This window comes from Pinus tabuliformis, chromosome 9, assembly GCF_031772625.1.
Source record: "Pinus tabuliformis cultivar Carrire ecotype Pingquan chromosome 9, CPIR1, whole genome shotgun sequence".
Taxonomy (NCBI): Eukaryota; Viridiplantae; Streptophyta; class Pinopsida; order Pinales; family Pinaceae; genus Pinus; species Pinus tabuliformis.
The window spans coordinates 1,839,156,524-1,839,228,612 of NC_142307.1; the positions used below are offsets into that span (position 1 = coordinate 1,839,156,524).

A 72,089-nucleotide genomic window follows, 5' to 3' on the forward strand; every position below is an offset into this window, starting at 1 on the left:
TTACATAGAATACGAGCTTCATGCCTTTTTCGAACCACTATTACTTTCTTCACGGAGTGGCCTTAAGGTGATTAAATAGTTTAATTAAGAAACACTCTTTATCTTATTGAAATTTTGCTTTCATATTGGACTCTCTACTTTGTTTTTCACTTGCAACCAATTTAAAACTGGACTAGGCTTCCATATGTTTTTACATAGAATATGAGCTTCGTGCCTTCTTCGAATCACTGTACTTTCTTCATGGAATATGAGCTTCATGCTTTTTTCTAACCATTGTTATTTGCAATCGATTTGCAAGAGTCTCACCCGTGTTCAAATCTCTGGAGGCAGTCACCCATACGCCCTTAGTGTAGGAAGATACAAGCAATTGAAAGCAAGTGCCATCGCCAACTCCGGCCAACTCTCGCCGCCTCTAGAGTATTGGTATTTAGAATCAATTTGCAAGAATCCCACCCGTGTTACTTTCTTCTTGAAAAGGGCCAACAAATCCTACCTGGTTAAACTGATTCAACCTGAGAAAGCTTTAAGGTGAGACTTAGACGCCCTTTAGACGTCCTTTTAAATCTGTGATTTTTAGCTTATATTTCCGTTTGATCAATACCCTTTACAAGGACACGACTATTTACTTGAACATTTGAAGCCTCTAAAACGATACTTGAATCTATTTCTTTTACAGGTTCTCTCTGTTAGAGATAATGGAGAATATCTTAGAATAGTGAATTGGTTCACGGTACCTTAGGATATGAATTAGTTTCTATTTTCTAGGGTATGGTTCTAACTTCCCTAAATCTATGATTACTATATAATGTGTGATGTACATGGACAATGTAGAGCGTTCTGCAGAGCCATACTCTCCTGGTTCAAACTCTCTTTCGTAGAGGTGACCAGTGGGTTCTTTTTTATTAATTCCAACATCACTTTTTAACATGGTATCAGAGCTATAGGACGGAGGAACCTGTACGCTGAGTGGATGATTTGAAAGGCGCCTGAGGTGAAATCATTGCGTGGTTTGGAGGGCTAATCGTGCCGATCCCACTGTAACACTTCCGTTCATTTCATTTTGGATGAATGTCGCTGGATAATCCTAGATAGTCATGAAGACCTTCGCGAATCCGTAGTACTAAATCGCGCCAACTGTGCAAACAAAAAAGGGTTTGCGTGGAGGCCAAGGTCTACTGAGAGGAGGTCGTGATGGAGGCCGCAGTAGAGGCCGCGAAGGAAGCCACGGTGATTTGCATGTGCGTTGCAAAATCAAAGAGTATTGGAGACCGTTTATCACAAACTCTGTCTTTGACACAGATCTGGGGTAAATCTAACATCTATTTTTTTTACCTGTCAATTTTTTTAATCGCCAAAATGAATAATCAAATGATTGAAGCATACTTGAATGAGCATAACAAGCTTGATGGCTCCAGTTATGCGAATTGGAAATTCAAGATGCAGACTCTGCTAGAAGTGAAGAGTGCTTGGACGATTGCAAATGGGGATGAGCAGAAGCCAGCAATTGGATCAACGTCAATCCTAGATTGGCAGAAGCAAGAAGGTAAATCAAGGACTCTGCTGAAAATGTCAGTGAAAGACTGCATCATACCACATATCAGAGAATGTAAATCAGCAAGCTAAATTGGGGAATTTTGAAGGATTTGTATGAGATCAGGAATACAAATCGTCTTCTGTTCCTAAAGAGCAATATCTTATCCCTGAAGATGGAGGAGAATGAAACAGTTGTTGCCTTCATAGCAAGGATCAAAGATCTAAAGGAAAAATTGGCAGACATTAGTGATACAGTTGCAGATACAGATCTAGTAACCATTACCATGAATGGTGTGACCGATGACTACCAAATGTTTATCACTAAGATAAATGCAAGAGAGAAGATCCCAAAGTTTGAAGAACTGACAGGAATATTAATGCAAGAAGAAGAAAGAAGATCGACTCTGAAGCCCCAGAGTGCAGATCTTGCGTTGATGGTGAAGAAGAACTTCTTCAAAGGAAAAGGAAATCCGCAACAACAAAATGAAGGAAACTCACAGAAAAGACCAAATCAGACTCAAGGTATGCATCCGAATAGAAACAACTCTGTAATTAAATGTTTTTATTGCGGAAAACTTGGTCATATAGCTAAGGAGTGCAGGAAGAAGATATATCATGAACAACAACAGAAGCAGAAACGACATGCAGGTCATCTCACGAATAATAATCATGAGCAGAACTTCAAATTGTTCATGGAAAACTTTGATGAGAATGTTGATGCAGACATCTGGTATGTAGATTCGGGAGCATCAACACATATGATAGGGAACAAGCAATGGTTCGAAGATTTTAAAGAAATCAATGACAGAGCACAAATCTACCTAGGTGATGATAGAAGTCATCAAAACAAAGGGTGTGGGAAAATTTCTGTCATTTTACCTAATGGTACTGTAAGACAAATTCATAATTTCATGTATGTGCCCAGTGTAACAAAGAACTTGATTTCTGTATCCATGATTACAGATCAAGATCTTAAAGTTGAATTTTTTAAATCTAACTGTTATATTAAAGATCTGTTAGATGGCATGAAGACTATTGCTATAGGAATTCGAACAAGAGGTCTGTACAAATTGGATGTAAGACCAGCACCAGTTCGAGCTTTGACAGCAACAAGTTTGACTACAGAAGAGCTGTGGCATCAGAGATTTGGTCATATCAACTACAATGATTTGTTGTTACTTCAAAAAAAGGAAATGGTAAGAGATCTTCCTATGTTAAAACAAGTGCATAATGATTGTGATGCTTGTACATTATGAAAGATGCATAGAGAAGAATTCCCTGTTCGAGTAGAGAAAAAACAGAGATACATACTTGAATTAGTGCACACAGATCTTTGTGGACCCATGCAAACAAAGTCATTAGGAGGTGCACTATATTTTTTACTGTTTATTGATGACTGCACAAAGTTTTCTTGAGTATATTTCTTGAGTAAGAAGAGTCACACATTTGAATACTTTAAGCAATTCAGAAACATGATTGAAAAGCAAACAGGGAAGCATATAAAAATTCTCCACTCCGATCAAGGGGGAGAACACAATAAGGATGAGCTTATCAAGTATTGTAAAGACCACGGAATATTACAACAATTCACAGTACCATATACTCCTCAACAGAATGGAGTAACGAAAAGAAAGAACAAAACATTGGTGGAATGTGCTAGGAGCATGTTGAAAGGTAAGGATCTTTCGAATGGTTTTTGGGCTAAAGCATTGAATACTGCAGTTTATTTGAAAAATAGGAGTCCTACAAAGAGTCTTGAGTTTAAAACTCCTTATGAAGCATTATATGGATTTAAGCCTGCAGTAAAACTTTTAAGGGTGTTTGGGTCTAAAGAATTTGCCCATATTCCAAAGGAAGACAGAAGAAAACTAGATTCAAAAGCCATTAGATGTACCTTTATAGGGTATTGTTCACAATATAAAGCTTATAGATTATTTAATCCCTCTACTCACAAGATTTTTGTTAGTAGAGATGTCATATTCCATGAGCAGGATCATGAAGAATCTGATAAGCGCAATGAGGAATGGGATATTCCGTTCTTGGTAGAAGAAAGCAAAGAAACAGGAAACAATCATGATCAACAGATAAAGGCAGAAGATGAGCAGCAGCAGATGCAACAGCAACAACAACAACAACAAAAGCAGCAGCATAAGCAAGAAGGAAAAGAAGATGATGTAGCTATCAAGCCAAGTCCAAAAAATGATGATCAGACTGTTGAGATTGCAACAAGATGATGGAGCTTAGTGAAAAGAGTCGCCTTCACTAAGTGGGCCCGCAGGCTATTTTTGGCGCAAATCTATTTTTAGACTATGTCTATTTTTAGACATATGGATCATGTCTATGGATTGCAGGTTGCTGTTTATGGATGATTGATCAAGTTGGGAAAAAATAGATGGACTTCTATTTTTGATGAAAGTGTGAGTGATCAAAGTCTATTTTTAGACTGGCTGTCAAAAATAGAAAAGCCAAATATTATTATCTCACAATAATATTTGGACTATAAACTTAATCTTATTCTCTTGGAGCACTTCAGTTTGAGCTACAGAGGTGGCACATGCAGCTGTCAGAAGGAAATACGCTTTTCTTATGAGTTAGTTGAGTTGTTGCATGCATGACTTCAGTTAAAACTCAATCAGTTGAGTTTGGTGGAGTTGATTGTGGAGTTGATGGAGTTGTGTTCAGTTTAGCTTTGTTAAACTGGTTGTATTTAGTCTAACTGGCAAATAGACTAGAGATGAGTTGGGTGAATTAGTTATTAATTAATTCACAAGTTATTAACTCATAATACAACTAATGAATACATCAGTTAACTCAGTTGCATGTCAGTGCATGTTCAGTTCAACAGGGACAGGTGGTAGAGAATCAGATTGCTATCAGTTGTGACTATAGTTGTGCACCAGATCTTGCACAATCAATGGATTGAGTATGCCAATGAGTTTGCTCATGTACTTGCCCACATTATAGCTTGTGCTCACGTCCAACAAAGTGTGAGTAACTATTTTGCAGGTGAAAAACGAGTTTGGTGAGCCATTCTCATCAATTCTTGAGCAGGTATTGAGCAGTGGAGGTAGGCAAGCAGTGGAATAGATTTGGAGATCAGATCTTAGCTGTATTGTGTGTAACAAGTGGAGCTGGTACTGGATTGCTTGTGATAAGCATTGTACTTTGTAATGTTACATGTTCTCAATCATTAATATACAGATAGTGTGGGATTTTTAGCGAGATGCTTTCCCCGGGTTACATACTGTGTTAATGTGTGAATGCTCTTGATGTTTTATTGTTATTGATGTTGCTATATTGATGATCAACGTAGAGGAGCTTATGTATTGTGTATGTATTCTGCAATAGTACATGATCAGGATAATCTCTGTTGAATATGTGTTAAATTATTCAAAATTTCTACATGGTATCAGAGCGAGCTAGATAATTGTAGAAAAAGTTTCTACATGGTATCAGAGCTGCTTGATTTGTAGAAGAGATTTTTACAGGATATCAAGCGAGGATTGATCATCAGATCTACTATTCAGGAAGTGTTTACATTCTATTTCTTTAGGCAGAGTCTGTAATCGGGCCAGGTAGCCTCTGGATTCATCCTTCCTTTGGAAGGTGAGATATCCGGTGAATGCCCATACAGTCAATCTCTGTACGAGAAATATTGTGTTCTCACGAATTTTAGATCGGAAGCAGTTGAGTTTGAGCTGGTGGAAATCGAATTTGCAGCAGTGTTGTTGAAATGTCTTTCAACGGATTGCAAATGTTATTCCAAAGCAAGAGCGACCTGGCGCTCAAGGATAAACTCAGTAACAATAAGTATGAGAATGGATCTTCATCAAAGGTATCTGATGAAGAGAATTGCGCTTTGGCTGCCAAAGCAAAGAAAGGGAAGAGCAAGAAAGCTTCTCAGTCTGGTGCAAAAGGCAAGAAGCAGGATGTGTCCAAGGTGAAGTGTTTTCACTATCACCAGCACGAACACTATGCCACAAATTGTCTGCAGAAGAAGAAGAACAAGCAAGCTGCTGGATCTACAGGGGGAGAGGCCTTAGCTTCTCAGTTTGAGCTTGATTTTTCATTGATCGCATGCTTGGTTTCAAGTGTGATGGGATCAGTGTGGTTCTTGGACAGTGGTGCGTCTTTTCACATGACGGGAGATAGAGATTTGTTCTCTGATCTGGAGGACAAAGATCTTGGAGTGCACATCGAGATGGCCGATGATGGTAGATACAGTGCGACCGCTATCGGTACCATTTCCTTTGAGAGGGAGTCTAGTAAACCCTTTGTATTGAAGGAAGTCATGCATGTTCCAGGATTGAAGAAGAATCTCATCTCAGTGGCGATGTTAGAAGACAAGGGGTATGATGTTGTTTTCAGCGAGGGAAAGGCCTTCCTGCGCAGCAAGACAACTGGTGAGACCCGGAAGATAGGGGTTCGAGTGAGGAACCTTTATCAGTTGCATGTAGATGGATGTGCAGCAATGGCAGGCAAGGTAGAAGGATTGGTGAGCCGGGATGATGGCGAGTTGTGGCACAGGAGATTGGGTCACCTTCACCATGGAGCCTTGAAGATACTGCAGCAGATCACTACAAGGCTTCCTAAAGGCACACTTGCGCAGTCAGATCAGTGCAAGGGGTGTACTTTGGGGAAGTTTGTGAAAGCCACCTTTCACGAGAAGGATAGTCGTGCCACGACGATCCTTGAGAGAATTCACACAGACGTGTGTGGACCTTTCTCAGTTGCTTCGACAGCAAAACACAGGTATTATGTGATTTTTGTTGATGATTTCTCTCGTAAGTGTTGGATCTTCTTCATGCAGAAGAAGAGCGAGACATATTCAAAGTTCTGTGAATTCAAAGCACTGGTCGAGAAGGAGTCGGGGAAGAAGGTGAAGGCTCTTAGGAGCGATAATGGTGGTGAATACATCTCCGACGAGTTCAAGGATTTCTGCAAGACAGAAGGGATTCGTAGAGAGCTCATAGCTCCCCATAACCCACAGTAGAACGGGGTAGCTGAGCGGAAGAATAGAACGATTGTGGGTGCTGCACGGGCAATGTTGCATGATCAGGGCCTACCCCTTCACTTGTGGGCGGAAGCATGCAATACAGCAGTTTATGTGCAGAACCGTTGTCCTCATAGGATACTTGGCATGAGTACACCTGAGGAGACTTATTCTGGTAAGAAGCCTGATCTTTCTCATTTGAGGATTTTAACATTTACATGCATGTGACGAAGGATGCCAGGAAGAAGTTGGAGCCGACCACAGAGGTTGGGATATTTTTGGGGTACACTGATACGCCCCACAACTATCGTGTGTATTTGCCAGACAGTGGTAAAACTGTTGTGCGACGAGATATAAAATTTCAGGAGGAGAAAGCCATGAAGTGTTCGCTTGAGAGGGAGCTACACTTGCATGCAGATGAGGAGCTATTAGTTCCTAAGGATGAGCTTCAGGACGTGGATCAGCCACAGGACGAGGTTCATGGAGTGGAAGAGACCACTCATGCAGCGCCAACCATCAGAGGGCGAAAGCGCTTGACAAAAGCTGAGCGACTGGCTCAAGATGCAGAGAAAGTTGTAGGACCACCTACAGCCCAACGCAGGCAGAGACAATCACCTGATCGGTACACTGGATACATGGCTCTTATGAGCAAGTGTGTTGTGACTGAGCCATCCTCTTTCGAGGAAGCTGTGGAGGATCCCGCATGGGTAGACGCCATGGTGGAAGAGTATGATTCTATTGTCAGAAACAGTGCGTGGGAGATTGTTCCTAGACCGGAAGGGAAATCAGTGGTGGGTTCGAGATGGATCTACAAAGTTAAGCAGGCAGCTGACGGGAGTGTGGAGAAGTACAAGGCAAGATTTGTTGCCCGAGGCTTTTCACAGATTGAGGGGATCGATTATGAGGAGACCTTTGCACCTGTCGCAAGGTATTCTTCCATACGGACGATTCTTGCTCTCTCAGTGCAGATGGGATGGCACATTCATCAGATGGATGTGAAGACTGCGTTCCTCAACGGAGTCATTGAGGAGGAGGTGTACATTGAGCAACCCGAAGGCTTTGAAGTCTTCAGCAGCGAGTCGCATGTGTGCAGGCTCAAGAGAGCGCTGTATGGGTTGAAGCAAGCACCACGTGCTTGGTACACACGGATAGACAGCTATTTCACAGGACTTGGATTCTCCAAGAGCGAGGCGGATCCGAACCTATACCAGATTGTGGTGGAGGGTAAGTTGCTTATCATTGTACTGTATGTTGATGATTTGATTCTAACGGGTGATGAGCTGTTGATACTGTCATGCAAGAAGGATCTTGCTACAGAGTTTGAGATGAAGGATTTGGGCCTCCTTCACTATTTCCTGGGATTGGAAATATGGCAGCGTGGTGGTGGACTGTTTGTTTCTCAGGGCAAGTATGCTCGGGAGATACTGGAGAAGTTCAACATGCATGGCTGCAAGCCTGTTGATACTCCTCTTCCTGGAGGTTGGAGGAAGGAGGATGCCACTTCGGGAGAAGAAGTGGATGCCACTGTTTATCGACAGTTGGTGGGGTCGCTGATGTATTTGGTCAATACACGACCTGATATATGCTATGCAGTTAACCAGCTTTCACAAGCTATGGTTAAGCCTACCAAGCTCTTCTGGAAGGCGGGCAAGCATGTATTGCACTACTTGAGAGGCACATCGGGATATGGTTTGTGGTACAGACAGGAGGATGAGGTGAAGCTATGTGGCTTCACGGATGCAGATTGGGCGGGAAGCCCAACAGACAGAAAGAGCACATCAGGAGGGGTCTTCAGTATTGGATCGACAGCAGTTTCTTGGTACAGCAGGAAACAGAGATCCGTGGCACTCAGTTCAGCGGAGGCTGAGTATATGGCAGCAAGTTTGGCTGCATGCGAGGCTATATGGATGAGGAAGATCCTAGTTGGTTTGTTCGGTTCTCATTTGGATCCTACTGTGATTTACTGTGATAACCAGAGTTGCATTAAACTCTCGACTAATCCTGTATTTCATGATAGATCTAAACATATTGACATCAGGTACCATCATATCAGAGATTGTGTGCAGTGGAGGATCATGTTACTTTCGTACATTCCAACGGAGGATCAGGATGCTGATATTCTGACGAAGGCTCTCACCAGGAGCAAATTCGAGTACCACCGAGGCAGGATAGGGGTTGCTGATAATCCATATCTTGTCGAGAGGGAGTGTTGAGATTGCAAAAAGATGATGGAGCTTAGTGAAAAGAGTCGCCTTCACTAAGTGGGCCCGCAGGCTATTTTTGGCGCAAGTCTATTTTTAGACTATGTCTATTTTTAGACATATGGATCATGTCTATGGATTGCAGGTTGCTGTTTATGGATGATTGATCAAGTTGGGAAAAAATAGATGGACTTCTATTTTTGATGAAAGTGTGAGTGATCACAGTGTGAGTGATCAAAGTCTATTTTTAGACTGGCTGTCAAAAATAGAAAAGTCAAATATTATTATCTCACAATAATATTTGGACTATAAACTTAATCTTATTCTCTTGGAGCACTTCAGTTTGAGCTACAGAGGTGGCACATGCAGCTGTCAGAAGGAAATACGCTTTTCTTATGAGTCAGTTGAGTTGTTGCATGCATGACTTCAGTTAGAACTCAATCAGTTGAGTTTGGTGGAGTTGATTGTGGAGTTGATGGAGTTGTGTTCAGTTTAGCTTTGTTAAACTGGTTGTATTTAGTCTAACTGGCAAATAGACTAGAGATGAGTTGGGTGAATTAGTTATTAATTAATTCACAAGTTATTAACTCATAATACAACTAATGAATACATCAGTTAACTTAGTTGCATGTCAGTGCATGTTCAGTTCAACAGGGACAGGTGGTAGAGAATCAGATTGCTATCAGTTGTGACTATAGTTGTGCACCAGATCTTGCACAATCAAGGGATTGAGTATGCCAATGAGTTTGCTCACGTATTTGCCCACATTATAGCTTGTGCTCACGTCCAACAAAGTGTGAGTGACTATTTTGCAGGTGAAAAACGAGTTTGGTGAGCCATTCTCATCAATTCTTGAGCAGGTATTGAGCAGTGGAGGCAGGCAAGCAGTGGAATAGATTTGGAGATCAGATCTTAGCTGTATTGTGTGTAACAGGTGGAGGAGGTACTGGATTGCTTGTGATAAGCATTGTACTTTGTAATGTTACATGTTCTCAATCATTAATATACAGATAGTGTGGGGTTTTTAGCGATATGCTTTCCCCGGGTTACATACTGTGTTAATGTGTGAATGCTCTTGATGTTTTATTGTTATTGATGCTGCTATATTGATGATCAACGTAGAGGAGCTTATGTATTGTGTATGTATTCTGCAATAGTACATGATCAGGATAATCTCTGTTGAATATGTGTTAAATTATTCAAAATTTCTACACAGACAAGGTTTGAAGCTACCCCACCACTCAAGAGATCAAGTAGGAAAGCTCAATGCAATGCAAGATATAGGGAAAATGCTTTTATAACTAGTATGATGAATGTTGTTGAACCTTCTAGTTATAAGGAAGCAAATGAATGTAGTGAATGGAAAACAGCTATGGAACATGAATATGAATCTATAATCAGGAACAACACTTGGGAGCTGGTTGAACTTCCTAAAGGGAAACAAACCATAGGTTGCAAATGGTTGTATAAACCCAAGATTAATGCAAATGGAACCATAGATAAATTAAAAGCTAGATTGGTAGCAAAGGGGTATTCACAAAAAGAAGGCATTGACTATGAAGAAACCTTTGCCCCCGTAGCTAAACTAAATACCATCAGAATGTTGATTGCTTTAGCTACTAAGAAACATTGGATGATTCACCTACTAGATGTAAAGTCTGCATTTTTAAATAGAGAATTGAAAGAGGAGGTTTATTTAGAGCAACTTGAGGGGTTTGTCCAAAAAGGGAAAGAACATTTAGTTTGTAGATTAAAGAAATCTCTTTATGGACTAAAGCAAGCACCCAGGTCCTGGTATGAAAAGATTGATTCATTTTTTCTACAACTTGGCTACAACAGAAGTAAAAACGACTCTAATCTGTATGCCATGCAAGATGAAAAGGGGCACATAGTGTTGATTTCTTTGTATGTAGATGATTTAATTATTACAGGTGATGCTATTACTCTAATGAAAGAAATCAAGCAACAAATGTCACAGGTGTTCGAAATGAAAGACCTTGGTGAATTAAGACACTGTTTGGGTCTTGAGATCTGGAGAGATTCAGGAAAAACATTTCTGTCCCAGGGTAAGTATGTCAAAGGTCTACTGGAAAGATTTAGGATGGATCAGTGTAAGCCTGTAGCAGTACCACTACAACAGAACATCAAACTGCAGAGTGAGAATGGCTCTAAAGAGACAGATGCGACACTTTATAGACAACTGGTTGGGAGCTTAATCTACCTGACCACTACTAGACCAGATTTGGCTTATGCAGTCAGTGTGCTAAGTCAATACATGTCCAAGCCACTTGAGAGTCATTGGAATGCAACGAAATGTGTTTTGAGGTATCTACAAGGCACTGTAGACTATGATATTATTTATACTGATTCCTTTGATGTTAGATTGACAGGATTTACAGATTCCGACTAGGTTGGAAATGTAGACGACCGCAGATCCATAATAGGGTATGCATTCAACATTGGATCCGGGGTGATTACATGGAGCAACAAGAAACAAAACACAATTTCCTTGTCTTCAGCGGAAACAGAGTATCAAGCCATGTGCACAGCAACATGTGAGACAGTTTGGTTGCGGAGACTTCTCCAGGATGTCGGGGAAGAACAAAAATATGCAACAACAATCAGATGTGACAACCAGAGTTCAATCAAACTTGCTAATAATTCGGTGTTTCACAAAAACACTAAACACATTGATACACAATTCCACTTTGTCAGGGAGAAAGTGCAATCAAAAGAAATCCATCTGATATATTGTAATACATGTGATAATGTTGCAGACATTTTCACTAAGCCTCTTGGAAAAATCAAGTTTGAAATGTTTAGGGAGAAGTTAGACATATTTGTGAACCCTTTCTCCATTAAGGGGGAGTGTTAGAGATAATGGAGAATATCCTAGAATAGTGAATTGGTTCACGGTACCTCAGGATAGGAATTAGTTTTTATTTTATAGGGTATGGTTCTAACTTACCTAAATCTATGATTACTATATAATGTGTGATGTACATGGACAATGTAGAGCGTTCTGCAGAGCCAGACTCTCCTGGTTCAGACTCTCTTTCGTAGAGCTGACTAGTGGGTTTTTTTTTATTAATTACAACATCACTTTTTAACAGGTTGGTCTCAAATTTTCTACCAAGTCAGTTTGAGGTGTAAAAGTGGATGTTTCGATGGGGAATCTGATTATTTTAGTCAAATAGGAATGGGGAAAAGAATGTCCTAGGAAGAGCCATACACTGCATATATAGACATCTTGCCAAGTTGAAGTGTTAAAGTGTTTTAAACCAATTTCAAGATCTTCTAAGATGAAACCAAATTTATTTGACTTGAAAAGTGATGACATTCAATCGTCTTTGAGTAAAGTCTAGTATGCCTGGTTAGTTATGGGCCTTCTAATTTTGCTTTTTTATCGCTCCCAACTCTCCTGAGATCCATAACTTTGTGAACACATAAAAATCCATAATAGTGATCTAGTGTAAGAAAGGGACCCACCTCTTATTTTTCTTTTCATGGAATTCTCTCATTAAGACGTTGGTTTTTATATATGAACCATGCCCGTGGCAATTAGAACGTTGCTTCAGAGATAAATATCTTAATCCAAATGCAGCATCATTCAACATCCCTTACAATTCAATGAATGTTGTCAAATTACTATAAGAATTGCGAGAAACAACAAAGAACAAAAGAATACAATGAAAAATTCCAACATTAAATTGATTCTTCTTTGCATCTACTCAGCTGTCCTTGCTTGCAATTTAGTAAAGCTTTCTTCTTGGACATCTTCTGTATAATCCTTTGGATGAGCATACCTATCTTAGAAACACAAATCCTCATGTCAAAGGACAGTTGTTGGAAATACCAAAATGCAGAGGGCTAAGGAAGAAGCCTGTGGGCTCAATCTCACTAAGGCCTGCAACTCCTCTCGAAACACATACCCATTATTAAGCAATGCAAGCTAGATATTTAATGAAATTCTCAAATTATTCAAACTGAAGTTAGGATGTGGTAAGCCACTTATCTGGATGATCAGTCATTAGCAGAAATTATGTGGTAAGCCACTTATCTGGATGAACTCCAGGTGTGCAACCTTTATACCAAAGATACAAGTTCATCGTAAGTCCAACCAAGATACATTTTAGCTTAGAGCTTGTTTAAGAAATACATGTTGCTCAAAATAAACCATGGTAAAGGTGTTCTTTTAATGACCAGTGGAGGAACCTACATGAATTACTATTTTAGTACATGCTAAACAGAAAGGTTTACTGTCTACTATTGAACAGATTACGAGGAGACAAGTTGTCCCTTTCGAAATATTTCTATGGAGTTTCATCAATGTTTAGTATATCAATTTTACAATCATAGAGGGTAGAGATGACAAAATGCTGCCCCAGAAAGCTAACGAGCAGGTAAATTCTGAACATTCAATAGATTTCAATACCTTTAAGCCTAAGGATAAGAAAAACGAAATTACACAAAGCAGGATAAGCCAAACAGTTCCACCAATATGTATGAAGAAGGCCCAGTAGTTCAATGCCATCTCTTCCCAGCAACAATGCCACATACACATGAAACAGGCTCTAACTTGAAAGGCAGATGTACCCACTGCCCAGAAGCAAGGAACTTCTGGTTCTGTGATGTTGAGGAGCTTGATTTACTGTGGTTTTCATTACAAAACTAATTCTGAGAAAATCACTCGGAAACCAACAGCCATAGTGTTAGAAGAGATGAAATTGCAATCAACACCCAACTCAAGAATGCCATTGTAGCAGAAAGTTGATATCTCCGGCAATGCATTTGATCACAATAATTCAGGTCCTTATCAAAAAGAACAGTTATTCCTGCTGTTGAGCAGGCTGCTGCAAGTGACAATGTTGCAGTAACCTGTGTTTACCCCAATCCAGTCCTGTTAATCTCTTAGGAAACTTCCTTTAAAAAATGTGTGTGTGTGTGTCTCTCTATATATAGAGAGAACCTGTTAAAAGTTTATATAAACATAAATTACATGGACAGAAACAAATCTGCTTACCCAATCTCCCACCACAAACAAGCTCAGCAAAATTGAATTGGGAAGGCCTCTCTTTATAAGTAATGTATACACATCAAGAGTGGCTAATAAAAAGCTCCACAGAAATTGTAAGGCCATTGCTGCAGCCAAGTAACTGTAAAAACAAGAATCCAATCCAACTTGGTTATATGAATCTTTTATTAACCCATGAAAAAAATAATGAGGATTAAATGTTAGTTTTTGATGGATTTGGTAGCATCGGACAAGTGTTCTAGTCTCAAATAACGTTAAAACCTAAGAGACTAAGGAACACGAGATCTCTGAAACCCATAAAAGGTTTCACGAGATAAGCTTGGGAAACACCTTGATTGAATTAATTTGCCATAACTAAAATATTTCCTAACTTATGAAAAGTGGTAAATAAAAGTTAAATAATTAAGGATGTTCGAGATTGTTGTAGAGACTTCTATTGATGAAGTCTAATTGATCTTAGCCATCTATGGGAATTTAATCGTGACCGTTGAGATTCCAACGAGAGATTATAAAAGCAAGTTGAAGGGCTTGGAGATAGTATCAATGTGATCAATTGTGAGCAAGGCAGATCTAACTACCTAGTTCGCAATTTTTAGTGAGGGCGTAGTTCAAGCCAAGGAAAGAGCATCAAAGAGAGGGAGCAGCAAATATTTGGGAGAAGAGATCTAGAGGATATTATCCTCATTTTTTTAGTGTCCAGCAGGCAGGAAAAGAAAAGGCTGAATTGTCTGCAGAAGAGGCCGATTTGTATAGTGCGAGTTAGCCAGTTCAATGATGTGAGTTGCTAGAAGAGGGTTTGTTCAATTTCCAGAGGCTTGATCAGTATCGGAAGGCAGATCAAGTTCATTCCAGAGGCAGAAGGAGGCTAGACGACCCAATTGGAGGTAGATCCAGGGCTATGCGTATTCTAGTCAGTAGTGCGGGTTTCCAATGTGGGGTATGAGTAGGCCAAAAGAGGCCAAGTTGATAGCAAAGGGAGATAATTATCTCCAGATATTTTGCCAATTGATTGCCGGAGGTTTGCTTGTTGGCAATTAGTGGTAATAATTTTCTCAAATTGTTGCATAATAAAATAAACCCACATTTGTTGCACCGGTTTTCCCTTCAAGGTTTTTCTGCGGATGTTTAGTCCAAAATAATAGTGTCATTTTATTATGTGTGTGTGCATTTATTTCTCAGTTCATGTTTTGCTTCAGCAACGTAATTTTATTTGGTGAAGAATTGCAGCTTGGTTTATTCGATATTTTCCATTAATAATTTAACAAAAAACAAATAAACTGTTAAGTTAGGAGAATAATACTCAGTTACTACAATTCAAGGAATTTTCACATGGTATCAAAGCATAGTTAATAAGATCAAAGGTTTAGAGGTGAAAGGAAGAGAGATCATGCAGTTTCAAAGGGAGACCTAAAGCACTATTTCTAGATTTGCACAGGCCAGCTAAGCAGTGTGAATTGCTGGAGGAAGGAAAATCGATTTCTAGTTCAGGGTGAAGGAAAAGTTCAATTGGCCCTAGAAGCAGTAGCAACAGGGAATGGATTTGCTGGAGAGAAGGTTCCAGTGAGTAGATCAGTGAATTTGCAGAGTAGATTTGGGCATAGAGATTTGTAGTAAGGGTTTGCAGTTGCATATCTACGCAGAGCAAGAAGAGAAAAGCACACAAAGAGGGAATTTCCAAATATTCTCTGAAGGGTTTCTAGTTTTCTAGTTGTAGGAAAGGAGGCCATAGTTTCTAGTAGCAGGCTTACCAGTGTAGCCAGTGCGAGTTTTAGGATTAACAGTACGTGTGCTAGATTCCGGAGGACTTCCGGGAATTAGAGTGAGTTATCCAATAGAGGTAGCAGGCATAGCGAATTTCGGGAAGGACACCAAAGGAAAGTGTAGAAGCAAATATGTGCAATATAAGAGGAGTGCGTGTAGCAGAGAGTAGGTCGGGTGAGTTGCCAGAAGGAGAAGGAGATTTCCAGCATATAGTTCTCTAGTTACTTGAGCTTCATAGATATGGCCGCAACAAGACTCGGAGATTAAGACAGACTTGACAAAGCCTCAAACTTTGTCATATAGACCACAAGGATGCAGTTCCTTTTGGATGAGCATGATCTAAAGGAGTTTGTCACAACAATTGTAATTGAACCGACAAACCCTATCAAGTATCTTGATTTCAAGAAGGATATGGCCAAAGCCAAGAGGATTGTTCTAGACGGGGTTTGGGATCATACCGTCTCGCATATTGCAGAGAAGAATACAACAAAGGACATGTGGGATTCCATTGTGAAGCTATACCAGGATCCATCTAAGAATAAGAAAATGGTTCTCAAGAAGCTGAGGACAACAAAGATGCAGAAGGGTGAGAGCGTAACTTCCTATCTCACCAGAATTTAGGGAGTCTGAGATGAACTTGTAGCTGTAGGAGAGAAACCAACAGATAATGAACTGGTGCAGACAACTCTAAACGAGTTTACCAAGGAATGACAAACTTTTGTTCAAGGAATCACTGGAGATTGAGAACACCTATGGAGTGACTTCACTCAGGAAGAGCTAAGTCTTAGTCTCACAGATGGCGCTACCAACAATAGTAGCAAGAGATCAAAGGTGGAGAAGGAAGAAAAGAACGTGGCCCTTGTAGGAAAGGGAAAGGCGAAGAAGGGTTCCAGCCAGGGACACGACTCAAAGGGAGAGAAGAAGAAGGACCTGTCGAACGTCGAGTGCTTCGGATGTGGTGAGTTTGGTCACTACGTCACCTAGTGTCTAAAGACGAAGAAGGACCAGAAGGGGTAACAGACAACAACTTTGACAAATATCGATGAGTTGACCTCTAGATTGGAGGAATTTGCATTGATAGCAGTGATACCTCCAAATGGAGGAGGAACATGATGCTTCAAATTGCCAGATTGGACAGGTTCCATGGGTGAGCAACAGGAAGTCTAGATCAAATCTAGTCACTATTCACATGGATCAATACCTTTGCTACAGGGGCCCACAATAGTAAATTAGTAGGAAGATTATGGTGTCAGCAAGGCGCAGTCAAATCCTAAGGGACAGTGCAAATCTAGTTGCAGTCAGATACTTGAGATGCAGTTGCAGAGTCAGTTGGGTGCAGTCAGGTGCTCAATAGACAATATAGAAGCTAGTTGCAGTTAGAGACTCAAGGGACAGTTGCAGGGGCACAGTAGATCCGAGGTTGATTCAGAGGCTTTAGAAGGTAACCATAGTTAAGTATGGTACGGAGTTATGGTCATATCATTTTCTTATTTAAAATGTGGTAGGATCTCGAGTCCTAAGAATAGGATATAAGTACCATCATGGGAGTGCCATTCCATGTGTGCTTGAGAATTTGAGACTGGATCTCATCTTGGATAGAAAACTTGTGCATGTCTTTTATTGCATTAACACGAAATGGGGTTTTTATTGTAGTAGCTTCCCAAAATGCTACCACTGATGGTATTAGAGACCAATGTTGCACTAATCGTTATAGGGAAAATTTTGGCGCGGGGAAAAAATCGGAAAAAATCATAATAATCGGGAAAAAATCAGTAATAATCGGGAAAAAATTGTAACATACAAAAATATTCTTTTTTTTCAATTTTTTTAATATCTAAACCATCTACAACATAAAATAAATACATTGACACATAAATATGATAAAAGAACTAATATATAAGATGTTTAATATCATTTCTAGTGCTACATCACACATAACAGTGAATCATGTCCTGAATAGTAAGTCCTAACTCCCGAGTCCCAACTCAGCCTCAAAATATCAACAAAAAATAAAATAATGTATCTCATGAGTCATAATGTCATATACAATGAAATGAACAAAATAACTAAAGTCTAATACTATTGATTTCCTTTGCCCCTCTTGTGAGAAAATGCCATAGCTTTCCCTTTCCCTCTAGAAAAAATCACAGGACCGTCGGGCAGCGCGTGTTTTAAAGGGAAAAACACGATTTAACTTGTCATTTGGACAGCAGACAGGCACGCCACTGGGGTTTGGAAACTTGGAGACTTGGTAATTTTGGCGCTGAATCAACTAACTGGAGGAGAAAAACGAAGTGTGAGCTAAGGAGGAGACACATTTTCCCCATAAAACCGGTATCCATTTCCCAACAGTCCTGCGATATTATCGTTGCACTTGGCATCAAAAAATTGGAAATTTGAAATCACTAAGAACTTCCATTGTTCTTGCAGTAGAGGCGGCTACATCAAAATTTACAACATTGACAGGTAGATCATAACAAGTTACCTATGATATACTTTGATCCCAAGTTGAAGGAAAAACAAGAAGCTAATAAAAGTCAGTAATAGAAAGAAAATGAGAAAATGGATGAACAGAAATCTGAATTGGAAGATGAAATCCAGAAGGAAACAAGCATCTCCAAAGCAAAATTTGATGGATTGCCCACATAGGTTAATGAGCCAGCTATTAAAATATTGTGTAATTCGAAAGTGAAAAGACTTCCCAAAATTTTGTAACAGCTAGCCTTCAATGAAGGACATTGGGAGTAGTTACTCAGTGTTTTGAAAATTGCAATGTTAAATCTGTTGTGTTCTCTGCACGATGATGTTATGTTGTTTGGACTATTTGTAAAATTTCTTGTAAAGTGAGATATAGGCATAAAGAGTGTATAAAATAAAGGTCAGTGAATTTTAACAGATGGTAGATTGGATAAGACACGATGCCCCTTGTGAGCAAAGTTTATTCTTTGTACCTGCTGCAGGGAAGTTTAATCAATTACGTGTCTCAGCTGTTCTCCACAAAACTGCGCTATCTCGTCTCAATGTGTGTTTCTTTGGTTGGTTAATTGCTACCTCTAGCTTTTTTACATAAAGATATCTGGTTTGCAGATCTTTGAGTTAAGTTAATTCATGAATCATAACATGATATGAACTTATGAAGCCATGTATTCGAATCTCAGGAGACCCAAAAGCTTTGATCTTGGGAGACCTGAGAGTTTCAATCTCTAAAGAGATGAGGATGTTCCTAATATGTCTCTTAGCCATGTTGGCAGCATGAGATGGAGGCCAAGAGGAAAAGGGAACCCTCTGTGGCTGTCGAGTTTTTGCTCCAAATGAATGGCATGGGATTACTAGAGATGCCATCAACTCAGAAAATGGTCTGGCGACTTTGGAAGTATCTGGAGGAATTGTGGAGGAGTTGGGATATTGAGCACAAGGGACACAAAGAAGATATCTTTCAGGGAAGTTGATGGGTATGCAGCAAGGTGATTCCAAGGATGCAGTTGTCAAATATGGGCATTGTCCCTCCAAATATTGGAACTAGACATGACTTGTGAGGGAACTTTGGACGCTGAGTTTTGTACTCAAGAAAGGCTCATAATTATGCCGTGGATTTAATGTATTATGGGGGAGCATTGAAGATACCGATATCAATAAATCTGTTGTTTTAACATTTTAGGAAACGTTTTAATGGGTAGTTGTATGTCCTGTCAGGGAGTAATCTAGAAAGTTCCTTGTAAGCAATCTGGAAAGTTTCTTGCAATGTACCCGACACAGAGGCATGGAGTGTATAAAAGGAAGCTAGATGCAAAGTAACAGATGGGAGATTGGGTGAGACAAGATGCTCCTCATGGGCAAAGTTTATCCTTTGTATTTGTTGCAGGGACAGTTGGTTAATGAATTATTTGTCTTTGTTATTCTCCCTAAATCTGTGTTGTCTCATCTGAATACATTTTTGGTTTGCTAGCAACTTGTCATCTGTGGTTTTATTACATAATATAATCTAGTTTATCTCCGAGTGTTTATTTTGGAACACTTGGTCATCATATTCATGATCCTTCATGCAACAACTTATATCAGGAAAACCATCACTTACCTATTAAACACAAATAATGTTCATATAAAAGTTTAACAGTGATATAGAACCAAAACAGATCGCCAAACTCTAAAGTGCATTCATTGACCTTCAGGTATGTGACAATACAAACAAAAATTGGCATGCCATCAATTGACTTGAAGGACAGAGCTTCACATGCAAACAAAGATTGTTGAAAAGCTAAGTTGCACAAAATGTGTAAATGTGTACAAGTTTCTGAAAAAAGAAAATAGAACGTGAATCCCCACGACCCCCTTCCCCCGCACCCCCAAAATGGGTATGTAAGGGGAATTAAAAATACAATATTTATCTATATATATTAACACCCATAGATGAGTATAGGATGCAAAGTCCAAAATTAGTATTTATAGATGAGGCTATGCATCCAAAATCAACCTCTAAACATGAGGCTATATGCATTGAAAATGAAATAAAACACGAGCTAAGGACACACACAATTACATATCCATCTCATCTTCATCCTCATCAACAAAAATTGAACAAGATCCTTGTTCAATAGAACTAGAGCGTGGATTGGAAGAAGAGGCAGTTCCACTTCCACTTGCATCACCACCAATATAAAAAATAGAGAGTTTTCCAAGTCTGGGCATTCTGCAGCCACATCCTAATCTCAATGAGGTGCCACTAGTATATTCTTCACCCCTACAAGACACAAGGCATGGGTTTGAATGCACAAACAAAAGATCCTCAGCCTTCTACGATCCCAAGCTATTGCGCTCATGGAATGAATGAAACCATAGGTGCTCCAATTCCTTTCCACCAGTGAAGAGCTTGTCTGTTCTGATAAAAACGAGTGCCACAGTTTTGCAAATATACACCATTTGCCTCATGGAAAGTCCACCGTTTAACTAGGTTCATGCTCCTCCTCTCGTCCAAAGATGACATGTCTACAAAATCCTCTAGTCCACCAGATAAAAAAGCAAATTCTTCTCTCACTTCAGTTTGCATACAAGCTAGAAACAACTCTCAAAATCTTTCCTCACTCCCATGGTCACCTCCTTGTCCTTATGTGGGGGCGTCCTCTTCCCATTGCTTTGAGAAATGAATTCTTCATCATAAAATCTTGGATTGACAGCACGTGCCAAGGCATTCAGTGGAGTGTTAAAGCCATCCCACATCGTAACAATGGTGGATCTTGTTACACCTCATATTGTATGAGGTTCCACTTTGTGATTTTCATCACTTGGAAATTTGCTATCGGCTCCTAGGAGCTATTAGACCAATTTGGGGGGGATTCATCTTTATGGATCCCCTTATCTTCATGGCATTGTATCATTTCATGGAGATCTTTGGTTTGGGGGAGTCTCACTTCTCCTTGGCTGGATGATTGTGCTTGTTGCTTGGTGGTCTTTTCATATGTGTTTGCCTTGCTGGTCACCCCTTGGATGCACTTTTGAAGGATGTGTAGCATGTTATCTCATAATGGTGGTTTGGTATATATGCTTATATTGAATATGGACGACCCCCAATGGTTTAGATGATGATGGTGGTAGCAAGTAGATGTTTCGTGATGCTGTTGATGTTTCCTAGTGACTTGGTGTGTTGATATATGATGTTGATGTCACTAGGAGGGGGTATTCTACATGATCTTCATGTGTTGGGTGTGTGATGGAAAACACACTTGATGATTTGAAGGGTTAGCACTGTTATCCACCAAAAGTTAGTAACCCATAGGAGAAATTTTTTCTCCTCATTTGACAGCGAAATAGCCAACAACCTTATGATGGTATTCATATAGCTTTATGCTAGAGCTCTCTACCTATTGCTCTAGTTAGTGCTCTCTCTCATCTAGCATTCTTCTTGAAGGAAGGTGGGTCATCTACGAGTAGGTGTTGATTTGGGATAGCATCGGATGTGCTTTAGCCACGAAAATTGGTGGAGAGGCTAAAGCACATGAGATCTCCAATACCTAGAGAGGGTTTGGGCAGATTCTAAACAATTTGGGAGATATTAAAATAATTAATATTTTTAATGGAGTCCCTAAGTCTAAACTTAGGGAAAATAAAATATTAATGTGTATTAATATAAAACTGTGTTAAAATGGTCCAAAAGTCATGGATCAAGCTAGATCTAACCTTAGTCATTGATTAGGGACTTAATCTCGGCCATTGATTTGTTAACGAGAAAAGTATAAGAGGAGGCTTGAGGGTCACATGGAGAACACACTGAGGGAGACCAGTCAGTTCAATTTCTGGAGCGGGGTTAGCGGAGAAATTGAACCAGTGGTCTGGAGAGCAGTCAGAGGCGGCAAGTACGGAACAGAGAGACGGGAGATCAGCACAGAGGCAGAAAAAGCAGATGCAAGGCCAGAGCAAGCCACACAAAGGCAACAGAGACTGCATAAAGCCAGCAGGGCCTATGTCATCCACGCAGAGGCTGCAGGAGTAACGCAGAAGGCCAGAGAGGGTGCGCAGAGTCTCAACAGGCTGACGCAGAGGGTTTCAGGTCACGCAAAGATCAGTAGGGCTGACGTTGGGTTCAGAAGAAGTGCTGGAAAATTTGTCTATCTGTGGGTAACCCAGTTTGGCACCCTATTGTACTAGAAAATTGTTGAATAATAAAATCCTCGCTTGCTGCACCGGTTTTCCTACATTGAGTTTTTCTGGGGACATTAGTCCAAAATAACTGTGTCAAAGTGTTGATTCTTGTGCATATGTTTGTTTCTGTATTACGGTGTGATATCTGCAGCAGTGTTTATTTTAATGTTTATTGAAGTAATTTCATGAATAACTTATGGTGAAATAATTAGGAAAAATAAATTAGTTGCTGCAGTGATAGAATTTTCACAGCAAGTACTTTAACCATTTTAACAATCATGTGCTTTCATTTAATATTACAGATATATTAATATGAATAATAGGGAAAATTGGATGATTGACTACTCTCGATTGTATCTTTTTTCCCACACTTCACCTGGGAGGTTAGCCTTTGACTCTAGTCTAGTGGGGCCCCTCCTCTATGGCCTTATGGTTTAGAAAGGGAACTAATAGGGGGCACTGATTGATATAGTGTGTCCATGATAATCTATACTTACCACTTTCCATCCTTCCCTGTATCCATCTCCATTATTTGGGTTGATTTTCATTGGTCATTGAGATTGGCATCGCATATCCACATCCTTGAGTTAGGACTCAAAAACATGGCCATGGAGGTTGATGCAGCTAAATGAATGATAAAAGCATATAAAACCACAATGGAAAGAAAATGTAAAATGAAAAAGATGGATGGGACTTGTTTAGCACATAGGCAAAAGTCTAGCATGAGCTCTACCTCCCTCATTAGCCATCACCCAGTTGCTCAATGTAGAAAATTTCTACAAATCTAGCTCTGATACCATGTAGAAAATTTGCTGGTAGGTTAACCCGATAATGAAATATAAATCAAAGCAGAATACTATAACCTACTTCTACTATCAATTTGCGGAAGCTTAAAGATCGAGCTGAACAATATAACCAGAAGAAGAAGAATCACTGGCACAATACACATGAAAATACTGTGGGGAAAGCCTCAGCTAAAAACCCCACACTATTGTATTATCATACAGGTGGAAATACAAAGGAATTATACAAAGCTTTAGCTCTCATAGCTAGCCAGCTCTCAGTACAATCCTCACAGATGCTCACAGGTAATCTTGGTTTCTCTCCAGCCTTCCTCTCTGCCCTCCAAGCTCCTATTTCCTTGCATTGTTCCTTGTGGATGATATTCTCTTACCAAGTGGAAAACCAATCTAGCAAGTGGATGATCAAGCCTCCAAAACTGCGCAATCTTCAAGGATGATTCCTTGACTACATGCATGAGTTTTCTTTATAAGAAAACACATGCGACTGTTAGAACACTGTCCTTGACTTTAATCTCAACTGGGTCTTTCTCAGAATAGACATGCATGAGTTTCTGATGAGGGAATCTTCAGTTAACTGGAGTAGCACTAGTTGAGTGCATGCATGCATCAACTGACTGTTAACTCACCATTAGTTCTTCAAACAGTTTGAAACTAATTTAACTGGACTTAACTCAGTAAACTGAGTTAACTAATTACAACTCAAATATAACCCAATCTTATCTCCTTAATTTAAGGGATAACTCTTGCATGACTTCAGAAAGACTTCTAACTTGAATTTCTCCAACTAATTAATTTAGAATAAATTAATTAATTATTTCCAAGTAGTTGTTAAGACTAAATTCGATTTTAATTCACAATTTAATTCAAGGACAAATTAAATTGGAATATTTTTGTTTCCATATTTCAACAAGCATTTAATGCTTCATCTAAAATAAAGGAACTCTTGAATGTCCCAACCCCAATGAGTGTGAAACTACTACATCTTTAAGGGGTATTGGAAAAGCACAAAGCAAGCTTGGCCTCCTACGATATGCACCAAAGAAATTCAAATCATTAAATTAAAAGGTGCACTAGAGGGGTGGAAAAAGCAGGACAAGGAAAGGGCTAAGTCACGCCTCCGTGATTACTCCTCCCTTACATCATTATACCAGGATATTGGACCTCCAATAACTGATCTCATGGCTATAGCATCTTCCTTGAAGTCTTTCCTACTCCATGACCACTTCATTACATACACCTATGGATTGATGGGTCTACCTAGGACATGTCACTCCCCTTGGGGGTTGGAAACAACTAATAGAATTATTGACCTAAACATTCCTAACATAAGTGAGGTAACTTGTTTACAAATCTTGAGCTAGTAAGACATTTGAAAGTAAGTCTTGTGTGAAATATTACTGTGTCCCCAACATTAGATATGGTCCATTATGATGCTTTAATGGTTCTGTGTCCATAATGATGTTGATCTAACTTGATCATGAGAAGTTTGTTTCAAGTAGCATCACACATATAACAAAGATTGTTGATTTTTGGTAGCTATGGTCGGTATTCAAATCAGCAATTTAAAAGAAATTAAATTTATTATTTACAAGTTCATGTAGGATCCAAACTGTCAGGTTGGCCCCACTAGTTGAACACGTTTGACCCTTGGTCAAAACCCACATGATTTGACCACTATAAATAGACCATTTGGCATCAAATCAATTCAGATCATCAAGTCAAAAAGTCTTATGTTCACACGTGCGAAGGAGGAAGAGGAGATCTAAAGTTGACCAGCTTTGACCAAGTCTTATATGTTCTATTTGACTGAATCTTTGACTGCTCTATTTGACCGAAATTCTGGAGGGTTTACTGAACTTCTTTCTAGTTGAATTGACCAAAATTTCTGAGTTGACTGCAAGTTGTCTTAGCAGTGTGACCAAACGTTTTGAGGCAGAGTTGACCACAGTTCACCAAGATTTTCTGAGGCAGAGTTGATTGAGATTTCTGGGCAGCGTTTGACCGAAGTTTGGGTAGAGTTGACTGAGATTTTGGGCAACAGTTTGACTGATTTTTGTGAGAAGTTGGACCAGGTTTGACCTAGCTAGTTTATGTGGTCAAAATGACCAAGTTTGACTGAAAAATCATTTTGTACCATTTGTTGAATTCAACAATAATTTCTCCTAGAAAAGATTGCTTGGTTTTCTCCCAAGGTTGGGTTTCCCAAGTGAAAAATTTCGTGTCTACTGTTCCACTATGATCTCTATTGCTCTACTGTTCTATTTCATTTATAATTGAATTTTATGGTGTAACTGAATAACGATAATATGGAAAGTGCAAAAATATCATTAGAAGTAATTACCAGTAGCAAAAAATTGTGCTTGTCCTCTTAGTAGTAGAAAATCAACATGGAATCAGAGCTTTGGTGAAGGAAAGGAAATTGAGATCACTCTTGAAGACACCTACTTCTGCAATCTAATTTGTGACTAGATCTTTGACCATGGGTTCATCTACTACGGCAAAGAATAAGTTGGAAGGTGCTACAAATTTTACAGCATGGAAGACAAGGATTGATCTCATTCTTGAAGAGCATGATGTTATAGATTATGTGAATGAAAGGGTCACTAAACCACATAATAATGAAGGAAAGGCAAGGTACAAGAAGTTTGAAATTACAGCTAGAAGGGTTCTTGTTGAATATCACTTGATTCCATATGTTTAAGGACTAGAAAATTCAAAACAGATGTATGATGCCCTAGTAGGATTGTATACTATCAACAACATTGGTCAAAAAATGAGCTCAAGGAACCAACTTTGTGATGTTCATATGACTAAAGATGATACAATGGCTTCCTACTCCATGAGGATCTCTTAATTGAGAGATCAATTTCAGGGTATTGGAGAAAGCATTGAAGAAACAAAAATTGTGCCTACAACTCTTAATGGTTTACCTAATTCATGGGATTCATTTGCATCTAGCATTTGTGGTAGAACAAAAATCCAAAGTTTGATCAACTATGGACCTCATGTACTCAAGAGGAATCTAGGCTAATATCAAAAGGAAAGATTCAAAGACCTCAAGGTGGTGATCTCAAGCATTTGTAGCTCATGCAAAGAATGGTAAAGGAAGAAGAAATTTTGGAAAATTTCATAAAAAGAATATAGGAAGAATACTTGCTCCCAATTATGATCACAAGAAGAAAGATTTGTCAAATGTTCAATGTTTTTGTTGTCACAAGTTTGGTCACTATTGACCACTACGTGTCACCGACCCATAGCAGTACACCCCCTTTTTTCGCAAAAGGGATAGCACCTGATCGATGTGTTTGTGTCGTCTAGCTATTATTATCAGCCTGATTGTCATGTTATAATGTAAACCCATTTTGCATGTATATGATGTAAATAATTTCAACAGATCTGTGTCATCATCATGTATGTAATTGCCTAGGTAAACCTATTTTTCCGGTAACGATCTACATTTCGGGAGGTTTTTTGTCTCACTGATCCATTCTCGGATGGTCGGCAGAGTTTTCCCTCAGCCTTACCCCAAAGCCGGTATGAATTTTGTCACCAGGATCTTAGGCAAGTCCTAGTGATCGAGTCTGAGTAAAAGTGATTTGGGAATAATTCTAACTATTTGGTTACGTTATTCTATTACAAATTGCTTAGTCTACTAGATTATATTTGTGTCGCAGAAATGGGTAGTTTGTGAGGGTCTATTTCAGATGGGTTTTCCCCCTTGTGATGTGAAAGATATTAAAATAATGATGTAAAGTGTCTTGAGGGTTAGAAAAATAATTTATCCCCTCATAAGTTAATTAATTAAATTTTCTGGCCAAAATTAATTAAATCCTAAGCCAGAAATTTAATTAATTCTAAGTCTTAGGTAAATTTAAATTCTCCGAAGGCAAAATTCGTTGGTCCTTAAAATTTAAATTTTAAGAGGTCCAGGGACTAAGGTAAATTGATTATTTTGCTAAATTTTAAGCCTTTGGTCCCTGGGGTTAAGTTAAAGTCAAATTTTTGAGGAAATTAATTCAAAAATTTTAATTTTTGAATTAATTAAAATGCATTTAATTGAAAAATTCGAAATTTCCTCAATAATTTAAAATTTTGACAGATGAGATTAAAAAAAAAATGATCCTCATCAACAGTCAAGATTGCTTTGACGAGGATCACTCGAACTAGCTGTTGGAGGATTTATCTTTAAATAAGAGGTCATTTGTCAGTCAGTGTCATTCGATCTTTGAGTCGTGTGCTAAGTGAAAGCTCTCTTGTAATCTTTTTATGAGCAATAAAAAAAGATTTTGGGGTTAATTTCTGTTGGTATTAGTCTTCGTGGAAATACTGTGAGATGTGTCATTTTTATGCATAGATTTCCTTTTAGCCATTAACGATAGCTTTCTAAAGAGTGATTTGAGTACATGTATCTTGCTCAGTCACTAGGGTTTGAATGGTAATTTAAGTTTTGAATATAATAGCAGGTATCTCTATTAAATCTGAATTTTATTATCGTTTTCTCACTCTATGTTGATGGTTGAATTGAGTTGTGCAGGAAATTCTTGATTTTTAGATCATCGGGCGTTCGGGGAAGTTTTCAATTGGACCAGCCAACTCCCGATTCGTATTTTCTGAAGAGCCCAACTTGATTGGATCCCAGGCTTATCATAAGAAATTTTATTGTTGATGCATGAAGGGTTTTGGGCGAAGCACCTCTGTTTAAAATCAAAATTTCAAATTTTTCTGTGCTAAATTGATAAATCTGGCTTTTAAGAGCCTTAGATTATCAAATCTAGGAGCGGAGTTGGACTCACACTCGCCAGATCTGATAGATCTGTTGTCCCTGTGCATAGATCTGTAATTTTTTTTTTTTTTTCTCTGACTAGGGTTTCTGGGGTTTCATTTATTTTGTATATCCGGGTTCTGGGTGTTTGTGTTTTCAGGAACAGGTTGCAGATCTGAAGGTGAAGTTTGATTTTGAAGCCAGATCTAGGCCTTGGAGGGTAAGATCTAGCCTCAAAACCAGCTTTTGCAGGGGCATTATTTTGCAGTCCAAGGGTTTCTTAAATTTTTTAAACCTGGAGATAATTTTACAGGGGCTTCGATTATGAATCTGAATCAAAACATATCAATTTAATCTGGAAATTTCTGGGTTTTATTGGGCCATGATTTTCCATTTTGTTTGCTACCTGGGGTTTTTCCAGTAGAATTATTTTCGAATTTTTTTAAGGGTTTTGCTGCCATTTGTTTGATTCCTCTCCCTTGCTGTCCAAAATTGTCTATCTCTCTGCCACACATTGTTGTAGCCTCCCTCAGCCGCTGATCTTTTCAACCCTCGGATTTTTCTGCTCCACGCAGCTCCTTCCATACTTTTGTTGCCTCATACGCTGCCCAATCCGCTGCGTTTTTTCCTGCCACTCCATGCAAGCCTGCAACCTGCGAACACTGCAACGTCTCTCTCATCATCGTCAGCTTGCTCTCCCCGCTGCTCCCTCTCTGCTTTCCCGCAGCACCGTCCCCTCTCCTCTACACGCAGTTTCCTGTCGCAGCCTCCAGAACCTGCGTCCTCCCTTCTGTCATCGAGTTTCCTCATCCTTTCACTGCCTATTCGCTCAACCCGCCTCTCCTATTCATAACTCCATCCATCCCTTTATGCTACTCCAGACCTGCGCATTTGCGTATTCTGCATCCCTACCATCGATCATCCATTGTCATTGCCAGATCCGCATGCCTCCTTGACCTTCTCCTCTCCACCGTCGGACCTGCACACTACAATCCCATTTGAGCTACACACTACAATCCCATTTGAGTTTTCCTTCTTTTTTTTTTTATTCTATGCATTCGTGAGTTAGATAGGAGGATAGCTTAGGTTAGATAGGTAGCGTAATTTTTTTTTTATTGTATGAAGTGTATTTTGTTTTTATATCATTAAAAAACATAAAAAAAATTCAAAAGTCCGATTTTAGTTTTATGTTATTTCTTTTTCTTCTTTTTTTTTAACTGTGTGTTTGACTTTGATACTTTTTTTTATTATCTAAAATTCAAAAAATCTATATATATATATATATAATAATCTAAAAACCCTAAAAAATTTAAATAAAAACTAAAAAAGCTAAAAGGGGCTTCACATTAATTTTATTTTATGTGACTTTGAGACATCCTAAATTTTTTAAATCAAAAGTAAATTTTTAGCGTTAAAAGATTTTAAATTTTTTATGTGGCCTCTGGCCCATTAAAAAATTTTAAAAATTATTTAATCTTTTGATTTACTTTGGTCACATTAAGAGAAAATCTTGATTAATCATTTACCACATTAAGTCTTGCTTAGCATATTGAAAAAGGTTTTCCTAAGGACTAGTCAAATTTGTCAAGGATAAAATCTAAAGGAGAATTTTGTGGTATCAACATTTCTTTTTCTCTATAGTTAAATGTGCTTAAATTTTCATATATAAAGATTAACTATAGGAAAGTGGTAAATTTCCTAGATTTGGGTCACTAAGCATAATCATTTAAATTCTAGGATCTAAATCGGTTAGCATTTAAATTTCGTGGTTGTTTAAAGTATTTGAATCTCTTAAAATTTAATTGCTAAGACATTGTGCATCTGTTGAATATCTTGCATCTATCTATCATCATTGCTTGGATTATTTAATGCTCGTTACATGCTAGACATTTTGCAAATGTTTTCAAGTGATTGTTAAAGAATCTTGTTGTGGAATTATAATAGATCGCATATCTCTGTTTCCTAAGCTAAGCATACTTTTGAGCATTTGTTGACATTGATATCGAATTGCAAAGTAGTTTTTGTTCTCTTTGAGCTAAATTGTATCAAGAAGATTTGAAATAAGCTGGTGTTTTAATTGTAATATCTTCAAGAGTTTATCTTTTAAGTCTTCATCTAATAAAGCGAACATTTCATTTGGGTAATTGAGGGCTTTTGCGACATAAGTGTTTTCCCATCCTCGAGTCTAACTTCATCTCATCTTCCGGTGCATTTGCATATAAGTTAACTTTGCATAGATAAAATTTACTTCCAAGCATAAGCTTGGTCGATAGACAAATAGATATCCATCCGTCTTTTCTTGAGAAGCCTGTTTTAATAGTACTTAAAACGGTGACCTTGCAGTCGTCAGAGCCACAACTCTCTGCAGCACCGGAGGCACCGGGTATGTTAGAAGTTCAGGAGAGGTATCGTTAATCACACCTTAGTGTGATTAAACGAGCTTGCAAAAATATAGAAAAGATAGATCAACGCCTTAGAATTCAGCCTCTTCGAGGAGGCGACCTCCTTTACATTACACGAATGAACAATTCTTGGATGATACAAATGACAAGACCTCCTTTCTATATATAGGAGTTTAAGGGGTCATAATATAATCAAAGCCGACATAACAATAATAATGTAAGGGCACAATAATAACAATAGTGGGCTTCTATGGGGCACAATAATAACAATATGGGGACTACATGGGTACAACCATGTAATAAGGGGGTTGTACTAATAACAATAAGGGGTTACACTAGTAGTATAGGGGCCTAACAGTGTGCTTCTCTTTATCTTCTCTCTGCTAATTACTACGAAATCAGGTTCAACACAGAAAGGATTGAAGGATTCATAATTTACGTAGGCATTTAACTAAAATTAACCAAGATTCCTGCATCTCACATTAGTTTTAGGGATTGCAATTCATATAAGGTAGTCATTCATCCAAGCAGCAATTGCTAATTGATTACTTGGTCTTCATTTCCCTAGCAAGATCGTTGACTCCATAAGGCACTAATATCAACCGTTTAAAATCTAATCAAATTCTAAGTCTTGCTAAATCTTAATCAAGTACTTGATCGCCTCACTGTGTCTCCCGAACTGGTTGGTTCCCAACTAGTTCTTCTTCATTCCTTTTTTCCCATAGGGTCTACCCCCCTTAGCCTGCTGTAGGGAGACAGCTTAAATGAAGAGATTGGGGATCAGAGTGATAGCGCCTGATCTAAGCGTTGTCACAGTGCCTAGACATTCTGTGCGACAACAGTCACTATAAAAGGCAACACACTGAAAGGAAGAATGATTAGAAGAGGAAAGGCAAGCAACATGTTTCAACAACAACAATTGATGATGATGAACATCCAAATCAAAATAAATTCAAGAATGAAAGTGAAGAAGATTTTGTTTTCTTTTCTGCTCTTTCGGGTACTGTTGCAGATCACAGTGACATCTAGTTACTAGACAGTGGTACCTCTAAACATATGACAGGTAACTGTAATAGTCTCACTGAATTGGTAGAGAAGTCAACACTGAAAATGGAACTTCGTGACAATGGCAAGTATGAATTTAAAGGTGTTGGTCAACAAATTTTTAGCTGGAGTCAGAAGAAAATGTTTATTTAAATGATGTATTGTATGTACCAGGTTTGAAAAAGAATTTACTCTCTACTTCATCTTTGGAAGACAAAGGGTATAGAGTTCAATTTGTTGATGGACAGGTTCTTGTATGGAAAAAGTGCTCAAACATAGATTCTACAAAGGTGATTAGTGTTCGAGAGTGAGGCTTGTACAGACACCTGGGACAATTAGCTCAAGAATTGGTACAAAATGACATCAATCTATGTGAGTTATGGCACTGTAGATTTGCTCACATTCACTATAAGGCTTTGTTAGTATTAAGGAATGTGGTTACAGGTCTTCTAGAACTCCAAGAACAACATGAAGGAGTTTGCAAAGGTGCACTTGGCAAGAATGTCAAGGGATCCTTTCCTGTGAAAATTCTATCACTGGAACCACTGATTTATTTTTCCTACTTATTCCACAATAAGTTATTTATGAAATTACTTCAATAAACATTAAAAATAAATATTGTTGCAAATATCACACCGTAATACAGAAACAAACATATGCACAAGCATTAACACATTGACACAGATATTTTGGACAACAGTCCCCGGAAAAAACCCAATGTGGGAAAACCGGTGCAGCAAGGGAGGATTTTATTATTCAACAATTTTCTATACAACAGGGTGGCAAACTGGCTTACCGACAGAGAGAAATAATTCTCTAGCACTTCTCCCAATCTAGCGTCAACCTGGCTGACCTCTGCATGGCTTTCAAACCCTCTGCGTGAGCCCTTGCGTGACTGTGTCAACCCTGGGCCTCTGTGCATCACACAGGCTCAACAAGTGACTGTGTATTCTTCTATTGCCTCTGCGTCTGCCCAAAAAGCCCTGCGTCTGCCTCTCCTGCCTCAACGCTGATCTCCAATGGCTGATCCCGCCTCTCTGCTCCGTACTTACTGCCTCCTGACTACTCACCAAACCACTAGTTCAATTTCTCAGCTAACCCTGCTCTAGAAATTGAATTGACTGGTCTCCCTGAGTGTGTTCTCCAAGTGACCCTCAAGCCTCCTCTTATACTTTTCTCGTTGACAAATCAACGGCTGAGATTAAGTCCCTAATCAACGGCTAAGATTAGATCTGGCTTGATCCATGACTTTTGGACCATTCTAACACAGTTTTATATTAATACACATTAATATTTTATTTTCCCTAAGTTTAGACTTAAACCGTTTAGAATCTGCCCAAACCCTTTCTAGGTATTGGAGACCTCATGTGCCTTAGCCTCTCCACCAATTTTCGTGGCTAGAGCACATCCGATGCTACCCAAATCAACATTTCCAAGAAGTGACAACTTGGATCTGATTCATTAAGATGTATGCAGACAAATGGCAACAACTTCTTTGGGTGGCTTCTTGTACTATGTAACAATTATCGATGATTTCTTCCAAAAAAACATGGATCTACTTCATGAAGACAATATATGAGGTCTTTAGCAAGTTTCAAGAATTCAAAGCTTAGGTAGAGAACTTGACAAGAAGAATATCAAGACTCTGAGGACAAATAATGGACGAGAATACACTTCCAAGGAACACATTGCTTTTTGCAAAGAAGCTAGGATTGAGAGGGAGTTGATAGTCCCTTACAATCCTCAACAGAATGGGATTTCCAAAAGGAAGAATGTGACTATTGTGGAAGCCTCCAAGGCAATGATTTATGATCAAGATTTATCCATGTTCTTATGGGATAAGGCATCCAAGACAACAATTTATGTTCAAAAAGGAAGCCCTCACCAGACTTTGGAATTCAAGACTCCTGACAAAGGTTTCACAAGTGAGAAACTAGAGGTTGGGCATTTGAGGATCTTTGGTTGTCGTGTCTACATTCATGTACCCAAGGACAAGATGACAAAGCTGGAGCCTGCTAGAAAGAAGGTAACATTTGTTGGATACACTGAGTCATCAAAGGCTTATAGAATTTGTAGTCTAGGACAACGACAGATTGAAGTCCACAGAGACAAGTGTTATCAGAACTGGGCCGAAACCAGAGGAACTGGCCAATCTGATCGGTTTGGGGACCAAACTGGTCCTGTTCGAGGTTCAGAACTGACTAGTTCGACACAGAACCAATCGGTTTTGTACCGAACCAACTAGTTCTGTATAAGTTCATCAAAGATGTTTGAAACTCAATTTTTTAAAGAAAAAACAAGAATTTTTGAGTGGGGCAGCCTAATATTCAAGCGTATGGCCTTTTTACTTAAATTTTTAACATTACCATGAAATGAATCAGGATGTTTGAGTGGTTCCGACCTCATTGAATTTCATATGGAGAAAGTAGAGATTTAGATCTCACTCAAAATCCAACAGACTTAATAGTTTTTCATGATTAGTGGATTGCAATGTTTCCATCGAATTTGGTCATGTATGATGATATGGAACTAGTATTTAATCAAGAGCACCAAACCCTCTATGTGCCTTGATGTTAGTGGCATTGGTTGTCGAACTCCTCTATCACGACCCTACTAAAAATGTACCCATCACTCAAACAAAATTTTGACTCGACATGCTATGTTTTTTCTATGTTATTTTAATGCTTAGAGGGTGATATTGATGACAAAATCCCAATATAGGCAATGATTTTGATGATAGGTAGGCATTTGTTGTAGCATGAATTTTTTGGGATGCTAGAGGCCATCTAGAGCCTGTTTGTTGATGTATTTTCAATTCAAATACATATTGCACTCGATGCTATTTTGGTCATGTGCACCCTTACATGCTATATAAATGAGAAATTTTGCTTCTTTGTGCATAAGTGATTTGGATTCATATGGATACACATGAATATATATGTTTTTCTTTAAAATTTGAATATTTTATGTGTTTTTGGTTGATTAGTTTTTTGGTCTGGTTTTTTTACTAGTTTCGGTTTGGTTTCGATCGGTTCTCAGTTCAAAGCGTTTTTTAGTTCGGCCACCGGTTCAGTTCTGATAACATTGGTAGAGACGCTACCTTTGATGAGGACGCAACCTTCAGGAAGTCTAAAGATGTTGGGGATGATGAAGAACACGAAGTTCCCAAGGGAGTTGGTTCAAGGCCTTCTGAAACTATGGAACATTTTTTAGATCATTAGGAAGAGCCTGAACCTATGGAACATTTTTCAGATCATCAGGAAGAGCCAAAAGGGTTGAATGATCCTAGGGACCCACCTAGGGTTGTTCTAGAACCCAAGAGACCAACATGGCTTCGTAGTACATCGCAGGAAGTAGACGAACATGTAGCTTCTCGTGGCACTTTTAGAGAAAGCAAACGTCCCAAGACCTACTAAGGATATGTAGCATTGATGAGTCACATCATTGATTCCATGCCATCCAACTATGAGGAGGTAGCAAGTCAGGGATATTATACCGAGACCTGAGGAGAAGTCAGTGGTGACTTCCAAGTGGATCTACAATATCAAGCATGCGGTGGATGGCAACATAGAGAAGCCCTGTGTCTGCCTCTCCTGCCTCAGCACTGATCTCCAGTGGCTGATCATACCTCTCTGCTCCGTACTTGCTGCCTCCTGACTTCTCACTAGACCACTGGTTCAATTTCTCAACTAACCCCGCTCCAGAAATTGAACTGACTAGTCCCCCTCAGTGTGTTCTCCACGTGACCCTCAAGCCTCTTCTTATACTTTTCTCATTGACAAATCAACGGCCGATATTAAGTCCCTAATCAACGACTAAAATTAGATCTAGCTTGATCCATGACTTTTGGACCATTCTAACATAGTTTTATATTAAAACACATGAATATTTTATTTTCCCTAAATTTAGACTTAGGGACTCCATTAAAAATATTAATTATTTTAATATCTCCCAAATTGTTTAGAATATGCCCAAACCCTTTCTGGGTATTGGAGATCTCATGTGCCTTAGCCTCTCCACCAATTTTCGTGGCTAGAGCACATCCAATGCTACCCCAAATCAACATTTCCAAGCAGGGAGGTCAGTTGGGAGATCAGTTACTTACTTCTCAGTAACTAAGTTGCAGTGCAACAGTGGGCAACACGATGCAACATGATGAGAGGAGGTGCAAAGCAGATGCAGTGCTAGGAGGAAGGACCAACAACAGCACAGATGCAGAGGGAGTTGTGGTACAGATGCAGCAGTGGCAGTGGCAGAACCACGGGCAGCAGTATAGGATGCAGCAATGCAGAGGATGATGGGCAAGAAGGCCTAGCATCAGTGCAGGTACCAATGTTGGATGATCAGAGTAATACTCAGTGAGGAGTATTGCTAGAGCACAGTCCTCGCTAAGAGGGAGTGTTGATTTGGGGTAGCATCAGATGTGCTCTAGCCACGAAAATTGGTGGAGAGGCTAAAGCACATGAGATCTCCAATACCCAGGAAGAGTTTGGGCAGATTCTAAACAGATTAGGAGATATTAAAATAAATAATATTTTTAATGGAGTCCCTAAGTCTAAACTTAGGGAAAATAAAATATTGATGTGTATTAATATGAATCTATGTTAGAGTGGTCCAAAAGACATGGATCAAGCCAGATCTAATCTTAGCCGTTGATTAGGGACTTAATCTCAGTCGTTGAGATGTCAATAGGAAAAGTATAAGAGGAGGCTTGAAGGTCACTTGGAGAAGACACCAGAGTGATCAGTCATTCTATTCTCTAGAGCGGGGTTTGCTAAGAAAGATAGAATCAGTGATCGGGAGAGCAGCAGAGGGGCATTGAGTACAGAGAGACAGAGACGCAGAGATAGTACCGGGATAGCAGCAGAGCAGCCAGAGAGAGAGACACAGGAGCAGCCAGTGCTCACGCAGAGGCAGCTAAGTGTTGCGCAGGGCACCAGAGGGGCCGGCATAGCTGACGCAGGGCCTCCTAGGGCTAACGCAGGCCAAGATAGGCTGAGGCAGTGCCAGCGTTGGGCTAGGAGAGGCTGACACAGTCCAGATTGGGCAGACGCTGGGGTTTCTGGGGCAGATTGGTGCTGAGTAGCTGCCGGAAGGATTATCCGGGGTTTCAGCCAGTAGATTTGTCAAAAACCGAGAGGTATTACTGCTAAGGAAATTCTCTGTTGGGTAGGCCAGTTTTGGCACCCAGATTGTACTCTGATATTGCTTAATAAGAAAACCCTTAGATAGCTGCACCGATTTTCCCACATTGGGATTTTCCAGGGACATTAGTCCAAAAATAGTAGTGTCGTGTGTTGTGTTTGTTCTTGTTTCTTTTAGTTGCTAATCTGTAATATGTTGAACATGCACTAGTGTTTATTTTCAGTATTTACATTGTAAATAACTTGTTAAGGAAGATAACAAGTAGGTAGGAATAAATTAGATAAAGTGCATGGAGGGTTTCTAACTAAGTAAACTTAGAAACTTCAACACAAAGTGGTTTCTCCTTGGGGTAGTTGGGCTTCTCCTTGGGGCAATTGGATTTCTCTTGGGAAAATTCATCCCAAAGCTGCCCCAAATTTCAACATTCCCTCTCAGCTAGGGAGGAATTTTCAGTTGCACCATAAGTCTCATCTCAGATGTACATGTCTCAACATAAGAGAAACTTATCTCATCTCATCTTGTCTCATAGAAGAAGAATAATCCACAACCGATGATAGGGGAGATCGATTTACCACAACCAAGTCCATGGTAGTCATAAATGACCTTGGTAAAGATCATCCAAACACTACGGGTCTCCAGGTCAAGTTCCATGACCTCATCTCAGCTGAACAATGATGTCTCATCCATAGAAGAAGAAGAATGATCCACACTGACAATAGGGGAGATCAATCTACCACAACCAAGTCCATGGCAGTCATAAATGACCTTGGTAGAGATCACATGCACCCTATGTCCACTGACTAACCCTCACCCAACTTGATCCTCAGTAATCAAGTGGTAGAACACCTGCATCCAATACTTAGGGGAGATCAATTTACCACAACCAAGTCCATGGCAGGCGCATTCGCCCTTGGTAAAGATCACACACACCTAAGTCTCCTCTCCCATGTGGCCAAGATGGGAGGCAATCTCGACAAGCTTAACCAAGTCCATGACCCCTTTACAAGGGTGACTTGTGGTTAGGATGCATACTAGGGTATGTACTCAGCCAAGTCCATGGCTTTAAGGAGTACCATCTGTTGAAGGAAATGTAACTAGGTTCGATCTTCATAAATGTACTTTGGATATTTTTATTTATTCAAGAAAAGAAATATTATTTTTATAATATATGTCAATGAGTTTCTTGCTCATTGAAATAGGTCTAACACAAGTTAAAGTGCTATAGGTGAGTCAAATAGTCAAAAGAAAATGTTGAAGACCTTAAGGACATGTTGCATCATGTATATGTTTGTATAAAGTCAAAGAATACTCCTCCAAGCAAAGTCAAGTCTCCTCCAAAGCAAAGGACCATCAATGAGTCTCCTCCAAGCATGTGACACCACCAAAGAAGCCATCCGAAGTAAGCATAACAAGTCGGCCTACAAACAGTCTTCAAGTCGGCCTAAAAGGAGGGACAATCCTCTATATATAGAGGTTGTCCACTCCATTACAACGTCAACCAAGTAGCTCTGAAATCTGCGAAGAAAAGAGGCTAGAGAAAGGGTAACGAAGGATGAAGACGAAATCTCCTAGTGCAGTGAAGAAAGGAGGAGAAAAGCCGAAGTGAAAAGGACTGTTTCTAGGGCTAGAAACAGTCACACGTGTGAAGAAAGGGTGGTCAAGTCTGCAAGTATGACAACAGGGACAAACAGTCCATAAACTAGTGTTGTTTGGGTTTGAAACTAGGCCTACAAGGCCTCCCAAGTCAAGCGAAGAAGCCTATCTCTCTAGCGAAGGAAAAGGACCCTAATTCTCTAGGGTACCTCTCACATGTGCGAGAATTAGGGCTGCAGTGCTGTCACACTAAGCCTACCACTATACATCAAGAAGGAACTCGGATGATCAAGAGAAGGAATGAGTATCCTTAGGTGAAGAATATCACTAAGTAAAAGTATCTCTTCTAGAAGATCTACTAACAGTGGAAGGAAGAACGGAGTGTCGGAAGAAGGAAGAAGTGTCAGGGAACGAAGTGCCAGAAGGAGGTGGACAAAGTGCCAAGGAAACATAGTGTAGAGAAAAGGAAGGACTTCACCTGTGCTTGGAGGATCTTCTAGTCAAGGGTCTAGGGTTTGGCATTGATCATGAAAGAAGCTTCAATAAGAGAAAACTTACCTAAGGGTTTTCCTCTCAAGAGAAGAGAGGTTTTGGCTATGGCAGAGAGCCAACATCTTGTGTTCTAGTTTTATGTGTTGATAGCAGTTTGATGAAGCACACACATGCATTAATAAGCAAAGAAGAAGATTAAGCTAACAAAGACAAATTGTAAAAAGACTTCACAAATTGTTATCTAGTCACGAAGAATCACTCTACACCTAATTGCCCTAGATTCTTCAACACCATCACCCAGGAGTCTAGCTGCTCAACCCCCTTCATCAAGTCCATGGCTAGTCATAAAGATGGGGGAAGGCATATGCTCAGTGTTCTCCATCAACCATGATCCCTCTCGAGGAGGGAGAGGCTTGCTGCACATCTCCCTTCACCAAGTCCGTGACTAGTCATAAAGATGGAGGATAGCATATGGTTAGTGTTTTCAATCAGCAGTGTTCCCTCTTAGGGAAGAATACATTCTCCTACACTCCAAGCTACTCTCTGAAGAATATGAACTTTGCTTTCGACAAAGGCTTGGAGAGATTACTAGGAGACCTGCGTTCATCTCTCCAAGCCTTTGCCACCCCACCCCCTTCCATTCGATTACCTACTTTCATTTCTGAGTCACAATGGTTAAACCATTTGCCCAAGGCATGTTTCCCATGGGGAGGCCATAGGTCCCATGGCTTCTCTCCATAGTTCCCTACTCAACTCAAGGAGGGTTTTGGAATTATTGGTCTATTATGCACAAGTGGTTATGGCCTATTCATATATATCATTACCTACCTGTAGTTATGGCTAAGACCATATTTGAATTCTTTTATTGTATTACTATTTATGGTTAAAGCCAGCCTAGTCACACTTGATATGTAGGCTCAATAGCACTATTTGGGTTTGTGCTCTTGTTTTGTGGTCCCATAACACCCTCTTCAAAGGATGCCTCACTTGAATTGTGTGTAAATACACAACTCAAGCTCTCATTTGTATTGTCTCATCCTATGATATCTTGATCTCTCTTATAAAGTGTTTCATGCCTAAGGGAACCTATATCTTTGGTGTTCTCTTGTGCTTGGCATTTCTTTATTTTGCATGTACTTGTTCATTTCTTGCATAGTGCACTTTTACATGGACATATTTTTCTCTCTAATGATAACCCTCTACGGTATTTGTGAATAAATTACTACACAATTTGGGTTTTCTTTGGTTCCATTCAATTATCTGCTTTCATTTGTGAATCTCAACAGTTGAACCATTTGCCCAGGCCACGTTGCCCATGGGGAGGTCACAGGTCACAGGTTCAGATATGGTCAAGTCCATTGGAGTTACCAGCCACTATTGTGGCTGGTAGTATCCAGATATCCCTGGGAAGAAGGGGATCCTGTGAGGTTTTCCTTGTGAAAAGGTATTAACCACTAAACATAAATTCCTTTCCTAGAAGAGTCAAATCTGCCCTTCTCAACACTGTTACCTGTGAATAGATTTTGTTTCTTTCTGTAATAACCAATGCCTCAAATATTAGCTGTCATTATCATTAATGATTTTGGAGATGAGATAATGCTTCCAAGTTCCAATACAAAAAAAATCATCCATACATAAAAAAATGTGCAAGTGATAAATAAAATTCACTATTTTCCACTATTATATTTCCAGAAATTGGGATTGCAACAGAGATATTTTCTTCAAACTGATCAGTGTATCACTGATAGCCTAAAGGGGTTAGGTTGTTTGATCTTGGGGCAATGAAATGATAATTGAAGATAACTCATTGGGTATCCATCTGTTTGTGTAGTCCTATCATGAGATTTTTAAAAAAATTTATCTTTTAAGTTGGTCTAATAGTGACATGAGATTTAGAATGTCCATTTCTTGAACTGGAGAGTAGATTTCTTTTCCATTTTACAAAATGTAAAAGGATTTTGAAAAGTCATCATGTCCACATATGCTAATTGAATGCCCTTAATTCTCTTTTATATCTTTCCCGGATCAAGGATTCTCCAAAAGTGAACATACTCCCAGTAAATAGACATTTCACTGTTCAGGGATATAACATAATAGCATTGAGTGGTTATGAAGCAATATGCTGTGTTGAGTTAGAACAGTGGAAAAGAATTTATATATACAGTGATATACGCTTTCCTTGGCATTCCTTTGATGATATGATTTATATATAGCATATACATAATTTGAAATCCACAATAAATCAACCAGCTAGAATCTTCTATGCAGCTAGAAAAATCGGAAAGAAAAGCAACCCAAGCTTCAATTATTTGCAAGGTTGTCTCATTAAAATAGAGAAAATCATGCCAACCAATTTTTATAAAGAAAATTGATTGGTGGTCAATAGTCTATCAACCGTAAAAACCACAGTTAGATTAAATTAAAGATCAATTCAATCCTAATGGCCTGTGCAACATCAATAAATGTCAATGGGAATAGATAGAATGTAAACGTACTCTCTGCTCTAATGACAAAGTATTGCCATGAGGTTGTTAGAAATTGCATTCTCCATATTTATGCGAAGATTTCTGCCTGTGTCATTCCTGCAGAATTTGTGGATATGTACTGTGATCTGTGGGTGATCACAGCACCCACAGATAGGTCTCACAGATGGGCTATTTGTGGCATCCATAAAGAGGATTTGCAGATAGATTGAAGATCTGCAAGGAGGTCCAAATGGATCCACACCAGATGATATCAGCGGGGGTATCCATGGAAAAGGATTGTCGCTTGAGACTTAGGAGTTTGTGGATACATTGATGCAGATACAGATACATTTGCATATGCAGCTCTGTATCTTCCCAGAATACTTCTGGTGATGAGATTGGAAGCCTGTAGATATCACTAGAACAAGGGAGCTAAAGAGATATACCAGTTTGAGTGGTTTAGTTATCAATTCGTTCAGTTACCTGAATGACTGTGACTCTTATGCCATATGAAAGTGAATGGCTAGTTGGAATTGCTCTTGTAGTGTGACTGCAAATGAAACGTGGATGGATGTAAGGATGTAGGCAGATAGTAAGAGATGGGGGATTCTGTGATACTGGGATGTCCATCATGGGCAGATGATATTCTTTGTACCTACTTCTCCTGTAATAGAACATATCTCTTTTATCCTCCATATCTGCATTTGTTGAAGTTCATATGATCATGTGATTATTCCATTTGTTGTTTAATTCTATCTGTTTGTTGCATGCTATTGAAAATTGGCAGCTCAGGGATGAATTTCCTTAAATAAAATCTCATTTCTGACAGTTTTGGAGTGACTTTCTAAAAATAGAAAATCATGTCTAGCATCCCAAGTATGACTTTCCAAAAGTATTAAACCACCTGCATCAATTGGTAATAAAGTATTGTTGATGGAAAATCACTTAACTTATCATTAATCTTAATAGTTCAATCTCGACTTAATCATCAATATTATTAATATTATTATTATTTATCCTTTACGATATTATGATATTATCATTACAAGCTAAGTTGCACGAAACGGGGAAACGGGTACGAGTTTCCGAAACAGGAAGCGATACGAAACGCGACCTCCCAAATTTTGGAAACGGGGATATATATATATATATATATATATTGAAAATATTTAATATATATATATATATATATGTGCAATCATAAAGCATAAATGATACATTATAATTTATTACACTTAAACATTAAGATTTAATTTACATCACATTTACTCATGAATGATCACATAATGAAAATAAAAATATCGGAATATCCAAAAACAACCTTTATTATATATCCAAATCTCAAAATCAGCCTTTATTTATATTAATATATGAGGCTGCAAGTACAATAAAGACTATAAAGCTGCAAGAGAGAGATCCAAATTAGAATTTTCTGCATCCACATCCCATTCTTTAGAAGGACCACTGTTGTATTGGGAGTCTCCTCCTACATAGTCGAACGACCTTAGTGCTCTTGATTAAATACACGTTTCATACCCTAGTACCCTACATGATCTTGATTATTGGGAGTTTCCCCTGCATAGAGGGCTTGGTTCTCTTGATTAAATACAAGTTCCATACCCTAGTACATGATAAAATCCAATGGAAACATTGCAATCCCTCTAATCCTGAAATCCTGAAAACACATAAGTCTGCTGGATTTTGCGTGAGATCTAAAATTCTACTTTCTCCATATGAAATCCAATGAGGGCGAAACCACTCTCAAACATCCTGAGTCATTTCATGGTAATGTTAAAAATTTAAGTAAAAGGATGAAAATGAAAAATAAAGGAGAATATCACTTTTAACATTACCATGAACTGCATATCCCTCAAACTTCCTGATGAACTGCATATCAACACTAGGACAAAAATTCACTTTTATAACTTTAGACACGCATCTAGAAGCAACAAGAAGTCACTAACATACCCTAAAAGTAAATTAAAAAACAAATTAAAAAATAAAAAAATAAAAAAAAACACAAGTTAATGAGGAAACGTGGGTCGTACAGCCCTAAAACGCGTTTCCGGCCGTACTGGCCACGTTTCCGTTTCAGGAAACGTGGCAGTACGGTTGGAAACGCGTTTCACGGCCGTACCAAACGCGTTTCCGCGTTTCGTACCCGTTTCCGTACGGAAACGGACCTCTATACCACGTTTCCTGCAACATAGATTACAAGTCACCTTACCTTCATCACCTCAATCACTTCGCACCTCTCTCCTTGATGTCTCACATAGCACTATGTCACTCTCTCTCTCTCTTAATGATACGTTACACTCTCTCTTACGCACTCATTAAAGACATGGCATATTCCTCTTACACTCATTAAAGGCATGTCATAAAATATTCCTCTTACGCTATCTTTAATGCATATGTTACACTCTCCTTAACTAAGGCATGTGTACCTCTCCTTAATGGCATAAGTTACTAAGGCACGCGTACCTCTCCTTAATGGCATAAGTTACTAAGGCACGCGTACCTCTCCTTAATGGCATAAGTTACTAAGGCATGTATTTCTCTTCTTAATGGCATGAGTTACACTCCCCTAAATGACATATGTTACTCTTTCTCAAGGCATGCATATTGCTCCTCTTTTGTGACAAGAATTCATTGTTCGTCCTATATATGTATCTCATATCATCTCATCTTCTTACTACTTGTGCATTGTGTTGAATTTCCATGATTTTGGGTCTAGGATAGAATCTTAAAATATCTGACGCTACCAAACCAAAAATCTGAACGATACTACTTTGCACAGCAGAATATAAACCAGTGTGGAAAAAGTCGGCAAACATCGGGATTAAATCGCCAAAATCCGTTTTTTTGGGTTGGCCGATTAAATCGGCTGATTTTTTGCCAACTTTTTCACTGAGAAAAAATCAAGATTAATTCGTAAAAGTCCTGATTTAATCGAGAGTTGACCCAAAAAGTCGTCGAAACTTCCCAAGGCATGGATAAGAGGCGGAAAAGGCAAAAAAAACCATCATTTTTCATTGTTTTTGCTGCCATTCGTCCCTGTGGAGAGAGGAGGTGTTTTCCATTTACCCAAAAGGAGGAGATTTGCTAGTTTTGTGGTGGGGATTTGGAGATTTGTCCACTGCTCAACATGAGAGATTCAAAGTGTCGATTTTTTGCTACCAAGTATGTATTTTAATTTCTCTCTTAGTCCTTGGTCCACAAATGGCTTCTTAAATATTTCTATAGATCTATTAGTTTGTTTTTATCCTATTTTTGCTTAGAATTTAGAATCTAGATTGAATCAAAACTTCAACTTTCAAGAATCAAATGACAAAAATTCAAACCCTTGTTTAGTGAATCTAAGTGTGTTCAAGTGAGTGAGAAGAGGCATTTAAAATTTAAAATCAACAATTACATTTGTGTTTGCTTCTTATGTGATGGGCAATTTTTTATTTTTTTCAACTTTTTTTTGTGCCCAGGTTCAAATTCAAGTTCAAAGTTTCAAACAAAATGCCAAGGCTTTTGGACCCTATGTGGGAATATGGTGAACCTGATACTATACCCGAATCTAGGGGGGTCAATAGAATGTATTTGACTTGCAAGTTGTGTGGCAAGCATATGTCAAGGGGTGTCAACAGAGTAAAATTCCATTTGGGGCAAATTTCGGGGCAAAATGTAGAGCTTTTCCTAGATCCATTTCCAAAAATCATCCAGCAAGCCATTAAATCATTGATAGATAAAGAGGAGGGAAAAGACATCGTGGCAGCACTAAAAATACAACTTGTAGGGGTCTCAAGAGTGGGGGGAAGTGAGAGTGGTTCTTCAACATCACCTTCCACACCCACATGTCCCAACCCCTCAGCTTTCTCAACTTTTTTTGTTCCTAGAACCACACCTGGTGCACAACCTGGCATCAAATCGACACTTAAAAAAAAGGAAAAGGCAGAAGCTAATAGGTTGGTTAGTAAGTGTCTTCTATGGAGTGATGTTCCTTTCAACATTGCCAAGACAAACCCATTCTACCAACCTATGTTTGATGTTGTTGTTGTCGTTGGCCCGGGGTACAAAGCCCCTACCTTTGCAAAGTTGAGAGGGCCTCTTCTTCAAGATGAAAAGACTGATTGCACTGCTAGAGTGGAGAAGTTTAGGGCATCATGGGAACACACTGGATGCATAGTCATGTCAGATGGTTGGACTGGCATGAAGGGTAGGACCCTTCTTAACTTCTTGGTTAGTTGTCCCAAGGGGACAATGTTTATGAAATATGTTGATGCATCTGCACACATTAAAGATGCATGTTTATTATGTGAGTTGTTGGACATCTTCATTTAGGAAGTAGGCCCACGAAATGTTGTCCAAGTCATAATGGACAACGCTGCAAATTATGTTACAGCTGGCAAGTTTCTTATGGAGAGGTATCCTAACTTGTTTTGGACACCTTGTGTTGCTCATTGTATTGACTTGATGTTGGAGGATATAGTTAAGATTCCTCTTGTGATGGATATTGTTGAATCATCCAGGAGCATAACAAAATTATATATAATCATGCATTTGTGCGTAACTTGATGAGAAGATTAACCAACAACAAAGAGTTGGTGCGTCCTGCCATTACACGATTTGCCACTACTTTCATATCTCTTTAGTCTCTGTTGAATTCTATGTCGGATGTGAAGAGCATGTTTCTTTCACAAGATTGGCGTGCTTTATCTAGTTTCAAATGAAAACTAGTTTCATATGATCAGAGCTTTTGGGCAGGAGTAGAGGAGGTGTATGCCATTTCAAAACCTTTGGTAAGGGTTCTTCGGTTGGTTGATGGAGAGAAGCCTGCAATATGCTACTTGTATGAGGGCATGGATAGGGCCAAAGAAGCCATTCATGCCTATTATGAAGACAAGGGAGACAAGGGGTTAGAGAAACAACAAGTCATATGGAGAGTGATTGATGAGTGATGGAACAATTCCCTCCATCGTCCCATTCATGGTGTAAGTATCTACCTCAACCCCGCATTTTCTTACTCTTGGGGTTTCAAATTTGATGTCGTGGTGATGGATGGATACTTCACTTGTGTTGAGATGATGGTGGCATCTGAGTAAGAACGTGAAGATATTTCTAAAGAAATGGAGATATATAGGATGGCAAGTGGCACATTTGGTTTTACCATGGCTATTAAGAATAGGATGACCAAAATGTCAGGTAAGCTTCAATTTGTTTCAAGTTTAGAATTTCAATGTTTTAACCTTTTTTTTTATGTTTCTCATTTTTCTTTTAACTTGTAGATGCTTGGTGGACAAGCTATGGTGGCAAAGTACCCCATCTCCAAAAACTTGCCATTCGAATGCTCAGTCAAATATGCAGTTCCTCTAGGTGTGAGCACAACTGGAGTGTATTTGACAAAATACACAGCAAAAAGCGCAACAGGTAACAAAAATTCAATTTAAATTTTTGAATTCATTTGATTATTTTTAATATTTAAATTTTCTAAGTACTAATTTACAATCTATGACCCTAATACAGATTGGAGTCCCAACGCCTCAATGACATGGTCTATGTCTACTACACTCTTTGATTGTGGGTGAGACAACTTCAGAAAAATCCTGATGTGGAAGCCATCTCATTGGACAATATTGATACCATTGCTGCATGGAGGGTCGAGACTAAGGCCGACCATGGACTCGATCCCTAATTGGTTAGATGTGGATCCAGAGGCACTAACGGCAGAGGAGGTAGCAGTTGTAGGGGAGGGAGAGCCAGAGGTAGAGGAGGAGGAGCAGCCTCGGGGTCAGGAGGCAGAGCAGGAGAAGGATGATGAGGAGGAGGTGACACCATCTAGGATGGGAAGCAGCAGCAGAGGACAAAGGCCACCTCTTTTATTGGCTTCTAGAGGATGACTGAGTCCATTTGTATCCCCAGGGGCAGGGCCTTCTTCCTCTAGAGGAAAAGGCAAAGCCATTCCCTATTCCCGTAAAAGGGGCAGAGGATCTCAGTAACTGATTACTTTATGACATGTAGATGACTCATGATATACATTTATTATATTTTTTGTTGATATTTTGACTCTTGAGAGTTGAGACTGAGACAGGACTCAAGATTCAAGACTTGATTCACTATTTTGATATGTGATGTAGCACTAGACTTCATATACATATTATATATTAGATTTCTTTATATGTTTATGTGGAAATGCATTTATTTGATGTTGTGGATACTTTAGATGCTATTTTTGTTTTTAAAGATGAATATTTTTTTAGTTTTTTTAATTTTGCCGATTTTTTCAAAAAACTCCAGACTTTAAAGAGTTTTTCAATTTTTGGACCCTTGGCAATTTAATCCCGATTTCGACTTTTTCCACATTGATATAAACAATAGTAAATCACACATGCACAAAATATAGACAACTTTTTACATTTTTCAACCCAACTTCGTTATATTAAACAACATATAATACAATAGTCTAGGGCTCCTGTACCAAGGATAATGGCCCTCATACATCCACTAGTGCAAGAATACAAACTAGGGCTTGGTGTCGGTCCATCGACAACCAATCTACCCTCAACAAGATACTCTTACGATTTACCGTCTAGCTGATGTAGTTGACTCTCTCAGCTCCTCTCGGTCGTACACTGTACCTGCCCAGTCCTTCGACTCCCGATTTGCAACACTGCCTCTATCAACGATCCAAGTCCATCTGACCAATGAACCTCGACTATCCAATCTGCTCACTAGTTCTGCCTTAGTCCATCAAGGGCACAACACATCGAGAATCCTATCAAGTTGTTCACAGCTCCACTTGTGAACAACTCTCAACTGCCCACTGCTGCTCCTCAGCTACTCAGGGACTTCAACCCACTATGGTCTTCCTGCGCTGCTCCAATGAAGAACAACATAGGAGATGGAGGGATGTCACCTATCACTACAAGATGCCCATCTCCCACAATGAACACAAGCTAAGAGGACTGCCCATCATCTGTTGTAGAAGTCCTTCTCCACACACAAGTCTAGGGCCACTCAAACTGTACTAGCTGATCAGACCCTTGAGCTCCAACAACTGCCACTCTAGCAACCATCTAGGTCCATGAAGATGGTGCACATCGGGCTCCAACTTGCGCACTATCACGCTCTCCTCCAGCAAACCATAAATGCCCACTCCACATCAACACTTGGTCCTCTCTCACACTGCCCTCCAACATTCCATGAGTGACCAAGTCTGTTGTAGCATCTGCTCCTAGTTAGGGCATCCAACACATAGGAAACCCCTCCACATGGCTACTAACAGACTTCTCCAATGGTCCTCTCCTAGGACACCTATTACTCCACTACGAGATCTACTCATAGTTGGCGTTTCTTAACACCCAACACAACCCCAACAAATGACTCCCACAAGCTACTATGTAACTGATCCAAAATTCACCGGAAACATGGATCCAACACCTACAAAAATGTATCACAATACATATCTTGGCTCACTGTTTGAGGTACGCTCCACCGCTGCAATCTAGGCCTGGTTAGGGCACAAAATACAGTCCTTTATCTAGCCTTAATTCTGCCCAGAATTGCACTTAAGGACTGTGGTTGCCCTTCCTTGAGGGGCCAAGGAGGTTTGTTGCAAGTCTGGGTTGTTCTAGCCCTCAAACAACCCTCGACCCTCCTTCAAATCTCTGCGGTTGCTTCAGATTTGCCCTCACAGGCTTGCGGCAACCTAGTTTAGGGTTTGCCCACCCTCAAACGGCCCTCAAACAGTTCCAACGTCTACCTCTGTGCCTCGGCCTCCTTGTACAACAACTTCATCACCTAAAAGAGGCCTCAAAACAACCTTCTTCTCCAACACAAGTCACCCTTCTTTGTTGCGGCCTAGACAGGAGTATCCTTCTCCTTCAACGAGCTCCCTTTTGTGATGTGTTTCACTTTTTGGATGTGTTCAAATGATCCTCACACACCTCATATTTATACACAAACATGAGGGCTACATGTGGTGTCAACAAGTCTAATTTGGACACAAGCCGACCTGCTCTTTTCTCCCAAATTAATCCACAACCACATATATTAACTTCAAAAATTCATAACTCCATTTCTACAACTCGGAATCAGATGATTTTCGTTGCGTCGGATTCATCTCGACGAGAGCTATCATCCTCATCCATCACATGTCAAAATGTGCTCATGGTTTTGGCCCAAATCACGATGGGTGCAAAACCTTGAGCTTGGGTTTCAAGCTCACAAGGCCACTTGTGAAGCTCCTTTCTCCAAACCCTCAATCCTCTAGGCTTGGAGTACCTCCCAAGCTACAAAAAATCAACACATTGTGAAAGAAGAATTCGATCTTGAGAGAGAGAATTGAAGAGACTTGAAGAAGATTGTGAGAGAGAGACACTTGGAGAGTAAGCGCAGAACTTGGTGAGCTAAGGTTGATTCAGTTGAAGAGAAGGTTGATTCAGTGTTTGCATCTACTATTGCTAACAGTGATCTTCATGCTACAACTTGTTCAAATTTGGGTGAACTTACTCATTCTCTTGATCTCTCATTGTACTTTGTATCTCTACTGAACAATTGATATCTAATAGAAGAAGAATCTGGTTGGGTTTCCACCTTGTGGGTTTTGCCTTGGTCATTGAACCTAAATTCTCTGTGTCTCTTTTTGTTCTTGGCTGTCTTCAATTGTGCATTTGGTTTATGTTCTATCTACAATTGCTTAACTAATATTGTTGCAAAAATAAGTTGTTGGACTAAGTAATTGTTACAGCATAGAACATTAGAATTTCAACAGTTTGGTTTAGTTATCAATTCGTTCAGTTATGTGAATGACTGTGACACTTATGCCATATGAAAGTGAATGGCTAGTTGGAATTGTTCTAGTAGTGTGACTGCAAATGAAACGTGGATAGATATCAGCCTTAAGGATGTAGGCAGATAGTAAGAGATGGGGTATTCTGCGATACTGGGATGTCCATCATGGGCAGATGATGTTCTTTGTACCTACTTCTCCTGTAATAGAATGGATCTCTTTTATCCTCCATATCTGCATTTGTTGAAGTTCATATGATGAAGTGATTATTCCATTTGTCGTTTAATTCTATCTGTTTGTTGCATGATATCAAAGCATGTTTGCATCCTACTGTGTGTTGTTGACACTCACAGATTAAATTTTTTAACATAGTAGTAAGGCTAAGTATTTTGATCCTGGACAACCCAGGAGTTTGATCTTGGGAAAGCTGAAAGTAATCCTAGGAGAGCCAATGACTACAATGGGAGATGTTGCAGCAAAAAAAATGAGAACGTTCCAAATATGTTTCCGAGCCATGCAGGCAGCATGGGGTGGAGAACAAGAGGAAAAAGGAACCCTCCATGGTTGTCATGTTTTTGCTGGTATTTTATATATAGGGCTCAAAATTAACAGCATGGATCGGTAGATATGTTATTATCAACTCAGAGGATTTTCTGGCCCGGCGTTGCAAGTGTTCATAGGAGTTATGGAGAAGTTGCAAGTCAGGACACTAAGTTTTCAGATCTTGAAGAAGGGGGATCTTGCAGATGGGGTTGATGGGTATGCACTAAGGTGATTCCGGAAGATGCGGTTGTCAAATATGGTGATTGTCCGGCCAAATATTGAAGTGGACATGAAACATCCTGGGAAGGGCTTCACGTGTATGTGCAAGAAGGGGATGAAATTCATTCAAATTAAATGAGTATCATATGGAGACTCGGTAGTGGTATCAAGACCACTTGGTAATGCAGAATAATTTTAAGGGGTAGAATGTTCAAATGTTGAACTGTGGTGTTGATATAGTTTGTGATGTAAATATTAGATAGGGGGAGTCTGTTAGAAAATTACAGTCCCAAAATTTGCTTGAAGATGTGTGTCTTAAGTCATTGTTGTGGGAGTTTGACAGGATTACAGAGTTTTGGCAGTATTATGGATTGATTTCAACCTGCAAACCAACGTTGCAGCAGCTGTGACGGTTGCCGCCTGCAGATAGTGGACTTGCAGATATATATTGCAGTCTGCAGATGATTGGAGCATCCACGGATAATTCTTCCGGCCTGGTTAATTGTAACTTTGTAGCACCCACAAACAATCTTTGTGAAAGGATTGAAGACTGCAAGGTACTTTGTGGACCCACAGAGGTGTCTTGAGAAGGAGCGAAGACCTCAAAAGGAAGACCTGCAAACCTCAAAGGGGTCCGTCCACAAGTACCCACAACAGATCATGTTGGCAAGAACTCTGCAGAAGATGATTGCATCTTGTGGCTTAGGAGGCATGCGGCAGCTACCCTTGCAGTTGTAGATGTGACTGTGAAGAGCAAGATGCTTGCTGCGTGCAAAAGAATGCATGCCAAAGCTAGGAAGCTGAAGAGATGTAACAGTATCAGGAGTTCAGTCCCTACGATGGTTACAACTCAGTGTTGTGGTTACAAATCTCGCAGTAATTTGTATGCTTTGTAACAATTAGCTACTTCGATTGATTCTGGTTTTCTAACTGTAAAATTAATGAGGCATAAAAATGTATTAAAGGAAGCGGGCAAATTGTGCGAGTCTTGAGGATGGGCTGAGACAAGGATGCCCCTTATGGGTGGTTTTGTATTCTTTCCACGGTGCAGAGAGAATTAAGTTAATGAAATATTTTGTTCCCGTGAGTTTATTCATGCGATTGAAGGGCTGTTACTTCACAGTTTAAATTTTGTCTTTGTTGGTTGCATGGTATTGGATCATGTTTTTGATGTTGTTACTGTTTGTCGAACAGACTTTGAATTTTGCAAAGAGGTGATCTATTAGAATTTTCTGTTTTTCCTAAAAAAAAATTGTTAGATTGTTCTGAAACTCGACATTACAGCAGAAATAGTTTACAAAAGTACCACGATCACATTTAAAATTCACATAAATATGAACCAGCGTATTCTTTTGGTTATATTATGCATATCATATAATTGGATTCTAGAATAAGGGTCAATTCCTACAAGATAATAGTCTATCTGCTACTAAAATAAGGTAATTTACTTTAATCCAGAGCCACTTTCAGAATAGGGTCCATTCTATTCTGAGTTCTCAGTATCTATTGACTTACCCTAACATAACTTCACAAAAGAATTTATGTCTGGGAATGTTTGTATAGCACTTTCAAGACAAAATTCGCACACAAAATACAATTGAAAAATATATCAAAACCAAGAATCCATACGAAGAAATTACCAGAAAGCTGTGAAGTTGATAAATTCATCACCAGGGACCATGATGACAACAGAAGCTGCAGCAAACAGGAACTGGCCAATGCGAAGAGCAAGGCCTCCAATGGTACCTGGCGTTCCAGGTAGATCTTTCATGGTGAATATCACAGGGCCTTCCTCTTCCCGTAAATCATGCTCATGTTCAGGGTGGCCTCCAATCTGATTGTCCACGGCGTGGCTTGCGTCCATCAATTCTCAATATTATTCTAAGTTACTGCCTCCTAAACTGCAAATTTCGTATGTTATACACTTCAATCATTAATTAATTATTGATTCACATTTCGATTTCGATTTCGATTTCGATTTGCAGGGAACAAAATGCTTGCATCTCATAGTCAGAGCTCCCTTAATTCATCCAACTGATTAAATATTCTGATCTAATGTAATGTAATCCAAGTAAAAACACTTTACTCTTTCTGAGGCTAAAAACCAAATGCAACTTTTCAGCTGTTGAGCTTAGGTAGCACGTCACGGGTCCAATCAACTACCACAACTTCACTAACTTGGAATAATGGCAATTTGGTACATTTATTTAATGCTTAGAATCTACCTGTCATCTCAGAACATTTTTATTTTTAATATCCTAAGATTTAGGAGAATTTAGTTGCCAATTTAGTGTTATTAGTTATTATTATTTATAAATATAGGTTAATTCATTATTATAATTTCAAAAATACATATTTAAATATTTATAAGTTTTGAAGTGTTCTTTTTTATAATTTAATTTAGTTCTAGTGTTTCATAGGTATTTTAGTTGAGTTTATTTATATTTTTAAAAATCTATTTTACATAACAATATTATAATTTTAATAAAAATTTATTTTCAAATTCTCAAAAAAATAAACATGAAATAATTAATTATGATGATTAATTTTTATTAAAATTTGTAGTAATTTTTTTATTTGATTTTTTTTAATCATAAATTTGCACAATTCCATTCCAACCATCTTTTATTTGACGTTATTTATATTTCCAAAAACTTATCTTAAATAAATAACTAAATTCATGATCTTGATCAAATTCTATTTTACACTTTGAAAAAAAAACGAAATAATTAATCATAATCATTAACATTTACTAAAATTTATAATTAAAATTTAAAATGTATTTTTCAATTTTTTTTTTTAAATATTAACTATTATTTTACAAATATATTTATAATATAAATTTTAAAAATCTATTTTAGATAACAATATTATAATTTTAATAAAAAATTATTTTCAAATTCTCAAAAAAATAAACATGAAATAATTAATTATGATGATTAATTTTTACTAAAATTTATAGTTAAAATATATTTTTTTATTTGATTTTTTTTTTAATCATAAATTTGCACAATTCCATTCCAACCATTTTTTATTTAACGTTATTTATATTTCCAAAAACTTATTTTAAATAACTAAATTCATGATCTTGATCAAATTCTATTCTACACTTTGAAAAAAAAACGAAATAATTAATCATAATCATTAACATTTACTAAAATTTATAATTAAAATTTAAAATGTATTTTTCAATTATTTTTTTTTAAATATTAACTATTATTTTACAAATATATTTATAATATAAAAATATTTTATTTAATTATTATATAAAAAAAAAAATTGTAATTCAGAATTTTTCTATTAATTCTTAAACAAATTACAACGTGCAGAAAGTCTAAGGCCTCACTCCTACTGGATTTGTTGGTCATAAAGTACAAGCCAAAGAATTGTGATAACAAACTTACAAAATTGTGATCCCTCATGTCAATGGCCCAGCAAACCCAAAATTGTGCAAAAAAAAAAGATAGCCTACATGTCTCATTAGCCATGAACATTATTAAGATCCTGAACAACATTACCACCCTCACTAGGGCGGTGGAAAGCATCGTGAACATGTGTGCCATATGTCCTTCAAAGTTGCCCATCCTTTCTTGCAACCTCTTCTATCCTCAACGGAGAGAATCTTGCCGATCTATAATATGACACTGATTGTGTTGGATATCATTGAGGAAACTGATGACGTCATTTCGATCATTATGGAAATTTTGAGCCTGTTGATCAACCACTACTTGAATAATCCGAAATTGTGCTTCGAGGGAGTCGAACGAGGGGGGAAATCCACTTGCTAGGGGAGCCACCAAGTGGTTGGTCCAATTCTCCTCCATTTGTAGGTGGAACCACTTGAGTTGGTCTCCCTAACCACTTTGCCCCCCACCTCTCCACGACCTCCCTCGTTGACGCTACATAATGAGACCACCCAAAAATGACCACAACCCCAAGACAAGAAACCGCCCCACAATATCCAAGGCGACTCTCCCAAATAACATGACCACCGCTTTGCAAGTGGGAGGGAGACCTCCTCCCCACACCAATATGGCACCACAACCAGGTGACAAAAGATAACCCCAACTCCTTTCTCCATGACAACACTAAGGGTGAGAGCCGACACCAAAATTAGCCTACTTCGAAAAAATTTGACGCTCACTCCTTTACCAAAGAAACACCATACATACCACATGTCTCTAATTGAGGCCACAACATACAAGCACCTAACCTCCATAGAGCCACGTTCCACTAGGTAACCCACAACATCTCTCCCACCCATGGAAGCCCCAAAGGACACCAAGACACATTACCCACCGATGAGACAAAGTTATCAGACCACCCTCAACTAGAGTTCAACAGAATAAAAAGGACGCTTTCCAAGGCCACTCACCCAGGGAGAAGGCCCCTTTGTTGCCCACCTTGACTGCTGGTAAAATCAATCTAACTAACCAAAACACAAATCTACCACTGCAGATGACCAAGTGGGTTGAATTACCTAGTGAAGCATGCAAATTTCCACTCCATCCTTTCTTATATAACAAACCAAGGTCCCATATGATCATCTGGGAAGCTAGGTGTAACCATACCCTTCTAGAGTTCAACCTTCTGTCCACGCAAGAACTCCCCCACTTAATAAAGAACAAGTAAGGCACTCCAGAGAGGCCTCCTATAATTCTTGCACAGTGAAATCCCTCATCCAACCCAACCTTCATCTCACAAGTCTTAAAAATGCATGCAAAGGTTATTACCAACAACACTATACCCCAAATTATCTCAAGAACATTCCTTTGCAGGTCACCTGATCTTGCTTGTGTTACACGTCTTTGTGTCATCATTGCTGAGTAAAAAGGCCATTAATACTTGTCTTTGGATCAATATTACCTCCATCCATCACCCTATGAAAAATAATTATTTTTAATTATTATTTCAACCTTTCAATTAAATTAAAAATTATGTTTATTTAAAAAAATCATTATTATTTAAATTAAAATTATATATATTTTAAAAACTAAAATGAAAATAAAAATTCATTATATTTTAATCACTTAGGAGGAGTTATCCGATTCCAAAGAACTTCTTTTATTTATATTTCTCACGTATACTTTAGTCGTTTGATGTTTCTTTTCGACCTAAACTTTTTTGAATGTTCTTATTCCTTTTCTTTTTTAATTTTAAATATTTTCCGTTTATTCTTTTCGATTCTCTCTGATGGACTTAGTCCACTCTTATTTTTTTCATAGTATTCATTTTATTATTATTATTACTTATAAACTCCGTCAAACCTTGTTGATTTTTTTAAATCTCCTACCTAATGAATATAGACGGTACTCAAAACGTGATACAATCTCAAATTAATTCTTTTTTAAATCTCCTACATAATGAATATAGACGGTACTCAAAACGGGATAGAATCTCAAAGATGATAATACAATTCTGGGTAACTAATATAATTTTAATTTAAAAAATGTTGCAGTTATTTTTATTTTCGGGTAGAATAGAGGGTATTTTATTAAGTTACTTTAAAGGTTGTTTGTTCGAAATTTAGTGGGTAAAAATTTAGTTATGTTAAGAGTTTATGTGGCTCATACTGGGTGTGATCGCCAGGTGATTTTGACAATTTAGATGTCCCTTGGTTGCAATTTCTCAAGCCATAGGTCAAGCCTCATGTAATCTTTGATGAACTCAAACCACTTGACAAACAAACAAAAACTTAATCCATCCATGTCAAAAATACATTTTAAACAACATAAATCGTGATTTCTCTCAAACCACCTGATGTAATCTCTGATGAACTCAAACCACTTGACAAACCAAAAAAAAGAAGTTAATCTATACATGGTCAAAAATACATTTTAAACAACATAAGGTCATGATTTCATTGAAAAATGTTTGGCAACCAAAAACCTCAAAACTTATAATAGTTTGACAATGGCTTTTTTATGGTGATTTTTGTGAATATACATAAGTTGTTAATTAAGTTTAGTTTGGATAGTTAATAGTATATTTTATCCTCTTCACATGTATTAAATTTCCACAATTGACATGATGAGCTCTTAACTAGTATATCTCAGTATCCATTTTCACTGGGGATTTCTAAAAATGCAAACTTTTTTTCAAGTGCACCTACAGAGATAGATCTGAGTCCTGATTCAAAGTTAAAATGGATCCATATTAGATCCTAATAATACTATTTATATTATGTATAAATTTCACATCTTTATATATAGAATATCATTATTTTTAATTTTATTAAAACAAAATGGATCTATACTAGATCCCAATAATACTATTTATATTATATAAAAATTTCACATCTTTATATTAATCCATCCATGTCAAAAATACATTTTAAACAACATAAATCGTGATTTCTCTCAAACCACCTGATGTAATCTCTGATGAACTCAAACCACTTGACAAACCAAAAAAAGAAGTTAATCTATACATGGTCAAAAATACATTTTAAACAACATAAGGTCATGATTTCATTGAAAAATGTTTCGCAACAAAAAACCCCAAAACTTATAATAGTTTGACAATGCCTTTTTTATGGTGATTTTTGTGAATATACATAAGTTGTTAATTAAGTTTAGTTTGGATAGTTAATAGTATATTTTATCCTCTTCACATGTATTAAATTTCCACAATTGACATGATGAGCTCTTAACTAGTATATCTCAGTATCCATTTTCACTGGGGATTTCTAAAAATTCAAACTTTTTTTCAAGTGCACCTACAGAGATAGATCTGAGTCCCGATTCAAAGTTAAAATGGATCCATATTAGATCCTAATAATACTATTTATATTATGTATAAATTTCACATCTTTATATATAGAATATCATTATTTTTAATTTTATTAAAACAAAATGGATCTATACTAGATCCCAATAATACTATTTATATTATATAAAAATTTCACATCTTTATATATAGAATATCATTATTTTTAATTTTATTAAAACTTGATAATACCGTTTTAAAAGAGTTTAGTGTAATTACTAAGTTTTTACATATTTATTAATCAAATTTAAACATAAAGTTTTGGAATTTTATGATTATTAATATGATTCATCATTATTATAATTAATATGGTAAAATGGATCTTAATTTATACATATTATCTATACTTAATATTTTATATATTTTACATTTCTATAGGCATTTTCTTATTTTTAATTATATTTTTATTAATTAAATTTAAACATGAAGTTGTTAAACAGTTATTAACATGAATTATCATTATTCAAATTTCTTTTAATGCGATGTATTATGAATTTTTTGCCATTTTTTTTTTCATAATTTTATTAATAAAATCAAATTTACAATATAACAAATGAATTGAATTGACTTATTATTTTTACTATTACTTTTATTGCTTTTTAACGCTTTTCATTAAGTGGACATTATATTTTTTTATCTAATGCTTCACTACATCCCATCTAAAGCATCACTACAACATCTCCCCCATATTGGGTTATAGAGTGTCTCTAAATGTAATTATTGAAATGTTCTCGAGCCTTGTTGTTGAACGAATTTCGTGCCCTCAAGAATTTAGAGTTTACCTTGGGTATCATCCTTCAAATGAAGGGAAATGCCTAGGGATGTTCCTCATGATATGTTACCTCAGAATGTGTTTGGGTGTGGGTGTGCATTTGTGAGAGAGAGAGAGAGACTTCTCAATATCTTATGAACCAATTAAAACTCTAGATGTCATATTTTAAGTGTAGTATAACTGTTCTATGTTTTGGCCCTTTTCTAGACATATTTTTTGGTTAATTTTGCTCAAAATTTGGTAGGGATTTATTGAAATTATATGCCTAAGTTATGTAGTCTACATAATCCATATGCATTCAAAAATACAATTTAAACAACAAAAAATACAATCTCGCAAAGAATTGCATTGATGGATTCTGACAAAAAAAAAAATCCAAAACATAGAGCAATTATACTACACCCATATTTTATACCTTTATTATGTTACCACTTTTAGGATAATTGTAACATGTTTTACTATGATGATCAAAGAGTATTGTGTTGTATGGTTACTTCCATTCTCTCTAATCAAAAGTACTTGGTGAACCAAAAAGGGAAAGAAGTTACCAACTATGCCCTTTGGCTCACCACTAAGGTTATGGAATGCTAAGATATCCATCAAGATTTTATTCTCATTATAATATGCCTTACCTAAATGATACATTGTTAAAGCAAAGGATCAAGTCATTTGCAAGTCATTCAAACCCATTAGTGTTGATACCCAAACCTAATACAAATTGTATATGCAATGCATCACCTTAGGGTGTGTTCTCAACACACTTTGTAAAAAGAGATAGTTATCTAACAAATAAAAATAGGTGAACCTTAACTAATTTAATTAATTTCCACATGTAACCAATAAGGCCGCTTCAACTAAGAGAGAAGATATACAAGAAGAGAAAGGGGCTTCATAAGTGACTTCAAAAAGATAAATGTAAGTGCTTCAAGGCTTGGTTATAAAAGGAGCTAGAGAAAAATGTGGAGATAAGAGATATAAGACTAAATATGCTCAGGATCCTATATATAAACATCGAAATAATGGTCTCCCTTAATATTTGAGGTTGAGAAAAGGTGACTGAGACATTGCATTGAACATGTACTTTGAAAATAACTAGAGCTCTAAATAATAAAAGAAAAGAGAGATGATATCAAGTTCATATTTGGAAGACAACAAGTTATATGTGTCTCTTCTTATTTGACCTCAATAAGGAAGTAGTACGATAAGATGTCCTAGTTGAAGATGGATCTAGGAATTTGTAACAACTTCTGCAGAATTGAGTAAACTCTCTTGTGAAGAGGGAAAACACTTAGGTTCTTCGTAATGGATGTAGAATATCAAGGTGTAAGGATCTCCAAATAGAGAATAATATCTACCATATATCTCATAATAGGCTAAAAAAGAGGAATTGGAGTTTTCTTCCCATTTGGGTTCATTATTACATAAATTATATATATGTTAATCATGAGGTATGTGGCAAACACTCTCCATCCTTAACTAACAAGAACAAACTTTGAATTGCCCATGATGGGAGTGAAGGCTAAGGAATACTTTATTCTTAATATTTTTTGTGTGATGATTGAATCATTCTGAATTCCTATGTAAGTATATCGATAATGCTTGTTAATTGGGGCTAACACGTGTGGTTGAGAGGAATGTTCTTATCCTCCCCACCTAGGTTCAATACTTCCACAAGTGATATTTTGAGCTCATAATGAGTATACTCATGTAATGGATTTGAACCCTATTGTTGACCGGTTTCATGCTCTAAAGATTCTATGGTTTACCCTTGGTACCGTCCTAAAATTGAGGGGAAGTACAAGCGTTTACCCTTGGTACCATCCTTAAAATGAGGGTTTTTTGTGTGTATTTAACCTAGAGAAAACATGTCAATAATGAAGAATAGGAGGAAATAACTCTCTTAGTGAAATCTTCTTATACCTTATATATGTTATATGCGCATCCTCTGTAATTACTACATTTGTAGTATTCTTAGATACTCTAGGATCAAGAATAAAGAAACTAGATAGTAGAAGATTATCGGTATCTAGAGCAAAAGAATCATCACTTTCACATATCAAGAGTCTCGATATCCCTAATTAGTTAATTGCATGGAACATTGAAATGCAAGAAAATGATACCCTTTCTTAAAAAGACCATAAATCAATGGATGGGTAGGTTTTTTAAATACTCTAGGATCAAGAATAAAGAAACTAGATAATAATAAATTATCAATATGTAACATACCCCGGCAACCTCACATGTAAAAGTAGGGTGTTAGAATTTTTATGCAAATTACCCACAAGTAATTATCCAAATCACAACTCACCAATCCTCATTAACCATTAGATATAATGTTCATTAGTACATAAAATAATTACAATAGAGGGCAGTAAGATACAAAACCATTAACAACCACTGTTGTAGTGTAAGAACATAAATTCTCTGATGAACCTTGCATCCATTTCATGATTTCCTTAACCATATTAATTAATCACATACTGGACATTATGACTATCACATTAATAAGGAATCAACATCATCAAGGATTCAACACCATCAATCTGACACAAAAGGCAATCACACCATTGAACACTGATATACCCTGGAAACCCCGTAGGGTGAAAACCAGCAAACGTTTAATCTTATTATTAAATGCTCGTGAGGGTTTTCACCCCTCACTCAATGGCTTATAAGAGATTCCATCCCTTATCCATTGCTATAAGTTATTACAATGAAATATCATTGAAGTGACATAAAACTAGCTAAGGCTATTACACTTTCCATGAAACCCTTTACCTACATATCGCCAATTGCTACATCCTTGTGGCATGATTGTTCTATCAATGTACGATCCCGCAATGGACAGTTAATTCTTTACCTGCCACAATGTTAAACATCACTTTTCTTTGGCACCAACCCGCCATCGTTTCCTGTCATTGTTGTCATCAACAAACTTTGGCAACAGGATTAGATTCAATATTAATTAATCAATAGTCAACCTCTAAAAGTTATCTTTAACATCTACTCATATGCATGAGCAACATGACATACTAATTAACTAGTACATATATTCAAGTAAATATTTATTTTACCTCCACAATGTTTATTCACACTAATGCATAATTCTCTTTAAGAGACCTAACCCATTAGTTCTACTAAATGTATAACACAATCGTTATATCTCATAAATGTAATAAACTGTTATTTCTATGCTTATGCACATGTGTTCTTTTCACATAGTTATTTTTCGAGAACTCAACATAGTTTCTCTAACATACAAAGAACATAACTCTATATCACAATGACTATTCTTTGTGCATACAATAGCTTATCACAATAGCCCTTCTTTAATGTATGCAACACATATTCCCTTCACTAGAATACTACCATCATTTCATGTAACAAATCACATACTTCTTTCTTAAAGGAAGTCATTATAACCTCATTTCTCTATCTTCCTATATGTAAGTTTCTCATGCTTCCCTTTCAAGAAATTATTATAGATACCCATCTTTATGCTTAAAAATCAAGAAACAATAACAATGTTAACTTAACCCTTTATGCACCAAAATCAAGAAATCGATCCAACTCATCTAGCAAGACAATCTTTTCAAGAGATTAATATTTCCAAGAATGTTAACATCGATTATCATTATTTACAAGAAAGTCAACATAATACTTTCTCTACGTACACACCAAATCATATTCCCAATGTCACAATAGCTACCCTTATGTGCATGCAACATGTGTTTTTCCTAACACAATTACTTTTACTTCAATGCACATAATCTTTTCATGAAACAAGTATGGATTCTTCTTCTTGTATGAACACTATTCATATGTGTCTTTTAAGGAAAGAATCTCTATCAAGAGATCTCTCATAAAGTCATTATTTTCATACATGAAGAATGCACTCTTTTTCTAAAAAGAAACTTTACTTATGTGTATATAAAACATATGTTTTCTTCAAGAAAGTTAGAATGATTATCTATGTGGCAAGAAGCACATCATTAGCTATTTCTATCTTGCATGCAATGCATAACTATTTCACAAGAACTTCGAAATTAGCTAGTATCCCAATGCAATAAAGCATATGTCCCTTTTCAATAAAATCCAACTTAACTGCTATTTCTTTCATATGCATTCTCGTTTCCATAAATGCAATAACTATTGTTTGAATATGTGTTCTCCTTACCCAAAATAGCTATTTCTATGTGCAAAATAAACATATATTCATTTCAAATAGTAACACAAACTCCAATATTTTCCAAGATTTGTCATAGATACTTATCTCTTCAGTGGCTCACTCCATGCTTCCACTGCATGCTCCCATCACCTGTCGAAGTTAACACTGGTATCTCTGTGTCATCCATGTCGAGAAATATAAAGATGACGTGACTATCTAATTAAAATTCCAACTCAAGTTATGTTGGACTGAGACTCTCGTAAGCTAGGAGGTTTCCAACGCCACCACTTAGAGGAGCCACGTAAATATACTAATAGTCGGTTCAACATGTTGAGAATGTTATAAATCAAGAAGTGAACCGCTGGCAGAGTCTTATCCATCCCTGTTCGATGAATTCGTTCTGCAACTCCTCTGGAGGCTGAAGGTGATGCCAACAACCTATTGGTCTTGGAACAATCCAACCCTTCCGCCCTTACTACCGCGGAAGTCCCCACAACTTCCATCATCTTCAAAATCTGGATAGTATAACAGAGAACTAACTATAGAAAGCTTCTTCTCCCTTGTATTGTCTTCAGAATTTAGGGGCCCTGCTTCTGTCACAGGCTCTCTCTGTTTTTAATCTTGTTCTAAGACAAATGATAATCAAGAACCAACTAACGAATTTCAATTAATATACATGAATCTTCATGGAACTTAAATTCACCGATGCTGTAAAACTGGATGTCTACACTTTTTTCACTACTAGTCATCACATCTTCGCGCAGGTGAGCAACGAAAAATACCCCCGTATCACATGTTAAGGATTCTTTTCATGCACTCCCCTCATTCAGTTTCCCGCGTATCAAGAATCAGTTAATAACTGATTTGTAACTATTTATCCACTGTTTAATTTACGCTTAGTTATTAGGGATGTTACACAATATCTAAAACAAAATAGTCTTAATCTCATCATATCAAAAGTCTCGCTATCCCTACATAATTACATAAAACAATGAAAAACAAGAAAAAAATATCGCTACTTAGCAAGACCATATATCAACTAAACAATAAAATCATTGTAGAAAGATAATAATTTAAGATAATTCCCTTGTAATATAATAAAGTAACCTCCAAACTATGTAAATTTAATAACATTAAATACTAACTAATAAATTTAAAATTCATAATTATAAACTTTTTTTAACCAATAATATTATTTTTATTAAAATTTGGTACAGTAAACCTTACATCTGTACATTGAAATCATTAATACAACTTTATAAAAAATATGATTTTATATTAAACATCTTATAATGACATAGATATATTCTCTTTTAAAAAAATTCAAAATATTTAAATTCAACCTCTACACATTAAAAATAATATAATAAAATAACATAAACAAATTTAGATACCTTACAAATTTAATTCTACTAAAATTGAAATAAGAAAACTCCCTTTTGAAAACACTTAAAGCTATAAAATTATTTTAAAATTTTAATATTATTAGTTTCTAAAAATCATATAAATCACTAATAAAATTCATTAAAACACTTAAACATATCTATCTACATTTTATAGATAGCTGTCAAAAAACATTAAAATAATTAAGGATTAAAACATAAAGACGAATCTATTAAAAGAGAAATAGCGACCAATATAACATTCATTTATACTTTATTTATAATTGTTTAAAAATAAATACATGAAAAAAATTAACATCTAATCTTTAAACAAAGATACTTAATAATGTATTAAATTAAAAAGAAAAAAGAAAAAAGCAGTAACTTTCGTCTTATTCTTTTTTACTTGCTCTGTTATGGATCTTAAATTAAAATATAAATGTTTTCAACTAACCTAATCTAACATTTTGCGCGGTATTTCTTAATATTTGCAAATTGTGAAATCTAGTTGGTTTACCCATCTCCAACGACCATATTCTTACCAAGTGTATTTTGTTAACCTGTCAAAGTTACTTCGAATAACATTATAAAAATAAGTTTAATATGAAAAAATGCAAAGGCTACTTTGTAAAATCAATATAATTTTCAAAATGTCATTGTCATTATGATATACATTGGATATACCTTTATTATGGTTATTATTCTGAAAAGGAGGTGAGATATTTAAAAATAAAAATAAAAATTTGTTGATAATGATGATGATGGTTAACGTCCGTTGAGACCAAACAATGGTCTATCGGATCTTAAAAAACAAATTATTTATTTTAATTTAAGATTTTATTCTTATGCTCAAAAAACTTGGAGAGAAGCCTCCCGAGCTCACCTAATCTCTAATAATAAATAATATTTAATATTATAAATTTATTATTCTTAAAATATCTAGTAATATAACAATAAAAAATTTAGTGTTATTATAAAATTTAAAATATTAAATTAAAAGAATGGTTTAATTAAAAAATATTCTATATTTATAAATTAAAAAATATTTGAATATAAAAAATTATATCAATATGTTATTTTATTATTAAAAATATTAAATTTATAAATTAAAAATATATATTTAAATATAAAATAAAAATGTATCAATTATATATTATTAGATATTTCAATAATATAAAATTTATATATTATTAATTTATTTAATTTTTAAATTTATAAAAATAAATATTTAAATAAATGTAAAATATTCTTCCAATTTTATTAGTAAGTGAAAAGGGTGGTAGTATTTTTATCATGTAAAACCAATGTCAAAAGGGTGGTGGTATTTTTATCAGGTAAAAACAATGTCAAAAGGGCGATGATATTTTATCATGTAAATTCAATGCCATGCTTTTGAGAGAGTGGAGGATTTTTTCGTTTTATGACGTGGTAGAGGTGTTATAATCATTTACGCAATATATAGTTTTGTTGTTAAATATGTTTTATTTTAATTGTTAGTTTATTTTAAATATTTATATAAAAGAATCATGGTTTTAAATATTTTATTAGTTTAATATGAGACGAGTATAAATGTTATGTTTAATTTTTTTTTGGATTATATATATATATATATATATAGTTTTGGGTGAAATTACAATTTTATATGGTTTATATTATATTTTTAATATATAAATTGGTTTATGGTTATAATTTTTTTTTTTTTAGAGTATTTAGATTTGTTAGGTTAAGGGAACTCCCAAAACTTGAATGAATTTTTATTAGCCAAACATATATATACAATGATTTAATGACTTTTGGTTTTAACTTCCAAGGTTTAGTGTAGCGTCTGTTTCTTTCTATTATGAGGTTTCATATTTTCATATTTATATTTTTATAAAATATTCACAATTTCACCTAATCTCTAAGGATAAGGTGTCTAACATTCTTCCACTTAATCTAAAGGGATGTTAGTGAGCCTAAGCATCATTCCGAATCTTTTAAACTTTTCTCTTCCAAATGCTTTGGTGAAGATTTCTACACTTTGCTCATTTGTGGAACAATGTCTTTGATGAATAGCCTTGGCCTCTACATGATATCAATTCAAATGATACTTTGCGTTGATGTGTTTGGTTTGATCACGGAATTTGGGATTTTTGGCCAATTTGATTGCAAAAGTATTCTCAATTAAAAGATGATTAGAATTCACTTGTTTCTCCTACAAGTCTTCAAGAATTTTCCTGAGCCACACAATCTCCTTTATTGCTTCTGCAACAACCGCATATATTGGCTAAACAAGTTGTCCCTTCAAATCCCGCCTGAAGGAGTATATAGTTGATACCAACCATCTTTGTTTATCAAAGTCAACCATTGTTGAGCACTCATTTAATTCGAAACACCTTATTTGTTTTGATCAATCCAAAATCTTAGCCCTTGTTCCTTTTCACACACTCGTGTCATCAGAGAAGCTCTCAAAATTGAGAAGCACCCCAATAATTTCAATAGAGAAGATGGATTTAAATTGAGCCAATCCTGAAAGCCTGCTATCCATCAACTTCCTCATTAAATTAATTCTCTTACCCCCTTGTTCCCTCCTCTTTTCATTATCCTTATTGGTTATTCCTTTCTTTTAATCGTAGTTTATTTCTCCTTCTTATTAATCTTGATCATCGTGTCCTTTCCTATTTGTTCTACATCAATTTTTTTTTTTGGGTATTCACCCTCATTTAAATCTTGATCTTCCTTTTGTTTGATTCCTTTTTGCCTTCTTAATCCTTAAGGGCCTCTAAAATTAAAATTGTATCATTCACTACCCCCCCCTTTTCATTCTTCCTTTATTTTAATTATTTAAATCCTTTTTATTCTTGATTTCTTTTGAATGATTTAACCTTTGAATTGACTTTTAACGACTACATTGAATAAATTATTAATTCCCTGCTAATGGTTAATTGATTTATTGTTTATTAAAGGCTCATTAGCACTCACTTGTCATCATTCTACTCTCTAGTCCCTATTAGTGGGTGGAGTGTCCACTCAAAACGCAGGACATGATTATAATCCTATACACATTTCCATCCAAATATATTCTACAAATATGAACACTGTGGAAATATTAACTCTATTATAACAACGACATATTTTGCCTCCGTCGTGGAATAATATAGAACTAATTGTTTGTGTGACCTCTAGGAGTTAGCTCCTTATCTAAGACTCATGATAGCGCTTGAAGTAGATAGTCCATTTTCTTTGTCTCTGTCAAAGTCTGAATGAAAATATCCAATCAAGTTGAAGTCATCCACCTATGAATATTTGAGTCCAAAGTTTTGAGTTCCTTTCAAATATCTTAAAACTCTTTTCGTAGCATACCAATGTCTTTCACAAATATTTGCATAAATCTATAAAGAATTCCAATAACAAATGAAATATTTGGTTTGTTAGTGTTGTGGTAGATAAGACTCCCCACAAGTTGTTTTTATTTAGTTGCATCCTCAAATTCATTCCCTTCTCTTGATGCGAGCTTCAAATTTTGTTCCATCACAGTAGATAAAGGATTGCATTCAACAATGCCAAACTTGTTTGACAATTCTTCAATGTACTTCTTTTGAGAGAGGAATATATACTTTGGATGTTGGGTCACTTCAATGCCCAGGTAATAGTGAAGGTGTGCTAAATTTTTCAACTCAAAGCTCTTCTTGAATTCTTTCTTTATGAATGCAATATAGTTTTCATTGTTCTATGTTATCAATAGGTCATCTACATAAACCACAAGATATATATTCGTTTTTCCAACTTTCTTGAAAAACAAAGTTGCATAATCAAGATTAAAGTGTTTGAAAATCAATATCAAAAGATGCTTAGTCAACTTTTCATACTAGGCTCACGATGCTTACTTTAGGCTACACAAGGATTTGATAAGTTTGCATACTTTTTGTTCTTTTCCTTTTACAACAAAACTTTCTGATTGAGCCATGAAGACATTTTCTTTCAAATATCCATTCAATAAAGTAGTCGTCACATCCATTTGATGAACTTTCCATCCATTCTGAGCTACAAAGGCAAAGAAAGTCTAGATGGTGGCCCATTTTGTTGTGGGGGAAAAGGTCTCTTCATAATCAACACCTTCTTTATGTGTGAATCCTTTTACCAAAGACCTTTCTTTGTGCTTGTCAAGTGAGCCATATTATTTGTATTTGTTCTTTTAGACCCACTTGTAGTCAATTTGTTTGGTTCCAAATGGAGCCCCCCCAACTTCCATGTTCCATTCTTTATGAGAGAATCATACTCTTTCCACACTACTTCTTTCTATTCATCATGAGAAGCAACTTCTTTAAAGCAAGTTTGTTCAAATTTAGTAGATAAATTCAATTCACAATTATATGAAACATCCATGTCATCTACACCAACTTAATCAAGGTTATCTATATCACCTCCATCTTGTCTAGTGGAACCTTTGGTTCCTATCTTTTTGACCTCATTAGGATGAACACTTTCAACTGTTTTGGTGAGCCATTTTTGGGGGACCTTTTTGAGATAGTCCAGGTTTCTCCACTGATTGAGATGAGGTTGCATCAAGATTTGGCCTTCTAATTCTCTCAATCACATCACTCAAAGGGTCTTCCTGTTTTTAAGAAGTGGTTATGACTTCATGAGGGGGAGACAATGCCTCATAAGGAAATTCCATATATTGATCCAAGATATGGATCCCCAATTCAAGTTGTGGGATCTCATTATCAAATCCATGATATGTTTTTGCATGATTAAATTTACCCAAATGATCAGGTTGCCACTCAACAATGGTGTTAGTCTTGGAAGCTTCAAGAAAAATCACATATTTAGACTGGATAAACTTTTTGTTTACCTCATCATAAAGATGATATAATGCACTTGCCACTCCTTGAATCAAACTTGCTTCTTTGGTCCTTAGGAATCAAGGCATAGCAAGTGGAACCAAAGACCTTGAGATGTCTTACCAAAGGAATGTGGCCATACCACATTTCATAAGGAGTCTTATTTCTAAGAGCATGAGATGGACATATGTTTTTACATACTACACGTAGAATAGTATTAACTCAAAACATCAACTTTACATTTTTTAAAAACATCATTGAGTGAACCATATTCAAGATAGTCTTGTTCATTATTTCAACTACACCATTTTGTTGAGGATTGTATGGAACAATAGATTGATATTGAATCCCATGTTGGAGAAGGTAGTTTTTAAATTTATAAAAAGTTTATTATTTTCCATTATTAGTACAAAGGGATCTAATACATTATTGTGCACCATTTTCAATCCTCACATGAAAATCTCTAAAAGTTTCAAAAGATTGTGATTTACTTTTCGATAAATATACCCAACACATATTGGTGTAGTCATCAATAAAAGTCATCATATATTTATTTCCATTTGCAGAAGGAATATGCATAGGGCCATACAAATCAGAATGAATAAGTGCAAGTTTTCTACATGCTTTAGAAGTAGACTCATGAAATGGTTGTTTGTTATGTTTTCCTAGGATACAAGCATCACATTGCTTAATTTTCCTAGGAATAGTTGGAAAATGAGAAACACTGTTCTTTTTTTAATAAATGAAGACTGTCATTATTAAGATGTCCAAATCTTACACGCCATAGAAGACTAGATGGAAATGTACCTTCATTGTGATGATAAGTGTATGCAAAGTTCTATGCATGATAATATTTTACTTCCAACTTCAATATTCTGTCCTCCTTTTCTCTAGTCATGACAATTGTGTTGCTGGATGCTTTCATTATCTCTACTTTTCCATCAAACATATGAATAGAGTGGCATTGCTAGCAAATGTAAAAACGAAACAACAAATTTCTTTGTAACTCTGGAAGGTAGAGTACATCATGCAAAAGAAAATCATGAAGTCCAAGTAGTTTAAGCCTAATGATGCCAAGTCTCGAGGGATTGGGACTTCATTTTTCTGCAAAATACACTATGCCATCTACATTTCCATTGAAATCTTCAAAAAAATCTTTCTAAAAGGTCATATGGAAAGTTACACCTGTATCAAGCAACCATGCATCTCTCCAAGAAGTAAGTGTGAAATAAATCTTTAGTTACTCCAACATTGTAATGAGCAACAACATAATGAGAAGATTTAGGCGATTTTGAGAATGTATTTCAAATTAATCAGATCATTATTTGTTGGTCGATTTTCAAACCATCTAATGTGGTTCATCCTCAGGACAAAGATGAAAAAATAAATCTATCCTTAGGATTAAATAGCAAATATGCATCTTCTTCCAGAAACAACCATTAGAAAAACAAATTATTATAATCAAAATATGAACGTTAAGTGAGAGACTTTGGTTAATATATAAGAAAATATTAAAAACTATTAGTTAGTTATGGAAACTAAGTGTCATAAAAATGAAAAACCTTTTCTCATTGTATTATAATATATTATTAATGAAGATAATATATTTTCATCAAACATTGTGTCTTTTTCCTTTATTTTTAATTATTCTATTTTCTTATTTATCTCTAAAACAAATATATAAAGAGTATTTGGCCTCCTTTTTAATCTAGTTTAATACCTTTTCATAAATATTATGATATTATCATAGTATTATATAATAATATTACATACTAATATAATAATAAATTAAAATTTATTTGGATCTTTTGATTCTCGACTTATTATATAATATAATAATATAAATTAATATAATAATATAATATTAATTTAGTAAAAAAAATATTCCCTTCTTATATTTATCTATTAATTTCCCTATTTTATGGTTTTTCATTTTTATAACAATTAGTTTCTATAACTAACTAATGGTTTTTAATATTTTCTTATATATTGACCAAAGACTTTCACTTAACATTGATATTTTGATTATAATTATTTATTTTTCCAACGGTTATTTTTAGAATAGGATGTTTCTTTGCTATTTAATCCTAAGGATAGATCAATTTTTTCATCTTTGTCGTGAGGATGAACCACATTAGATGGTTTGAAATTTCAACCAACAACTAATGATGTGATTAATCTAAAATACATTCTCAAAATCATTATGGATCACAAAAGTCTTAAAGCAAAGATTTAGGCGGTTTACCTTTAGCTAGATCTGATGTTTTATCCTTGTTTTCATTTAGGTTTTGACTATATTTAATTTTCTGCTAAGGTATTTTGCATGTTTTCACATCATGTCAATCTTTGTCACAATGAATGCAATGAAGATCAGGGTTTTCTCCTTGATGATGTTTACCCCTTATCTCTGAATTTTTTCTTCCACATCCTCTTCTGCTACCACTTCTTGTAGGAGAATCATGTGATTGATTCTTCTTTTTTTGAGAAAGGCACACTACATCTTCAAGGGACTAAGTTTTTTTCTTCCTCCTCCCAAAATTTTCTCTCATTCTACATACTTCTCCATCAAGATGTTAAAAGTAATGGACTTGGGTTGCACACTAGCTTATAGGGATTCAAGATAATGAGAGAGGGCTTTGACGAAGGTTGTGAGATGAATGTCCATGTTAACATCAATGACATCTACATCTTGCGTGATGGCCCTAATTTATGAGGCTAGGACTAAGGGTCATCATTTTTCAACTCAGGCTTGAAGAGTTTGACCATTAACTGAACAACTTCCAATTTTAAGTGTGAGTCATATAGATATTTCAACTTCTTCAGTGGAACATCAGGATATGTAATTGAAACTATATGATAACTCACCTCTTCACTTACAAAAGCAACAACCAAGGCATAGGCTTTATTTCACTTGTTCTCCCAAATGGATAACTCCTTAGCTATTGTGGGCTTTGTGGGTGCATTGTCCTCCTCTCCTTCACAAATTCCTTTCCACAAGTCATTAAAAATGAGGGCGCCTAATCTTTCTTGATCATTATTTGTACTTCTCTTTGCTAGTCAATACTACTCTGACTATGGAGATGAGAGAATGCATTTTCAAAAAATCGCTCTGCTGATACCTCTCTTAAATGACAATTGTTCCTAACTGGTGTTAAGTATCACATGGTTCCCTTGTCCAAGCTCTAGATAAACATGCCCATGGCTGACAATGAGATTTTGCTATAGATAGTCATGATAATGGATTTGATAGTAAGCAAAAACTCAAAACCTCATACAAACTGAGCATAAGTTCTTGCAACAATAATGGGAAAGGAAACTCGTAGCCATAATATACACTCAGTGGTTACAAAAAACACATGAGATTTCAACAGAGTACCTCACTTTGTGAGGCTCAAAGAAAATGTGAGCTTGGGTGATTTGGAAATGAAACTTGATCATCCTTTGACACTTTGCAAGTCTGATAAACTTGGGTCTTCAAACGTAAAATTAGTTTGCAACTTCTTCAAAGATGAGTGGTTAAGTTTTCACATGAACTTAAAAGTGAAAAAAATTCATGTGCAACTCAATTTGATAAACATGTAGAGAGGAAACAAGAAAGTGATAACAGAGTTCAACCCTCCTGGGCTATGTCTCTGGGCCCTGCTCCAACGCCAGGCCGCTTCATTGATCTTAGTAGCAAAAGAATACAATACACATTTTGACTCTAGAGTGGCACTATTTATTCTACAAAGAACCCTCACTCAAAAAGATGATTCCCTATAGCAAGTCATGATGGT

At 36.8% G+C, this 72,089-nt stretch overlaps 1 protein-coding gene across 1 annotated transcript; it reads right to left on the reverse strand.

Moving 5' to 3' along the window:
* Positions 1-12,899: 12,899 nt before the first annotated feature.
* Positions 12,900-52,460, reverse strand: LOC149156155 (CASP-like protein 5B1). Its single transcript, XM_089437949.1, has 3 exons — positions 52,041-52,460; positions 13,751-13,883; positions 12,900-13,605 (listed from the first exon to the last, which is right to left on the reverse strand). Exons 1-3 carry the CDS (start codon positions 52,262-52,264, stop codon positions 13,414-13,416), a joined length of 549 nt encoding a protein of 182 aa, XP_089294075.1. The 5' UTR covers positions 52,265-52,460; the 3' UTR covers positions 12,900-13,413.
* Positions 52,461-72,089: the final 19,629 nt, after the last annotated feature.

Bases quoted from the DNA above. Each gene is read 5' to 3' on its own strand.
- LOC149156155 (XM_089437949.1), bottom strand. From the start codon at position 52,264: ATGGACGCAAGCCACGCCGTGGACAATCAGATTGGAGGCCACCCTGAA. The intron at 13,884-52,040 runs GTAATTTCTTCG...TTGTTTTTACAG, and splicing joins ATCAACTTCACAGCTTTCTG to TTACTTGGCTGCAGCAATGG. The intron at 13,606-13,750 runs GTAAGCAGATTT...GGGTAAACACAG, and splicing joins TGTTTGTGGTGGGAGATTGG to GTTACTGCAACATTGTCACT.